At 31.6% G+C, this 72089-nt stretch overlaps 3 protein-coding genes across 3 annotated transcripts; all 3 read left to right on the top strand.

Annotated features, from left to right (window-relative positions):
* Window positions 1-1752: 1752 nt before the first annotated feature.
* Window positions 1753-10503, top strand: LOC129912348 (T-complex protein 1 subunit beta). Its single transcript, XM_055990567.1, has 4 exons — window positions 1753-1893; window positions 8466-9155; window positions 9411-10038; window positions 10106-10503. Exons 1-4 carry the CDS (start codon window positions 1891-1893, stop codon window positions 10390-10392), a joined length of 1608 nt encoding a protein of 535 aa, XP_055846542.1. The 5' UTR covers window positions 1753-1890; the 3' UTR covers window positions 10393-10503.
* A 5216-nt stretch (window positions 10504-15719) lies between these two features.
* On the top strand, window positions 15720-16209 carry LOC129912352 (uncharacterized). Its single transcript, XM_055990573.1, has 2 exons — window positions 15720-15851; window positions 15922-16209. Exon 2 carries the CDS (start codon window positions 15937-15939, stop codon window positions 16162-16164), a length of 228 nt encoding a protein of 75 aa, XP_055846548.1. The 5' UTR covers window positions 15720-15851; window positions 15922-15936; the 3' UTR covers window positions 16165-16209.
* Window positions 16210-19688: 3479 nt separating this feature from the next.
* Window positions 19689-20617, top strand: LOC129909683 (delta-like protein C). Its single transcript, XM_055986757.1, has 2 exons — window positions 19689-19737; window positions 19804-20617. Exons 1-2 carry the CDS (start codon window positions 19689-19691, stop codon window positions 20526-20528), a joined length of 774 nt encoding a protein of 257 aa, XP_055842732.1. The 3' UTR covers window positions 20529-20617.
* Window positions 20618-72089: the final 51472 nt, after the last annotated feature.

A 72089-nucleotide genomic window follows, 5' to 3' on the forward strand; every position in this document is an offset into this window, starting at 1 on the left:
TTAAAACGAATCTACCTTACCATTTAGGATAGGTAGTTTCTAAGCAGTGATGTCTCTTTTATATAGAATAAATAGTACGCTGCTGATACGCAACGAAAAATCCCCATAGTGTCTGCCTAATGCCCGTCGTACACTAAGGGCCAGTTGTACAAATATTTAATCCGTGGTTCAGCAACTTTTATCTTCTGAACTCAGTGGTAAAATTGATTTTTAGCACTGGTTCTAGGTCCATATAGGTTGAAATAGCTAAATCCATCCTTGAACCAGAGTTGATCCACTGCTAATCCGCCGAAATCGGCGAGTTAAATTCCTGATCCGAGGCTGAACCACGTTTGTACAACTAGTCCTAAGGGCCAGTTGTACAAATATTTAATCCGCGGATCAGCAACTTTTATCTTCTGAAATCAGAAGTAAAGCTGAAGTATTGTACTGGTTCAAGGTCCATACATGTAAAAATAGCCACATCCTTGCTTGAACCGAAGTCGACCCGCAGCTAATCCGCCGAAATCGGGGAGTTAAATTCCTGAACCAAGGCTGATCCACGTTCGTACAACTGGCACTAAGCTCTCAACGCATCAACTTCGATATCAACGCATTCAACTCTAATGTATGGTGTCCTCAATTATATTCAACGAACGAGTTGGAGAACGTTGTTCAACGAGTTTCTCAACAAGTATACGAGTAGTGTACGATCTCGAGTTGCTCGTTGGAAATCCTCAATCAACGCGTTGAGCAACATTTTCCCGATAATGTGTTGCACATTGTTGTTCCAACTCTTTGGCTAACTTCATAATTTTTTTTAAGCGTTTGTTGTTGTAAATGCGGAACTATATGTTGTGCGTTGCGTTGGATGCGACGAAATTTGAGTGCGTTGTTCGAGTTGATAAATTTTTATCGTACTTTTGCAATACATAAGCCTGGTACGCTGCTCGCGCTAAATCTTAGCTCCCATACAAATTATTGAAAATTTTTAGACGAGATAAAATGGATCTCATACAAGTTATCGATAACTTGTATGGGAATTTTATCTCAGCTAAAATTTAGCGCGAGCAGCGTACCAGTGCCCATGTTCTGTAACTTTTATCACTGGCGATAAAATATTTGAATGACTTTAAAATCCATTAAATCTCATCAAAATAAAAGAAATTTTGTTCCAGATCATAATTTATTAATTCATAATATCTGAATTTGAAAGACATTTTGCTTTATTTATGGAAGAAAATTGATTTTGAAGACGTTGAAAAACGTTTATCGCCAGTGATAAAGTTACAGACCAGGGGCCCAGGCTTTAGTAAGGCCCTGTGTTAATTGTAGTACCAGATCTACACATGAGTAAACTACCACCTCCAATGTAACGAGCTTATGTCAATAGGAGTATTCACTATTCGATGCAAATGGTCTTGTATCGATGTAAAAGTGCAAAAGTGTAACATTTTCTTGAAATAAAACAACAAAATATACAGACTACAATTTTTTTTTACACTTTTGCTATACCCTAACCTTATTACAAAAATACAATACAATGGTGAAAAATTTGTCTGTTGTAGTTGTAGTAGTATAAAAACAAAATTTAGCAATTTTACACCTTTTTATTGTTCCGGATCGTGAATACTCCTATTAAGTAATATCCACTGAAATTTTTGTTTCGTCAAAATAATTTATTTGACGACAACCAAACTACTCATACCATCCCTGCGTCTACACTACTTTATCATACATGCGCATTTTATCGGCATTTTTATTTAACATCTCCCAGTTGTCAACACTGTTCAGCATGTGTATCTAGTTTATCGATTGTCAAAGGCCCATCACCACACCGCCATTTTCAGTTTTTCGTTCGGGTGTTTTCCTTGTGCTGTGATCGTAAAGGCGAAAAATTCAACAAAAAAAATGGTAAAATATATTCAATTTTTAACATAAAACATTATTTAATAAGTGTATTTTCTATTGTTAATTAAAGCTATAAAAAAATATCATTAAAAATTGAATTTATTGTGGCAAATATCAACAGTTAATTACGCCGGGTGTCGTTCGTCTGTCGCCAAAAGAAGGCCGACCGACAACCATTTCCATTGAACCCAGCAGAAGAGATACCCAAAAAAAAAAAATGTGTCTGTGCACGTGAGAAAAAATTTCTCGATTGTTCTGCGTCGTATATTTATTTCAATTGATATTTTAAACTAATAACTGTTAATTTTATACGCCAACTTGAATTTATTACAAAATAGTTGTATATTCTTGCTTTGTAGAGGATTAACGGGAGAATGTTCTAGAAGAAAGTACTAGTTCAATGCTCTTTTTATAAAGGCGTGAATCATATTTTAAAAATGTGAGGTTAGGTTTTTTACGGCAGATGCACCCCACGCCCAAGTTCAAAAGTGTTTGAAAAATTTTTATCAAACAAAAGTTCAATATTTCAAAATTTATATTTCTCAAAATTCTATTCACTTTGTTGTCTCTTTTTACTTTTTGTTGAATGATGCTTTCTAAGTAAATGTTGGGATAAAATTAATTTTATTTGCGCAGATGGTCTCTTCGTCTTCGACAGAAAAAAAAATTTAAAAACCCCGACCCTCAAAATTTTCTTCGAAATTTTAAATAAAACAGATACATAATTTGTTCCCTTTTTGCAAGTGAATAAAGTTTGATTTAAAATTTTTCATAACATTTTTTGTTTTTTTTTTCAACAAAAACCAATTTTTGTTTGTTAGATTTTTTTTTCTTACTAATTTAACCACCACTCGCCAATAGCATTTTCTTTGGAACGATGCCAAACGTCCATTTTGTAAAAAAAAAAAAAAATACGCTTGGCTATATTGCTTCATGCTTATGCTTTGCTCTATGATAAATTTTTGTTAAATTTTAATTTGGTTACAGTACGAAGGTTAACCATCATCGATTCTTAAGAAACTGACTCATAGGTACCTTTTTTTTTTTGTAAATTATACAAATAAGATGGTTTAAATACCAATTTTGTAATTCATGAGTTTAGCTTGGTTTTGTATTTTATGCTGAAGTTGAAACTGATTGTCATTGTAGGTATCTTAAATATTTTCTGTCGTGGCTCGTGGGTTTAAGCAAAGTTAACTTGATTAGTTTTTTACTACGTATCTTAAATTAAAAAAAAAAGAAATGTAGAAAGAGATAGGTACCTTCCTGCCTTGTTTTTTTTTCCATTGTTGTAAAGACTCAACATGCATAGAAAAACAATCGGCTCACGTGGTGAACCAAATTATAGAACCAAGTGCATTACAATTAAAACCATTTTTTTTAAATTATTTGCAATTTTTTCTTTAACTATAATTCACCACTTCTTACAACTCCACATGTTGAGTCTTAGTGACGAAAGCAAAAAGAATGATCTTAAGCTCTATCTGACTTTTCAGTACATTTTCTTGAGATCTGTCTCAATGAAATAGATCTCAAGAAAATGTACTAAAAAGTGAGATAAGGGCTTAAGCTCATTTTTATTCCATATGAGAGAGTTTGGATCTCATTCCAGGTCATTCATTATTGAGTTATCGGGTTAACTATGCTGCCCATAACTTCGTAAAGGCCGTAACTACAAAATTTTCGATTTTGATTTTTTTGCATATTTGGAGTTAGGGCATTGTCTCTGATTTATCCTCATTTATTTTTTTAGCCTAGGTCTTCAAATACGTCAGAAAATTGAAAATGAACTTCTGATTTTTTTCATTTTTATATGAAATTTGCGATATTACATTAACTGTTTCCCTCTATAACTCAGAACTAAGAAAAGTGTAGTTAGGGCCTTTACAAGATTATGGGCAGTATGATCAATTCGATTAATGTCTGGTTTTTCCATGCTGGAGCTGGAGCCCTATTTAATTTTTCGTTTTTTTAAGTGAAAAATAGCCAATATTTATTGCTAAATGTGATACTACTTTTAACTAATAAGACTTGCTTATTGTTTAATTCATTTATCTTTTAGTCGTTTCTTCAATCAGAAGGATTGTTTGATAAGAAGTAGGTATTCGACTTTTGTTTGCTTTAAATAACTTATAAATAAACGACAGCACTTCAGGAATCGGTTAAAAGGTTTTATTGTACTTGTTGCAAAAACCATGTTTTAATAAAAATGCGTTTTTGTGTAATATTATCTTTAAACTAGAAAGTAAAGGAGATAGGTAAAATTACCGCTATCTGTAGCCTGTAGGGAAGCTATGAAGTTTGTCTTCACGTACCTACAAACACAAACTTATCGTTTCTAAATGATTTAACTAGGTACATTTGCAATTCTATCTAAAACTAGCGACGTTAAATCCGTTTAACTTTACTTTTGGGGCATAATTTCGAATAAACTCTCATAATTCATATCTTTGAAAAACATGAAGACTTGTAGTAATCTCACATGTGCAAAGATCTATCAAAAAATGTACTTACCATTTTTTTTACACATTCAACCAAAAATCTTTATGAGATCATCCATTAATCAAAATCGATTTCGAGAACCACTCAAAAAATTTTCTCAATAAATTAAGGTATAACTCCAATGGTCACTTTTGGAAAAATTGGGAAATTTACAAAAAATTTTTTTTTTTTTGTTTTTGAAACCAACACTTTTTGACTTAAAGTGGCCGTTGTAGTTATACCTTTATGAAATAAGGCTAATTTTTCTTCCTCAGCTTAAAAAAAACTCTAGAGTTTGCGGACTTGAGAAAAGATTTCAACTTTGTGAGTTGAAACGGAAGTTGAAGATTTTTGTTTGTGTATATCAGCTTTGTGTATTTATGCATTTTTTTTTGTGTAAATATGTTTAATTTGTTTAAATATGTGATAATTTAAATACATAGCTATCTTTCATAAATTATTTTGGTTTTTGAAAAATAACTTCAATTTGCTTGCAGTTTAGGTCGTTTTTAATAGGAAAAATTATTTCTTGGAAGTTCACGGATAAATCAGACGAATTAAACGTAGTACATAAGGGAAAAAAATTTGTCACTTTAAGTTGAACATAACTTGAACTTTAACTTCCAAATTTGATTTTATTCACCCCAAGTTGACGTTTTCAACTTTAGATTTTCATACGAGAGTCGACCAACTTTCTATTTTCTCAACTCTTGGAAAAAGGAGAAGTTGGGCAAGCAAACTTAAGACTTTGGATCAAAATGCCATGTTTTTATTCCAAGCATTTTATTTGTTGATACACATACAATATAATTTTGTAGGTATGTATGTACTACTATGCAATGTTGTACTACTTTCGCATCTCTTCGAAAGTTAATTTTAATTCCTACTCGGATTGCATATCTTAAATTAATAGTACCAATTTAAATCTTCCTAATAAAACTCAATAAAAGATTTGACTTTATATTTTGTCATTTCATTTCAGAAAAATCACTTCTCACAGACCAATGTTGAAGCGAAAATGATATTATTCATTAATGAATCCATTCTTTTTACAATTATTTTTTTATTCTTATTCTTCTTTTTAAATAATCAATCCTTAATGATTTTGACAGATTCACCCCTTTTCAATAACAATTATGATGCCTAGTACATTGGAGTAATTAAATTGACATTTTTTTTTGTTTATATAAAAGGTAACCCATGCGTTTTTTGGCAAGACTTTCTGTAGTGGAGTAAAAGTTTTTTTTTTACTTAAAAGTTTGTTTTTATGCTAAGAGCTGGTCACTTGATATTTCTATTGCCGTTTTGTTGTATTGCATTTAGAATGGAAGATATTGCAATATTAGTGTTGTATATGCATCATGCAATATGCGAAGGACAAATTGAATTATATTTTTATTTTTATTATGAAATATGATGTTATGTCATTTTTTCTGAGACTGAAAACCTAAATCTTGAATATGTGACCAATAGAAATCAAAATATAAGCTTTTAAAGCCAACAACTTCGAGATTTTCTTTGAGAGTTTTCAAACGTTTCAAACTAACACAAAATTGAAGAAAAAACTACCAAAACAGGCTCGCAATTGTTGTTTCAAAAAGTCAATATTTTGAGTTTCATTTTCTTGGACATCCAAGATAAGGATCTTCATACTCAAGGAAATTGACATAGCATCATAATATTTTGCACTTAAAACACGTTTAAGTTATAACATTGAGAGACAATCTACATAAAGTGTTAAATGTAAAAATACATTTTATCCGTTTGTGAGATACGTTAGAAGAACAAGACTTCTGCATAATGTATGTAAAACACATTCATACATTCCATACAAGTTTGCCCATTCCACTTTACAAGATTTACATGATTGCAAACCCATTTCACACTTACCGCTTTATTTGACATTTATGTGAGCATTTGTTTTTGTAAATTCTTGAAAAGGTTTTTCTTTTTAGAAAAATTGCACACAATTACCAAGAAAAATAAAGTCAGTGGATCTGATACAAATATCACTTTTTCAAATTTAAATCGACGTAACATACGCCAGAATTCTGTGCGCAGCTGGATATCTCCTTGTATCGAAATGCAAGAATTGTTTTTTTAAATTCATGTTAACTCTTTTAATGCACATACGGTTAGAAATGTCAAAAAACACACCATATTGTCGGCACAACGCCAAAACCGCGAATCTGCATTTTTGGACATTTTCATTTTAATACGTCATTTTACTTGTAATCGGTTCCTTTATTCACTGTGTCGATCTCTATCCTCCATCTGTTGCGTTAAAGCCTAAAATATAAATTTCCGTTGCATGTGTTTCCAAAACTTTGAAGTAGAGCTCTTGATTTCGACCGGGTAATACCCGTCCTCACAAATACCCGGGTACCCGGGTACCCGAGTTTTCGGGTATTACTCGAGTACCCGGGTACCCGGGTATTCGGGTACCCGGGTAGTTCGGGTACTCGGGTACCCGGTAGTTTCATGTATTATAATACCCGAATACCCGGGTACCCGGGTACTCGGGTACAATAAAGCCATTTGTTTGTTTTATTTGGAAGTGTTTGATTTAAGAGTATTAGGGCCATGGGATCTATGATGGGTGGAAAATTTTTTTTTTTTACCAAAAACCAAAAATGATTGGTATATTCTAAGCTACAATTTAAGACAATAAACACTAACATTAGGTGTGTTTTTTTGTTTATCTATATAGATTTTGTGCAAAAAAACGACATCGGGATTTTTGAAATCCATGCAAACATTTGGCACCACTGTACATACACTTTGGCAGCTGTCTGTCAAAAAAGCCATTACATCCATGTTAGATACAAAAAAAAATTTTCACAAGAAAACAAAAACCATTTGTATGGCCATGGCATCCATGTTGGATTCAAAAATTTTTTTTTTTACAAAAAACCAAAAATCATTGGAATGTTCTTAGCTACATTTTAAGCCCATAACCATTAACATTAGTTGCGTCGTTCTTGTGGTATAAGCGTTTGAAGGTAGCCACATTGATTTTTTTTCGATTTTGAAAAAATCAAAAGTGGAAACTTTTTTTATTTTTATTTCTAAGTTTTCGAAAAAACTGTGGTAATTTTATATATATATTTGTTCAACAATCTTATCAGGATCCATTTAAGACTTTGATCTGGAAAATGCATTGCGTATATCTCGAAATATTAACATTTCAATACAACCATGTCAAACAAATTCTTGATTATTTTTTTCTATGAGAGCTTTTTTCAAACCTCATTTTCTCCGCTTTTTTTTTTTGATTTAATATTTTGGAAAATTTTTATGGATAAAAATCAAAATAAACAAAATGAAAGGTATCTTTGCACACGGCAAGGACCCTTCTCCGGTGGGAATAGTTCGGCCACCCAGAGGAATGGAGACGATGCGGATGTTGCGTCTTTTGCTTTTTGCTAGTAAACCAATTTAAAACTCTTTTTGACGACGATTCTTCGCTTTGACTGGAGAACTGTTTTGAGTTTAATTTTTGCCTTCAATCTTATACCTATGGTGTGTTATTTACCGTTTAAAATGCTCAGTATTAACAATTTTCCTAACAAATCCTTTTTTTTTCTTTTGATACCCGAGTACCCGGGTACCCGGGTATTCGGGTAACTAAACAACCGGGTACCCGGGTACCCGAACTACCCGGGTACCCGAACTACCCGGGTACCCGAATACCCGGGTACCCGGGTACTCGAGTAATACCCGAAAACTCGGGTACCCGGGTACTCGGGCGAGTACTCGGGTATCCGGGTATCAAGAGCTCTACTTTGAAGCCGTTTTTCTCAAAACTAAAATTTTGCAGGTTCTTGGTTTTGGCTTTGTGCCCACGATATATTACAACCACTTCCATGCATGCATGCCTATATTACAAACATTCTCGTCTCTCTTTAAATATTGGGATCGTTTCGGTGAAAAAGTGCAATAACATTAATTTTTGTTTAATAATTAAGGAATTAAACAAAACATTGATACCACAGTAGATCATACTTCCCTAATACAAAAAGCATGGTTCAATTAGCTTGCTTGTTTTGTTTTGATAATTTTTTTTGTTAACGGTTTTTTTTTGTAATTTTCAGGAGATGTCATTAAATCCCGTTCGCATCCTTAAAAACGATGCACAAGAGGAAAAAGCCGAAATGGCGCGTTTATCCTCCTTCATTGGAGCGATAGCCATTGGCGATTTGGTTAAGAGTACCCTTGGACCTAAAGGTATGGACAAAATCCTAGTCTCACATGGTCGCAATGCTGGACAAGTGGAGGTTACCAATGATGGTGCCACCATCTTGAGAGCTGTCGGTGTTGACAATGCCGCTGCTAAAATTTTAGTAGATATGTCCAGGGTACAAGACCAAGAAGTCGGTGATGGTACCACATCGGTAACTGTCCTCGCCGCCGAACTTATTCGTGAGGCTGAAAAATTGGTTGAACAAAAGCTCCACCCGCAAATCATTATTGCTGGATGGCGTATTGCTACAAAAGTTGCCCGCGAAGCTTTGACCAATGTTTCATTGGACAATTCATCGGACAATGAAAAGTTCAAGGAAGATCTTATGAACATTGCTCGTACAACTTTGAGTTCAAAGATTTTGCACCAGCATAAAGAATTCTTTGCCAAGTTGGCTGTTGATGCTGTTCTGAGGCTTAAGGGCTCCGGAGAGTTGCATGCTATTCAGATTATAAAGAAGACTGGTGGAACTTTGGAAGATTCATTCTTGGATGAAGGTTTCTTGTTGGACAAGAAAGTTGGTGTACATCAACCACAAAAGGTGAGTTAAGTTTAAAAAAAAAAAACGAATTTTTGTTAGTATTTCAGAACAAGCTATAGAACCTTTTACGAAACGCGTCAAAACGGTTGTGAATTATGTGATCTTGAAACTCATATCACAGCCATTTTGACGAGTTTTGTGAAGAGTAATACAACAGAATAATAATTTAAAAAAAATGCATTTTATTGGAAATTTTTGGGGGATTTTTGAAAACAATTATAAAAAAACTTGACATAATGACATACAAATTCTTAGGTAGAAAAAGCTAAAATCCTTATTGCCAACACTCCAATGGACACTGACAAAATCAAGGTATTTGGAAGTTCAATCAAGGTCGATTCGTTGGCCAAGATCGCCGACTTGGAATTGGCCGAAAAGGAAAAGATGCGCGACAAGGTTAACAAGATCCTTACTCACAACTGCAATGTCTTCATCAACCGGCAATTGATCTACAATTACCCAGAGCAGCTATTTGCTGATGCTGGAGTCATGGCAATTGAACATGCTGATTTTGATGGTATTGAGCGACTTGCCCTCGTAACTGGAGGAGAAATCGTGTCGACTTTCGATCAGCCTTCGTTGGTTAAATTGGGTGAATGTGATTTGATTGAACAGGTTATGATTGGAGAAGACACTCTTTTGAGATTCAGTGGAGTTAAACTTGGAGAGGCCTGTACTATTGTGATTCGTGGTGCTACTCAGCAAATTATTGATGAAGCTGATCGTTCCTTGCATGATGCACTTTGTGTGTTGGCTGCCACAGTCAAGGAGTCAAGAATCGTCCATGGAGGTGGTAGTTCCGAAGCACTTATGGCAAATGCAGTATTAAAGAAAGCCGCTGAAACCGCTGGCAAGGAAGCCATCGCAATGGAAGCTTTTGCAAGTAAGAATGAAAAACTATAGATGCATTTTGGTGACTAGTTTACTTATTTTTATTTATTTTCATTAAGGAGCCCTTCTTTCTCTGCCCACTGCTATCGCTGACAATGCTGGTTATGATTCCGCTCAATTGTTGTCTGAATTGCGTGCAGCGCATGCACAAGGCAACCACACAGCCGGTCTGGACATGGAAAATGGAAAGATTGGTGACATGAAGGAATTAGGCATCACAGAATCATTCGCCGTTAAACGTCAAGTACTTCTCTCCGCAGCTGAAGCCGCTGAAATGATCCTTAGAGTCGATAACATAATCAGATGTGCACCACGTAGACGTGTTCCCGATCGTGGATATTGTTGAAAATCTTGAAAATACACTCCTCAAGCCTTAACGTCGTATGATAAAAAAAATTAAGTTTTTTTTTTTTTAATTTTAATAAATTTATACTAACGCGCCTCGTTAACACACACACATTTTTAGTTTTTGTTTTGTTTTCTCATTTTTTTATATAAATTGCATTTATTCCACTTGAAACTTTGATTGTGGCAAAAAGAAAAAAGACGAAAGATATTCATGTTCGGAATGAAACATAACTCACTATTTTATATACATACTAGAAACAAAGATCGAAAATGATTTTATTATTCTATTAACACTTAAAAAAAAAAAAAAGAAATACAAGAAGAAGAGAAGATGTTATATTCACACTAATTGTAATTGTTTTATTCCTTTTTTATTTGATTTGATCGGCATTTGCAACACTAAAAGGTGTTTGAGTAAAGAAACATGAAGCTTGATACAAACCTTTTTTAAATCGAAGCTAAAAGAAAGGAAATTCGTAACTTACGGGATATCCGTCAAAGCAGAATTTTATCTGATTTCATACCAATCGGAAAGTTTCCCCTTGTTTGAACAAGCATGATTCGAATGAAATCGGAGAAATATCCACTATGACCGATACCTCCATGGGGTCGACTGTTTTTTTTTTTTATTGGGCTAAGATAAATGGCCCCGATTACTTGGATTACTCTCACGAAAACATGGCTACTCTGTTTTTGGGATGTAGCTTTGTTTTTTGGGGTGCGAAGACCAGGAAGTTTGTTCAACTATAGGATTTTTTGAGCGAAATCCATATATCGTACAAAATATAAATTGTACCCATTTTTTTCTTTTGTTTTACAAGCGGTTTTTGAAAAAGAGGATCACTTTCAAGCAACACGCAAACAAAAAAAAAATACATTGGGCCCTATCGTAAATCTCTAGGGGAATATTGTTTCTCTCGAAATTTTTTGTTCGATCTTGAATCTCCCTCGGAATTTATTTCCAGAGCACAAAAAAACCTATGAAATGATACCAAAATTTCCCTGGGAAATTTACTGCCGATACCAATAAATTTCGAGGAAAACTTCATGATCTTTTTAGTTTTCATGTATGAAACATTCCCAAGCAAATTGTATTTACAGCCCGCATTTTTTCGTTGTTCGGTAGTTTATAGCCGTTCCCATGATTTTTACCTGCGATATAGGTTATTCATTCGTGCAAAAAAAAAATCGAGATAACATTTTTCCATGACATTACGATGATAGAAAATGCCAAAAAAGTGGGTCCCTGGAAGTCCGCCTGTCTGTATACGAAGCTACAGACTTAAACGAATGGACCGATTAACATCAAACTTGGTATGTAGCGTTTTTTAGCGACTCTCCAGAGGGGTTTTTGAAATTAGTTTTTTTGGACCAAAAAAAACGGTACCTGTCGTATATCGATTTTAGGAAATTTGAATTTGCTCAAAAACGGCTCCAACGATTTTTTAAAATTTTAGTACAGTAGTCCCTCGATAATGTGAATTACCGATAATGCGAATTTCTCTAAAATGTGAATCACCAAAAATGTTCATTGTCAACTCTGTAGTGTGAACTTCGAAAATTTTTTAGACTCTATAATGTGAATTTCCTTTGCAAAAGCTTACATATTTTTCTCGTTCGTGCACGAAATCTTTGTATAGGTCTGAAAAGTGGATAACTGTTATTTGTCTAGACATTTCTTAAGATATTTAATGCAGCTGCAGACTGGAGATTTTTTGCTAACATTTTATTTTACATCTTTTAGATAGTTTTTTTACGTTTTTTTTTTATGAAAAATTCATTTTAAAGATTCTTATGATTTTTTTTTTCAGTTTTTGAAATTTAGTGTACTCCTTATTACTTGTATTTTATTAATTTTTTTCTTAATTCAATAAATGCTTAAACTGAGCTAAAAATAACTGTGAAATACAAGAAGAAGAGAAGATGTTATATTCACACTAATTGTAATTGTTTTATTCCTTTTTTATTTGATTTGATCGGCATTTGCAACACTAAAAGGTGTTTGAGTAAAGAAACATGAAGCTTGATACAAACCTTTTTTAAATCGAAGCTAAAAGAAAGGAAATTCGTAACTTACGGGATATCCGTCAAAGCAGAATTTTATCTGATTTCATACCAATCGGAAAGTTTCCCCTTGTTTGAACAAGCATGATTCGAATGAAATCGGAGAAATATCCACTATGACCGATACCTCCATGGGGTCGACTGTTTTTTTTTTTTATTGGGCTAAGATAAATGGCCCCGATTACTTGGATTACTCTCACGAAAACATGGCTACTCTGTTTTTGGGGTGCGAAGACCAGGAAGTTTGTTCAACTATAGGATTTTTTGAGCGAAATCCATATATCGTACAAAATATAAATTGTACCCATTTTTTTCTTTTGTTTTACAAGCGGTTTTTGAAAAAGAGGATCACTTTCAAGCAACACGCAAACAAAAAAAAAAATACATTGGGCCCTATCGTAAATCTCTAGGGGAATATTGTTTCTCTCGAAATTTTTTGTTCGATCTTGAATCTCCCTCGGAATTTATTTCCAGAGCACAAAAAAACCTATGAAATGATACCAAAATTTCCCTGGGAAATTTACTGCCGATACCAATAAATTTCGAGGAAAACTTCATGATCTTTTTAGTTTTCATGTATGAAACATTCCCAAGCAAATTGTATTTACAGCCCGCATTTTTTCGTTGTTCGGTAGTTTATAGCCGTTCCCATGATTTTTACCTGCGATATAGGTTATTCATTCGTGCAAAAAAAAAATCGAGATAACATTTTTCCATGACATTACGATGATAGAAAATGCCAAAAAAGTGGGTCCCTGGAAGTCCGCCTGTCTGTATACGAAGCTACAGACTTAAACGAATGGACCGATTAACATCAAACTTGGTATGTAGCGTTTTTTAGCGACTCTCCAGAGGGGTTTTTGAAATTAGTTTTTTTGGACCAAAAAAAACGGTACCTGTCGTATATCGATTTTAGGAAATTTGAATTTGCTCAAAAACGGCTCCAACGATTTTTTAAAATTTTAGTACAGTAGTCCCTCGATAATGTGAATTACCGATAATGCGAATTTCTCTAAAATGTGAATCACCAAAAATGTTCATTGTCAACTCTGTAGTGTGAACTTCGAAAATTTTTTAGACTCTATAATGTGAATTTCCTTTGCAAAAGCTTACATATTTTTCTCGTTCGTGCACGAAATCTTTGTATAGGTCTGAAAAGTGGATAACTGTTATTTGTCTAGACATTTCTTAAGATATTTAATGCAGCTGCAGACTGGAGATTTTTTGCTAACATTTTATTTTACATCTTTTAGATAGTTTTTTTACGTTTTTTTTTATGAAAAATTCATTTTAAAGATTCTTATGATTTTTTTTTCAGTTTTTGAAATTTAGTGTACTCCTTATTACTTGTATTTTATTAATTTTTTTCTTAATTCAATAAATGCTTAAACTGAGCTAAAAATAACTGTGATATTCATTGGTTTTAAGAATGTTTTAATCAGTTAAATGACAATTTAAAAAAGATCTAGTAATGTGAATCCCTCTAAAATCCGAAAACGCCTTGTTTTAATTAGTTCACATTATCGAGGGACTACTGTATAAGTTTTAAGACAAGGTCTATCTTTTAATGAAAATTTTTTTTTTTTTTTTGAAAATCATTACTAGCGTACCTGCCATAGAACCTTTTTTTTAAACCGATTTACTCCGAAACTACTTATTCGATTTTAACGAAACTTTTGTAAAAAAAAAACATTCATATAATTTTTATTTAAGCCAAAAATAAAATTTAGAAAAAATTAATATTTGGATTTTAAAAAAAATAAAAAATTTTTTTTTTTGAAAAATTAAGTTTTCGAAAACGGGACATTGAATTTTTTTGAAATTTTGGTTTAAGATGTTGATTAGTGATTTCTACAAAATGGCATACTAATTTAATCTTAAAACATTTTTTCCAAAAAATAATTTATAAAAAATTAGTTTTTTTTAAAAAGCGACAAATTCAACGAAAGATTTTGAAATTTTTTTTTTTAATATATCTTAATAAAACAAATGAAATTGCATACTTGTTTTGGAGGGCAATTCAAATTCAGATGCTTTTTTATTATTTTGAAAAACGATTTTTATGTTTTTTTTTTGTTTTTATATAGGTACCTACAATAATTCTTCTTCTTCCTTTTTCTCGGCGCTGTTATGATCTCGATGTCGAGGGGATCATAACTATCCCACGTAACTGCTTCACACTAGTGATCCGCCTGTGGGGTTCGCCGGGTTGACCTCAGAAATCGGCGGCAAGCCTCCCGGTTTTGTATTGTTCCATTTCTAAGGCCAACTGAATGCTGGTGGTTTTGCATTTGCTTGTACCAGGAGTTTTTAGGCCTACCTTTCTTTCTATTTCGTACCTACAATAATTAAATTTACTAAATTTCTATATAAAAGTATTAAACATTTTAGCATTTTCAACCTTAAGAGCAAGTTCGTACGTAGATGATCCGATACAAACATAGCACAACGAAATCGTAAACGAAAAATTTCGTTCTACTTTTCGTATCCACCACTTTTTCGCACACAAACAATTGGCGAGGATATTAATTGTGTGCCGAAAAATGACATTGGGCCATATTCATACTCATATTTTAAAAGAGATTCTAACTTTCACGGCTGTTCTGATTTCCATTCGAATTCTATTTTCTCCCGTTTTCGAATCATAGCTTTTCCGTGTTCGAAAACATTTTGCGGATTCGTAGATGTTTCGAAAAACGTGTTTCTACAATCCGACAAATTTTTTCCGTTTTCAATCCGGGTAACAATGATTTGCAACCGAAAAATAATATTCTGCAACAAAAAAATCGGATGAAAATCAGAACAACCGTTTTCAATCCGTAGGGATTCAATTTTCGTTTCCGTTTTCAAATTCAAACGAATATTAGAACAGCTGTTAGACTGGGGTCTAAAGTTATTATGCAGGTTAGAAGCATCTCTTTTCCAAAGAAAAATGACTAAGAAGTGGGTCTAAATTTTCTATGTCCTGTGCATTTTTCTTGACTCCAAGAGCAGTGTTGACGGTTTTTTTTCACATTTAATTCATTTATTTCTTGTTTTAAAAATTATTTTCTGATTTTAAATTAATTTGGAATTTTTTTATTTTGACTTTGCAGAATATACTCGATGATATTTTTTCGTTAGCATTTTCGTTGTCAACTTTCGAGACTTGAACATTTTTCGTTTTGCTTCAGCTGAGTACTAAGCTTAAATAATAAACCTAATTCACATATAGCCCCAATTTCAAAACAATTATTTCGCTGAAAAGTTTTTTATGCTCGGTGAATACAGCCCTCAAATTCCACACGTTAACGACACATGTAGAACTTTAATTAGAAAAACATCCAACAGTGACAGCTGTCAAGTTTGACATTTCGCTTTTTGTCAAATTTCGGTCGTGTGTTGTGTAACTTGGTAAATTTCTGATATTTTAATTTCAATTTCTTTTATAATTTTTATTAATAATATTTTTCCAATTAAATAGAAACAACATTTAAAAATGTCTGCACCACCAGTTCGTAATGGAATCACTGGCCTTATCAAACGCGGTTGGGTTGAACTACCCGACATTGTTTTTGGTTCCGTCTTAGCTATCATTGGACTTGGTCTTTCTGGAATTGGTCTTGCAAATTACTACCGCAACGATGGAGATAACCGCAAATACAAAATTGGATGGGTTATTATGAGGCCCGATGATCCAAGGGCTGCCAAAGTACACAAAGATTAACCTTCTGTAGAAAAAATGTTATTAAATTTATTGTAAAAAAATTAATTCCAAATGTATGATTATGTTTTTTTGTGTAGAAGAATGGTCATCAGATAGACACCTACAAGGTTACAGCACTTCTATTTGGAAAACAAAGCCAATACTATTTAAGTACATTTTTAAGCTATACAAGGAACTTCTTTCTCAAATCTTTCCACATAATGTTTTTGCTTGAATTTTAGAAACCCAAATCTCAAAAACTAAATAGAAGAGTCAAGTTTTTCTGTGCAAAAACTATTAGGATTAGGTCTGGTTCAAATAGTAGTGATATATCAGGAGGGTATTGATACCAAGGATAATGGTTCTTTCCTGTCAATCAAATTTTTGTTATCTTGCTTGAAAATCTTTAAAATTATTGAGTTTTACAATTTCATGAGCAGGATAATGTATATCCTATTAATTTTGTTATTAGTCTTCACTTCTGTTTTTACATCTGTGTTTTTGCAAAGTGTTTGCCTAATAAATTGTCAATTACTTATGTAGGTTTTGCGAGTAGCTGACAATTTTCTACTTGGTACGAGTATTGTAGGCATTTTGAACAGATTATCTCTAGGATTAGAGTAAAAAATTTGCCATAAATCGAAGCCATTTAATTTGTTATTAGCTGTGTTGCTTTGGGCAAAGCAGGTAGGGGGCTCAAATAGCCTTCAAAATCATGTTATTATTTAGCTGATTTCTTCATAATGTACATGACTAACTTTAACTTGTTTGTAAATCTTAGAGATTTAGAGGCTGGTCAGATGCACAAGCCCCCCTCCAAATTCTGAAACTGCTGATTGTCTTTGTTTGAGTTAGATCCATAGCTGACGGTAAGGGTTAAGGTAATTTTTTTCGAAATTTAATTTAACCAGTCAATATGATAAATTGCAAGGAATTCTTTAAATTAATGTATGCATTCAAAATAAAAAAATTTATTCACCCATCGAATGCGTGATTTGAATTAAAATACTAACAAATAGCAAAAGAAAAGTAGGTACTCAAAGTATAAGAATTTTAAATATTAAAAAAAAAAAAACAAAATAATGTTATTCGTCAGTTCAGTTGGTAATACACTACTTATCAAACCATTCGTTTTAAGTTTGTAATTTGTAACAAAAATAGGTACAGAAAAAAAAAATTAAATTTACAATATTCATAACTCTCTGGAAAATATTTAAACTTGGCTTAGGGCCAATTTTTCAATAGTCAGATAAACCTCAGTTATAACTTAATCCTAGAAATAAAATTTTTTTTTTTTATATTAACATTTATTCCTCTGATAGTCTAACTGACGATTGAAAAATCAGGGCTTAGTTTAATAAGCCCATTTTACTAAAAATTAAATTAAAATTGAAGCATTCTACAATACATAATGTATAAAAAACATCAAGTTAATAAAAATAAATATTTTATTTATTCTTATTAGTCTAAGACAAATTTTGGGAGTGGAGGTATAACCAAAATGTGAGTATGCAGTTTTATAGCCTTATGCGTTCTTTTAACGAATTCAAAAGTCTGGCAGCTTTAAATCGCGGCTTTGTATTATTTTCAGGGGGTTGAAAAATGTGAGTTTTCCAATTTATATAAGTAGGGTAAATTCACACTATTTCATATTCTTAAATAGAGCAACTGATGATCTGTCATTTTCATTAAGCCTGAAGACATCAATCTTGACGATGCCATTAATAGAACTCAAGATATAAGCTTTTTAAACGACTTTTTTTTTTGGAGACTTTCTGTTTAATTTTTTGTTTGTTATTTTGAACTCAAAACTCTCCAAGAAGAGAGTTGATATGGTTAGTTAAAAAAGCTTATATCTTGGTTTCTATTTGTCGTATCACCGAGATGAGAATATATTCATAATGTGAATTTTTGCTTCCTTAGCCTACTCACATTAATTGGAAACTCGCGTTGTTTAACCCCTTAAAAACTATATAAAGCCGTGATTTAAAGCTATCTGACTTTCGTATATGTTATTAGAAAGCATAAGGCATAAAACTGCAAACTCACATTTTGGTTATACCTCCACTCTAGAGTTGGGCACTTTAGTTCATTTGAGTGATCGATCATTTTAGTTCAAATCGCGCTACTGAACTAGTTCTGGACTAGTTCATTTTAGTTTAATTTATTTTAATCACTCCGGTTTTTTTCGAATTAAAATTAGTTTGTACAAACTGTATTCAAATTTATGTAAAATTGACGCAGTCTACACAATAAAACGAATACAACATAAAAATAACAGCAAGGTAGAATTGGATGCAATTTCATATGCACTTTGGTTTCTGAACCCCTATTCTTTTAATGTCTGTCGGGTTAAAAGGGCGCTGTCGGCGTTTAAGACAAGGAGAGAAGGACCAATTTTGAAAATTTCCTATACAGATGGGAGTTCCTCTCACCCAAAATACATATAAAAAAATGATAATGTAGAGTGAGTGAACTAGTTCGTTCGCGAACTACACAAGCCTACTTCACTCCTAAAATTTGCTGTGGGCTCTCGGTCTACTTTTTTTTTTTACTTTTTTGGAGTTCACAGTTCAGTTGTTAGTTATATTGCTTTAAATATTTTAGGAAAAGACAGATTAGGAACTTGTTTGTGCTCAGAAATCAGAGTGTAGTTGTGGTTCTTGAAAAAGAAATGCTGCTACATGACCAAGCAACATTGACACTTTTAAATCTAATTATGAAGTAGAGCAGAAAAACTGTTTGTGCTCCGTAAAGACTTGGATAAAATTTTATTTGCACTTTGGTTTTTGAACCCTTTATTCTTAAAAATATCTTGGGCCAGAAAAATGGAAGAACCTTAGAAGTAAATAGCTGAAGACTGATTCCATCTAACTTTTTACCATTGATATATTTTTGAAGTGTTTTACGGGTTTCGACAACTACACTTTAAATTCTCTTTTCAAAGATGAGGCCATTCTCGTTAAAACATTACAAAACATTACCAATTTCACAGGTCACTCATTTCTTTTACGATACCATGTTCAATGTACTTACGATTCCAATTTATTATCTTATTAGCACTTCAAAGATGATGTGCCATTAACAGAAAGGAATCACCTTAGCACTTATCTTTCTGATAGAGAGTGCAGCTATAGAGTAAGCAATAAATTAATCAATGAATACATTTCCCGGTGCATATTCTTTCAATTGAAGTTCAAAATTATTCGTTTGCCAATATTCTTTATAACTGTCATAATTCACTTTTACTGGCAATCGCTACCATTATCGGTTGAAAAATCAATTACCATGAGGTGAAATTCATTAGCGATGTCAGCAGCTATAAACTTTGAACGTTATCATTTGAAGATTTTAATGATAAGAAAAATTCTCACGCAGCCTGGCGACCTTATCAGTTCGAATAGCCATTCAGGACGTTGTCCTATTAAAGTCATAAAACGAAATCGATCACGTTTAAACCGAAAAATTTCTATAAAATCAAAATTTTTCTCGAGGAAAAGCACAAAACAATTCCAACATTCAAAGAGTAATCAAGGTCTTCTACAATGATTTCAAAGATTATAATTGCCGCAGGACTTATCACAGTGGTGCAAGGTTAGCCAAAATTAAAAAAAAATAAAAAAAACAAATATTTTAATACTTTAATTTTATACCATTTAGGAACCCTTTTTCTTTGCGGTCCCAACGAGATTTGGTCACTTTTTCCCAAATGTAGTGACAAATGTTCAGATTTGGGTAAACCCTGTTTACCTAGAACTTTAACAAGTTTTCGCTGTGTTTGTAGACCGGGTTTCAAACGATCTGATATTACCAATAAATGCATCCGTAAAGAAGACTGTTGCAAGAATGGCGAAATATACAGCGAAGATCGAACAGACAGAACCTGTAAAGACGTTATCAGTAGAACTCTTTTCCCGCCAATCAAAGAAGGAAAATGTGTTTGTGTGGTGGGTAAGGTGAGGATTAATGGTGATTGTGTTGATGAAAGTGAATGCTACCCCAAGTGTAGTGGTCCATTTGAAATTTATAAAAAAGAAGGTTGTGACCAAAAATGCAACCTCGACGGAAGCGGTCCTACTGAAAGTGGTTCAATGGGTCCTGGATGCTATTGCCAAGCTGGTAAAAAAAGAAACGAAAGAGATAACAAATGTGTGGACCCTAGCAATTGCGAATGTATTGGGGATAATGAATGTTTTACAGCCAGTGGTGGTTGTGAGAAGAAATGCAATGAAACTAAATGTTTAGCAACAACACGTAAATGCCTTTGTAGTCCAGGATATTATAGAAAATATGAAAATGGTAAAAAAGGTAAATGCGTTAAGTCTGCTGATTGCAAGAAACCTTGTATGACATGTGGCACAAAGGATGAAGTAGTTGAAGAGTAGAACGCAATAATCAAAAATGTTCATTTACTTAGAAAAAAAAAAAAAAAATGTTTAACTTAATTTATTTATCTTCCAAAATAATACCTACTTAAGAGCTGTTTGTATTAATTAAAGGATTTGTTAATGATAATATATTTCATTCAGGTAGCGGTTTTTATAATAATGTGTAGCTTATTTATTTATTTATTTAAATCAGAAAAACAATAAAATTAAAACCAATTTTAAACTTAAACTGTAATTGCATTTTGTAAAACAATTAGGGTACAAAATAGCCGCATACGAAACTGGTCCAAACACAATAAGTATTCTTTTTGTCACCAGCGGCAAAAAAAAGACTGTATAAGTATTATTTTAAAAAAACGTAAATATTTTTAAAATACTTGTGGAAACTTTTGCTCTTCAGTTAGTTCAGAGTTAAGTCAATAAATTTGTTTAATTATGTCGATTTTAACTTGAATCTTGCACTGAAAAACTAGCTCTCAGGTGAAAAACAACCACACACTTGGCTTTAAAATTTATTTTTAATCCCAGTTCTACTGCTGTACTCGCATAGCTAACTTTAAAACTCTGTGGACACTGTGGCGTATACGCACCTTTTTTATCGACAGAGAGTTTAATAATGAAAATATTGCTCGTTTACATCCTTTACTATCCACACCCATTTTCTACAACAAAACAAGAACACGTCTTTATAATACGCATATCATTATCCTTTCCTTAAATCTATATCAGTTTTGAAATTTCTATTAAGTACTAGCTAAACTATTCTCAACACACATGAGTAACCAATAAGCCACGAAAATTGTTGTACAAACAAACTTTCAACCCCAACATAAAGTACCAAATGCCAAAGGCGCAAAACTCTGAAACGTGATTTCAGCCCCAAAATTCTATCTCTCTCCCAAAAATCATTTTTAATACATAATTCAAAATTTCATATAAGAGAGACAAACGTCTCTCGATTAAATTGGAATCCTTATTGCATTTACATTCCATCACATCGTTTTGTTGTCGTGGCCCTGAACTAACAAACTTTGATGCACTTGAGCCAACTTTCATTACTTTACTTGTACACACATATAGGTTTTCTACTGCAGTAAATTTTGTCTTGTCTTCCAATTCCAACGAGAGTGTTCGTTTTGAAGCCTTGAAACTCTAACGGTATAGAAGCCATGCATAAGGAGCATTTGAAATGGCTACGAACGATATTGGACGACCATTGAAATAGAAATTTTGAATTTATTTCAAAATATGACGTTTTGGTTGGTGTGGTGGTCGTTTATATAGCTTAGATATTTATGCGATATGTGTAGATAAGGTGACCAGTTTTGTGAAGATAAAGCATGACAGTTTTAACTAAATTGGCAGATAAGACCATCATAACTCTCCCAATTAGCTTTTTGAAAATTTATTTCAATTATATTTTTATTCATATTTGTTATTATATTTGTCATTATCATTATTAAAAAGCGACCTGTTACTACTCATATTCATAGGATTTTGGAATACTGACAAAGACGTGAGCATAAGCCAGTGTCATTGAATTGCCAAGGAAAAGTTATTTGATTCTACGTTACACAATATTCTATTTTAAAATAACTTTAGCGAAAATGCATCTATTCTTAATTTTTATAACGAAACGTTGAACAAATGTTAGTTTTGTAACAAATTTTAAAAGTTTATAATTTTATTACATTTGATAACTTTATTACACGATTATTTTACTTGGACTCGTCACTCACACATATAATTTTAATTTGTATAAAAATTTAAAGAAAAAAAAGCCATTTATGTTCTTCACGAAAATTAAATATTACATGTTAAATAAAATTACAATTTTTATTTTTCATTCTCATAGTATACATTTAAAACATTTATAAAAAAAATGTTTACTTTACCATGTGGTACAATGGTACCATTTTGAAATCGTTCTTTATTACTAAGAAAAAGAAAAACACCCTTTACCATAAAATCTTACCCTATATGCGCAATATGCGCATTAGGGTGATTTTTTTTTGAAGCGACCATCGATTTTTGTCGCTCCCATTTCAAAATTCGGTTAGAAATGCCCAAAAAAAATTCCCTAAAAATTTGAGCCCTTAAAATTAAGATTTAGAACTCGCCATTTGAGTTTTAAGATTTCCCATACAAAATACACGGAATTTTTTGTGATTTTTTAAAAAATTTATACAGCTCAGCTGATTTTTATGCTATCTCAATGAATCAAAAACATATTATTCACAATTGATTGGTCTATAAATTCGCGCGAATTTTTTTTTCCGCTTCGCGTTTGGGTTTTACAAATTAAAGATTTTCTTGTGAGCAAATGTTTTTCCGCTTCACCCTGTTACCAACTCAAACAGAATACATATCAAAAATATTTTCAAAAAGACTTTTACTTTCCATGATATCTTATTTTGTCACGATGCAATTTTGACTAACCATTAAGTTTGCAAACTTCTATTTTGTTTTTCAACATCTTGTAATTACACTGGTCTGCAAGAAAATCCTCCTTTAAATAAAACTATACTTTTCTAAAGAGTATTGTATTTGTATGCTGATTCCGAACCCGAAGTCGGAATTGACCTAGCACGTCACGTTTTTTTAGATATTCCCGTTAGAAAATTTCAAAAACCCATTTTTTTTTGCAGTTTTCGAAGAAATATTTTGGCATAATGTAATCTTTTTCAATTAAAATTGTTACGGTTTATGAAAGAACTTATTTTTTTTTCTTTCAAATTCAGTTTCAATCTTCTCAATATCTCTTTTCTTCTCCGAGATATCTTAATTTAAGTAAGTTTAGTAGGTTTGGCATATCTTACCATAAAGAAACTGATCTCTAAAAATTAATATATCTTCCTCCCTCGAACAAAAGTATACTTCTATAATGGACTTAAGTGTTCTGATTTGTGAATTCAAACTCAAAAAATGTCGGTCAGCTCTGGTTTTTGAGATATAGTAGTTTTTTGAGATTTTCTAAAAAAAAACTTGATTTTGTGATACTTTAATGAGAATATCTTAAAATCCTGACGTTATAGAATTTTTTTGACTTCGGATTTTAACTCAGCCCATCAAAAACTATAAGAAAAGTATACTTTTGTTTCTTGGAGAAATAAATCTAAAACCTTACAAGGCAGTTTATCGAATGGTTTATTACAAATAAGATATTTCTAAATAGAAAAATAGTATATAAAATTACAAAACACGTACAAATTTTGTTTAACTTTTTAAATATAATGGGCATTGATATTTTACATTTTCCTTAATTAAGGTGCTTTTGTTCATGTAGGATTTACTAAAAAGTGAAGGATTTCGAAATGTCTGCTTTTTTTGTCGATCAGTATTTTAAAAAATTTATACAAGTTCGAATGAATCTAAAAGGGCGATTTTTTAGAAACTACACACATTTGTCAAAAATAATTTTTACAAAAATGATACCTGATAGAATTTTTCTGAAACCAGATTTAGATTCAGGAGAGTTTAATCTTTTATAATATCACAAAAAATATTTCAAGGAGAAAAAAAAGTTAAATTTTGCACCAGTGTTATTGTACTTTGCATTGAAGTAGGTACTACCGAAAAAAAATAAATCAAGACCGGTTCTACTATTTCGGTTCTACTATTTCATCAGCAAAAATTAATAAGAAAGAAATATGTAGGGAATGAGTCCCGAAATTATTTTTTTGGGACTTATGTCTCAGTACTAAGGGACATACCTATGTCCCGAATTGGATTCTAGTAAAGTGGGGCATAAATTCCGACAAAAAAAAAGGGACTTATGCCCCTGCGCGTTTATTACTAAAAAGTACTTTTAAGTAGCCTATGACAAAAACCTACAATCTACTCACAATATACAAACCTCCTTAAGTACCACAAATAACCTCGATTATAAATTGATTTGCTAAAAGCCAAAAAGAATTAAAATCTCACTTTGTAGTTTGTTTGTCGATTTTTATTTCTCGAATTTTATCCCCGACAAAAAAGGCTCAATTAAAGCCTTTCATTATTTTGACACGAAACAAAAATAAAGCCAAATTAAATCCTTCAATCTTCAATGCATTGAATGTAATACCTTTTTGTTGTTTGTTTTTGTGTGTTCTGTAAAAGATTATACCCAGAACAGATGGTATCCGTATTTATCAGTGAAGCTTTCATGTAACCACAGATTTAATACCATTCATACGTTTCCGATCACATACATAATCCAGAAGAAAGAGCGTGTTTCGACACTTCAATCTGCTTCCCGTCCATCCATCAGCTTGTATATGAGTGCCACCAACAGTCCACACCGCCACCCGTTTTCCGGTAAGAATAAATGATTTTAACAGATTCGAACACATGTAGGAACACATTTTCCACTCTGGTTGGGTGTTGTCTCCTCGATTCATATCCTTTTCAATGAAGATTACTATCGCACCAGCTATTACCACGCATTTCCCGCATGTGTTCTGCAGTAGTAGCTCTTTGCCTTTTATACATATATGCACATTCGACGACGACGATATGACGATGGACATCGCCATCGTCGACCAAAAAACCAGGACCGTTCCATTCTCCACCCACCTGTCTACACGAATATTCTGCGTCATATTACAAAACCCTCTATCTATGATGGTGCGGAGAGTTCCACAGGCAGCCCATCAGCCCTTTAGAGATTCATTTGTGGAATTAATTAAACCTATATAGGCCGGATGGTGTTTTACCACGGATAGCTGCTGGATGGCCGTCATGCTTATACATATATTGTGTGCACAGTTGTCCTTTTTGTGTATGGCCGGAAGAAGCGCGCAGAACGATGATGTGATGGTTGGGGCCCGGCTGGAAATGGCGCTGAGTCTGATGTTTTGCTTATATGTGTTCGGACTTTTGGACGTTCAATATGGCAGCAGGCTTAACTTAACTATAAAGTCACTTGTCTACCATGTGATTATTTGTGGCTTAGTTCGATAGAATGATTCCATTGGATTAAGGATGAAACTAATTGTTTGGTTCGCTGGACACTGGGACTGGGACAGGTGATATAAGTATGAGTAAGCATTGGATAAAGGTTTTATAGATAATTTAAATGACATTGGAAGGGGAATTTGTTTTCCTTTCTCAGAAAATTAGACAGCGGAAGGAAAAGCTAAGTTGGATGTAAGTAGTAAAGTAGTAAATAGACCTTTATTCCTTTGCCGAAAGAGTATTCACCACATGTATTTGGCTTTAACTTTCTATTCAATCTCAATAACACTTTAAAGATCAAGAGCTTCTTGAGGTCTTCGCTTTAAACAGTGAACCAAATGTTCCTCGGTTACGTGTCGTCAGAGAACCGCCCACCCTAATGGTATGTGAATTAGGGTGTGTCACTTTTGTATGGGAAATAAAATGCACGACTGGAGTCGCACGTACTTGCTCTTGCAGTTCAAAACACTTTTATGTTAGTCTACTTGTAGATTTTAAAAGCTGGCTCTAAATTAAAAAAAAATTGTTATTGAGGAAGAGCCGACATTTAGGGCAAAATTTTGTTATATGAAAAATTTTGTTTTGTTGTTTGACTTTTTTAAGAAAAAATAAAAATGCAGTTTTATTGCCACTGCCACTGCTTTAAATATTACGTATACAAAGTTTAATCAAAATCGTTAGAGCCGTTTACGAGAAATTCGCAATATCGTATTTTTTTGTATGGGAGGTATACATTCTAAACGAGATATAAAAAAAAACCAACTTTCAGAATTCCATAAAAATCATCTGTACCAATTTTGAAGAAAATCCGTCCACCAGTTTAGGCTGTGGAAATGTGTACAGATGGACGCACAGACGCACAGACGGACGGACGGAATTGCGTGACCCACTTTTTCGGAATTCTCCATCATCGTAATGTTGGTTTTGATTAAAACCTCAATTTTTTTTCGACACGAAACCAATACTTGCCCTATAGAGCAAGTAAAAATAAGTACTCTAATTTTCAAATGTAATAATAGTGGTCAAATGTTGTATTAGGGTCGTAGATTTAAAAATACATAATAAAAAAAATTATAATATCGTTCGTCTTTAGCTCGCTCAAATCGGTTGAATTGTTAAGAAAAAAAAAACGATTTTAATTGAAAAAATGATTTGTTTTAATTCACTTATAATCCAGTCAAATAAGGGTTTAACCTCGGAATGAATGTTAGTAGAAATTTTTTTTGCTCAATATCTTCCTTTTGCCATTCTATAACATATCTCAAAAGTCTAGAAAAATCTCATGTCCGCTTGTCGCGATTTCAAGGTCAAATCGCGAAATGCAGATTTTCAAAATTAGCAAAAATAGGCTATGGTATTATATACACATATGATACATGATTTCAAAATATTTTTTAATGCTGATTCCAAAAAAATCAAGACAATCTGACGTCTCTGGAAAAAGTTATACCTGTTTTTCATCTGCCAACTCATATTATTATAACAGTTGCAAACTTACTGCCGAAAAACCCTTAAAAGTTATGGTAGATGAACCAAATTTTGCATGAAGATTTTAGAATCCATCATTATTAAAAATCAAAACAATCCATTACAAAAAATATATATACCTAGGTACGAAATAATGGTATTTTTTGATGGAGGGGCAAATTTTAGGATATGCACTAAAGAAGATTCTTGTTCATCTTAGGAATAAGTGCTAATAGGCTAATTTTTTCATTTTAATCTTTGTTTGGATGTTCACTTATTATTTCGCAGCTTCTTTACTAAGTGTTCAATTCCAACAAATATAACCTTAAAAGTTTTTTCTTGGAATTATCATTCACGTGAAAGCCTAAAAATATTTAATATATTTTTTTTGTATCCAAACGGCGCAATTTAATAAAAAAACTTATGTTTCAAAAATTTCTAAAAATCCAAATTTCTTCGATTGTAAACGCAGGATTTAATTTTGATAAGCAATGCAACTTTTAAAAGCTATTACATTTGAAAACTCCATACTTTTGCATTTTGACACACCCTAATGTATATGCACATGGCGAACACCATGTCCGCACCGTGATCAAAAATTTCTATTCTATCGACCGACCCCACCATAGTCGCAGGGGAGCCTTCACTATATTATTGTACTTATACAAATACCCCAGTCGAATTAAACATTTCAAATGGAAAAAATTAGATCGTGCAAGTTTTTTTCATAGGATGGTAGAGGGAAAACCAGTTTTTCGGGGAAATCGAGCTTGAGCCAAAGCCGCCATCTTGGATTTAAGGAAAAACAAGTTTTAGTAAATAACTCGGCCATTTTTGATTTTTGACAAAAATGATATAAATAAATATAGTTTCACTTTTTAATTAATTCCTGCTAAAATAGCGTTCTAGCTCAAAGTGCGACGCGACGCACAGTGTGGTAATTCGCCAATCTGACTGGACAAAATAGAAAAAAAAAAGTTTAGCCACATGATTTTAAATCATGAGTTGAGCTTCTCAATACAATGGGTAACTTTAATTCATGTTTGGTTTTTTGGTTTTCATCTCGGATTAGCTTAAGCTAAGCTTGAAAGTTGGTTCTTGCCAACAGTTGGATGGAGATAATACAAAGTATTCTATTTTTCGCTTGAGTTTGGTTGACGATTAAAAACGCTTTGGTAGTTTTTTTGTTGTAATTGTTTTTTTAAATTGTTAATCTACATTTGGAGGTAAAGTATTATAATTTTTATTTATTAATTACCATTGCAACTATTTAAAAAAAAATAAATTCTGTAAGAAGGCTAGGAAGTGCAAAAAAAAAATATCTTTGTTTTTCAAATAGAGGTAAAGTTAATTTTTCCGCATTTTTCCGGTCTGAAATTAATTAATTAATGTATTGTGGAGTGTTGTCATTGAGATTAGCTATTTACATGTCTCGCGTTTTCTCGACCGCCATACAACTTTTTTCACTTTTCAAAATGAAGTCAAGATTTTCAAAAAAACAAATTTTCGAAAAATGTGTCAAAACTGCCAAATAAGATCGAAAAGACAGTTTTTTTGATCTTTTAATGAGCAGGTATCATCTTTGGAACATTTTTGACAATAAATAAAAATTAAAAACATATATAAAAGTTTTGTGCTTCAAGTTAAGCAAAAAAAAAAACAAAAAAGGTGGAAGACACTTTGGACCGCTCTTTAAACATGAATTTCATTTTGCTTGACCAATATTATGTGGTAACTAAATAAACAAAAACAGTAGATAGTGAAACAAAGAAGAAAAGAATTTTTAAAAATTAAAAAAATGGGAAAAATATAACAAACGAAAGGTGAAAAGCGCACCTATCCATTAGAAATAGTTAAAATCAGTAGAATCGCTCTCCGCAAAATTGAAAAAGCATATTCCAATAAAACCGTAAAGGATTTATCGAAATTTTCTTTGAGTGAAGGATCAAAATGTATAAAAGATTAAGTTCTGATCCTCTGGAACCACTAAACCACTGGAATTTTCAACTAATCAGGCATTATCATTGATGAATGATGCTTTTCTGTCGGAACACCTAAAACAAGTTAAATGCAAAAAGCAAGCAAGTGTAAAAGGCCAGAAATAGGGACACCAAGAAATTTAGAGAATTATTAGCTTGAAAAACATCGAAGGTAATAATAAACACAGCTGCTTTTAATAGGCCCTTAAGTTTCAAGTTTGCATCGCACGAAAAGGAGTTACTTTTTTGAATTATCTGCAGATATTTTTAAAGGTGATGCCATTTTTTATGATTGGGAAACATATTTAATTAAAATTATTGCTTAAATTTTAATTTAAAGCATGATATTGAGAAAATAAATCATATATGTCACCTGTCAAAAACGTGTGTAAAAGTTCTATTTTTTAATAAAAACTAATTATTCTGCCTCTCTTTTTTCGTGAATAGCAAAAGAGTTTTTATTTATTGAGATTTTTCAAGCGTTTTTTTTTTAATAATTAAGTATATCCAATCATAGAATATGTTTACGGAAAAATAAATTCAAATACTATAAAAATTCATTTTCTTCATCACTATTTTGACCCACTTTTTGCAGAAGTTATAGATTTCTTTTTAAAAAATCTTTCTTTTTTATAGAATTTTATCTATTTAGTGGAGTCAAATTAGCTTTATACCTCGGAATCCAGGGAAAGTCGATGCATCTGAAAAACGAGTATAGGACTGCATTAGAAAAGGGTCAAATAAGAAAGTTAAAAAAAAAAATTTCACCGCTCTCGATTACAACAGTTTTTATGGACCGTTTACTGTCATTTCGTATGCAAGCGTCAATCGGAATTGCTGTCTCATTTTAGATTTTGCTCAAACTTTGTAGGGATGTTCTCCAGGACTGTAAGGAAGCAAATCCATGATGATTTAATTTTAAGTTGCGTGGTTTTCCCGCTACCCGCATTCGAACTTTTTCAGGAGGTCATTTTTATGTTTTTATAACTTTGCGTCTACTAAAGATTTTTTTTTTGTTTGAAACGCCATTTTAAAGCTTAAGAATAGTAATTTTTGAATATATATTAAAAAATTACGTAATAATTATCCCTGAATTAAAAATAATTTTTGAAAAACTGGTAATTTTGCTGATTTCTCATGGTTTTTGACTGGCTCCAGAACCTTGGCTATTAAATGTAGGAAGCTTATACTTACCAAATATTAAATATAGATATTTTTCAACAAATTACATCTTAAATGAACTCGATGGCTGTACTCCTTATGCAAAAATTTTAAGTTCAAAGTTTTGAGTTTTTTGAAAAAATATTTTTTTATACTATGATTTTTTACGATTTGACTAAAGATAGAAACATGAAACTAACAGTGTGTTAAGTTGAAACTTTTAACTTTAAGTCCTCTAAATAAAATTGTGTTATTTTCATATCTTCTTAGTGTACCGCTTGTTTGAAAATTCGCAAAAATGCTAAAAATCCAAAATAACCCCTACTTAAGGCTATGATTGCACTATGTTTGACATAAGATAGAAGCATGAAATTAATAGTATATTTAGTTCGTACTCTTAACTTAACACACTGTAAGTTTCACATTTCTTCGTTTAGTCAAATCGTGGAAAATGACAGTATAAAAATTAGCTTTTTTAAAATACTCAATACTTTGAACTTAAAATTTTTGCATAAGGAGTACAGCCATCGAGTTCATTTAAGATGTAATTTGTTGAAAAATATCTATATTTAATATTTGGTAAGTATAAGCTTCCTACATATAGTAGCCAAGGTTCTGGAGCCAGTCAAAAACCATGAGAAATCAGCAAAATTACCAGTTTTTCAAAAATTATTTTTAATTCAGGGATAATTATTACGTAATTTTTTAATATATATTCAAAAATTACTATTCTTAAGCTTTAAAATGGCGTTTCAAACAAAAAAAAATCTTTAGTAGACGCAAAGTTATAAAAACATAAAAATGACCTCCTGAAAAAGTTCGAATGCGAGTAGCGGGAAAACCACGCAACTTAAAATTAAATCATCATGGATTTGCTTCCTTACAGTCCTGGAGAACATCCCTACAAAGTTTGAGCAAAATCTAAAATGAGACAGCAATTCCGATTGACGCTTGCATACGAAATGACAGTAAACGGTCCATAAAAACTGTTGTAATCGAGAGCGGTGAATTTTTTTTTTTTAACTTTCTTATTTGACCCTTTTATAATGCAGTCCTATACTCGTTTTTCAGATGCATCGACTTTCCCTGGTTTCCGAGATTTTACAAATTTTATGTCTAATTTGACTCGACTAATTCACATTCATTTGTTTAAAACTGTTTAGAAAAAAAGTCGATTTAACGCGAGTTATTAATTTTGTCCAGCTAGATTCGTGATTGGCCACACTGTGCGACGGGGCTAAAATGTTTTAATCATCTTCTTTGGTTCGGCTGAATTCCATTTTTATTCGGGTAAAACCATTATACATTTTACAATATTTCTGACTTCGGACTCGAATTCAGCTTAAGAGAAGTATAATTTTGGTTCTTGGTTGTTGCGCAAAAAATGTTTAATTTTATTTACCAGTAAAATAGATTGTTCTCCTTAAAAACAGTATCAAAACCAATTACTTAAATTATTATTATCCATATAATTTCATCTTAGTTTCAATCTACATATATATATAAAATGTAATTTAATTTTACTACCTTGGAGTCAACAAAATTCTCCTATATAGATAGACATATTATTAGTATTCCCTCTCTGAAATTGAGAAAGATTTCTCGAATATTTAATAATAATAAATTATTATTAATAAGGGATCCCCGAAGTTTCCAAAAACTCCCAAGGGTAATTTACTTAAGAGGAGATGAGATGCTTCTTAATTTTCATATTACCCTTAAAAAGTAGGGTCTAGTCATCCAGTTTTGAGGGTGGCTTAAGTCTGACCTCATTTGTTATTGAATTAGTATGATCAACTTTCAAAAGGGATTATAACAAACATGAAACTTTTATCGATTCAAGGATATTTCATTGAATATCCTGAATAGTCTAAAAAAAAATGTAAGAGATTGAAAAAGGTGTTTTTCTCACTAATTTAAATAATGTGAATAATTAAATTTGCCACCTTTGAGAAAAATCTATTTTTAAAGAATTCTTAAAAACACTTTGAAACAATGTTTTTCATTGTTCTTGGAAATAAATTAACTTTCTGTAAGACCCTAACCCACACTCTTTTTTGGTATATTTTTGTTTCTAGAGTATCTTTTAACCTGATGGAATTTAAAACAACACCTTCATCATCGTCATTGGTGGTGTCTCGTAAGAGAGACGAAGATTCGAGACTGATTTATTCTGTGTTAATTGAAAATTATCAGGCCTATAAAGGATGAAGGTTTTTAAAGTTTAATTAAGTTTGACGATGAGTGTTTTCCAAGGTAATTGCAGTTTTTTTTTTTGTAATTCTTTAATTGAATAGTTTAATCTAGTTGATGGATGGGAGAACGGAGAATCTGTTTCAGAATATTGGTGTTATTTTTAAGTACATAACACTTGAAAGCAATCTGGTGTTGAATATTGATTTCTTATAAGATTGATAGGGTAAATGTTTTTCCTAGATGTTATTTCATAATGAATTTTATTAACTTCATTACATATGAATTAAATTCATTTGCAATTATAATTACTAAAAAGTGAGCTGGAGGGTTGTTATGATAATTGTTATAAAATATTTAGTAGAATTATTATTAGAAATAATATTTAACACATTTAAGAGTCATTTAAACGAAACCAAAGGATATCAAGTAAGAATGGACTTACTTGGTTTACTCTGGATGACAGGTACCACACTGAATCAAAAAGATACATAAAGTTACTGTATTTATATATTAAATTAATGCAAAAATGCATGGCAAATGAGCCAAGGTAAAAATTATTGAATTGATGAATCTTTATGAAGAAATTCATAAGGGAATGAATTTTTCTTCAAAAATTAGAAATGAGTTCTTTTATTATTTGAATTCTGTTCACAAAAGAATACAAAAATTATTGAAAATGTTTAAAAAAAAAGCTTCTAAGTAGTAGAGTAACTAAAGCAAATTATTAGGGAACCCGGCCGAACAGATCTGATTTTAAGGATTTTTTTTTTCAAACGTAAGTAATTAAAAATACTTAAAAGTCTATAGATTAAAAATTGCCGATGTTGCCGTATTGTTTTTTAAAATTACAGTTAAATTTTTTTTGAACAAAACAATTGTTTTTGGCTTAAATTTTATAAAACAAATGAAAACAAAAGATTCTCTAAGTAATTTAAGGAAAAAAAAATATGAGGGAGTAAGGGACAATTTTCCATAGTTTAAGCGTTAAATGCAATTTTCAAACAATCTGACTTCAAAAAAAAAAAAAAAAATATTTTGAAAACAACGGCAACACCTACAATATTTTAAGATACATTTTTAAAAAGCCAGAAGCTCATTCTTATCTCTTAAATTAAAATCCACTAAATTTAATTAAGAGTAAGAGTTTTTGAAAAAATGGTCCTCAAACTCAGAATTTAAAAAAATATTTGGCCATAAATATTATCAGTTGAATTCCAAAGCAGAAATGTAATATATATCACACTTTGAAAAAAAAAAAATTAAAATTACTTCAATTTCAATGGGGTTTTTTTGAAAAGAACTGAATTTTTGCATTGAAATAATTGATTTGCTCAAAGAATTTGGCAAATAAGAACTTTAAACTTTTGCTATTTAACTTTCAACAATAAGGGCTATTGAATAAATAAAAAATAAATTAATATTTAAAAAAAAAAACTAGTTAAATTTTTTTTCAAAACTTCTATTAAAAAACAGTTCTTCGAAAATGAAATACTTTTTAATTTTTTTCATAAACTGTAATACATATTGACATTTCCTTTTATAATTTCAAATCATAATAAATGTGGCTTAAAAAATTTGAAAAATAAATGCATTTTATATCACGAAAAAGTTTTAAAAACGACATGTTAAAATTTTGTCAATAATTTTTTTTTTTCAAAAATCTGAGTTCAGTTACCATTCTTTCAAAAGCCCTCAATTCAATTAATTTAATTTTAATTTTACAAATGTGACTAAGCTTCTGGCTTTTTAAAAATGTATAATTAAATATTGTAGGCGTTGCCGTTGTGTTCAAATATTTTTTTTGTGTTTGAAGTTAATTAATAAGAAAATTGCATTTATCGCTTGAACGATGGAAGATTGTCCCTCACTCCCATATATTTTTTTTTTCCTTGAATTTCCTATTGGCATCAATTAATTTATGAAATTTAAGAAAAATTTTTGAAAAAAAAAATTTTTTTTTTCATAAACTTCGTAAACGATTAAAATAAATATTGCTTAAATGAAAAAATGAAAAATTCATTAAATCTATGATTTTTCTTAAAATTGTATGATTGTTTCGTATAGATTGTAGTTTTCATTAAAACTAGAACACACACATTTATTAAAAATAAAACATACACGAAGATGTTACAGACGAAACAATCAAGACAACAGATGCTCGTTCAAAATCCATCGAGTTCTCTTGCTTTGTTATTCAAATATATCGTAAATTATTCATTTTGTCGAAAATAAAAGAAACATATATTTCGGTAGAAACAGAAACCATCAGCACATATCGCAGATGGTTACAATTTATTTTTCGATTTGTCTATGAGAAAAGCTTGAATTTTAAATGAGAAATATCGATTTTCAACTGAATGGGTATCTTTAAAGGCAAGGAAGTACTTAAACCTCTTGAGCTTAAAGAATTTCTGATATACTAATTATGAATTTCGTGATAAGTTCATTAAATTAATATCATAATCACGTTCGTCTTAATATTACACTTAAATCAAACTTTCCTATTTTGTTCAACCTTTTTGATAAACCCAAAAATACAAATTTATGAGTGCGTGTTCACGATACCTACCTACAACACCTTCCATTATTCTTGATGCTCTCGAAGAAAATGCGTTAACTAAAACAACTTAATTTTTATGATATCTATCCTTGAGCGGTTTGAGTTTATATTCCCATAGAAAGAGACTGTGATAAATTCGGCGTGTTGTGTGCGAAAGATCCCTTCGGCTTGAAAACACCAAATAATATTCACATCCTGCTTAATCACTTTTGTTGCTTCCTTCCGCAATCGTTTTAATTTCCTCATGAATTGCTAATGATAACATTAATCTCTGCCGGTTTGCTGCTGTGTGTTCAGTTCTGGTGCTCTATCTAAATTGAATTGGAAAATGGTGCACTACACCTATACAACGACATCCGGCATCAACAAAGCTCAAACGTATCACCAGAGGAAAATTGGCTCAAAGGAGTAATTTGTTCCGGACTTCAGTTGGTTTTTATCGCTCCAGCTTCCTTTTTCCGTTATAGGAAGGTATACAGAAGAAGAAAAAAATGAAGAAAAATAAATATACAAACCTTTTTTTGTTATCGATTTATCTTTTACGAGCGAATAATGTTTTAAGTACGCACGTATTGAAAATTTATCATTTCAAGCACGTTTCGAAGAGGTTTTGAGGAGGGTTTGTTTCAAGATATAAGAGCTGAAAAATTCTCGCATTCGGCCGCAAATTTCAAGGCCCCTAAGGGTGCTGGTTGAATCCTTACACTTTCAATTCAATTAATTGATAAAGTTTCTTTGACCGGAACTGAACGAAGAGGGAGGGAAATCTTATTATACTGGTATCTCTGCCTTCTATACCCTTTTGGGTGTTTTCTTCCCTCGGGATAAAAACTTACTTTTCCAAAACAAAGGACAATATTTTTTGATGATGCACCACTAATTCCCAGGCACAAACAGTAATTATGAATACATTATAAATGTTGGATGAATTTTCATGTTTTTAGGCTGATAAATTCATTTATTTGCTTTGTTGTATACAAGAACCACAACAACAACAACAGCCAAAGGCTTTATTTTGAAAATCGGACTTAGTGTTGGCCATTCATCCTGATTTACCATTTGAATATTCATGGGGTATCGTCGCATTTGGAAACAGATGTGATAGTTAAGTGTGTATTTCTTCATTTATAATTCTTGATGAGGGTGGAAATTTATGTGCTGAATGCTTGAGTGTCGTTATTCGTGTGAAAATGAATGCATTACGATTTTGTCAACAGGTTTTTGCATCTAGGCAATAAATTACTGCGACAAAATTCGGAAATGGGAATAAATTTATTTATTGCTGAGGCATGGAATTTAGATGTATCTCTTTTGTAATGTATGAAGCAGCAAATAGTAGGTAGTTGAGGTGGAAATAAACTTCTATAGAAATTACGAATTTTGTGCTTCGTTTGTTGAGCAATCTATTGGAAAAGTTGAAATGAACGAATTTTTCGAAATCTTTCGGTTTAGTGATATTGTCATTAAGCTGTGATATATGTTCTCTTATTTATCAAATCAAACCAAGGAAACCTATCTGATGCTTATTTATGGGTCCAAAAAGTAAATGTAAAAAAAGGCCTTAGTAGAATAAAAGCCAGTCATAACTCATGTTACATTGAAACAGAGTGAAAATTTTCTGTAGAAGATTCTTTAAACCCACAGTTTTAAAGTTAAGTGTTTTCATTTTCATTTAAGCAGGTTTTATAAAAAGTGGTAGAATAGTTAGTGTGAAACTGCGATGGAATATCCTGCCATAGATTATGAGTTCCAGTTTATACGACATCGATTTTTGTTAAGGGTACCAACTGTCTTTTATGAGATATTGACAAGGTGCCGTGAAATAACGCCGAGCGAAATAACGCCGAATTCCAAAATTCGGCGTTATTTCACTTTACAAAAGCGAAATAACGCCGAATTTCAACATTCGGGCTTATTTCACAATGATAAAGTGAAATTACGCCGATTCGGCGTTATTTCACTTTTTCAGTGAGGCAAATCCTGCTAAGTGGAGCTTAGGAAAAATTTCTATGTAACCACCTGCAGTCAGTTTGGTATTGAAATGCCATATTTTTGGCACAGGGACATAAGGCCCATGCAATAACAGCCACTATTTATTTGTGGGGCTTACGTCCCGCTTGAGTGAGACATAAGTTCCAAATTAAATGTGGGGCTTATGTCAAACTCAGGTTGGACAAAAGACCCACAAATAAAGGATGGGCGTTATGTCTCACTAACAAAGAATTTACAAATTATAAAATTATCTAACAACTGAATAACTGTATTTGGGATAGTTACATAATTCGATTTTGCACTTATGTCCCACCTTATTGGCAAAATAAGCCAATTCAATAGTGTATCCAATCAAGGGGATTGCAGCAGAGCAGCATGCTCTCAGCCTCCAAACATATTTCACTGTTTATAAACCTAAGTATCCTGGGTTTTATTGTTTTATTTATGTGTATACCAAACAACAAAGACATGTTTGTGTTATAACTTGGCAAACGCGAAGCGAAAAATAAATTCTTACATAAGAATCTATTTAATTTTTGGAACCCAAACGCGAAGCGGAAAAAAATTTAGCCCACGGGAGAATCAATTTTGAGGTGTGAAAATAAAAATTCGAGCGAATTTTTATTTTCACACCTCAAAATTGATTCTACCGTGGGCAAAATTTTTTTCCGCTTCGCGTTTGGGTTCCAAAAATTAAATAGATTCTCATGTAAGAAATTTGCTTCCGCTTTGCTTTCCACCAATTAAAACAGGTGGGATCTATTTGTTTCTTATCATTATCTTATTCAAAGTTTCTTTTGCATTTAAAGAATCTGGAACAAAACGCGAATAAAATATAACAAAAGTTATAATTGTTCATTATTGTTTTATATTTCGAAAAGTGTGGGGCTTATGTCCCACTTAAATGAAAAATATATGGAGCTTATGTTCCACTCAAGTGGGATATAATTCTTAAATTAAATGTCAACCCACTCAAGTGGAACATAACTCCCATAAATAAAAAGTGGGTGCTATATCCCTGGGCCTTTTGTCCCTGCGACATGTTTTTGTACCTTCTTGAGACTAATCTGTTAATGAATAAATAAGAGGCACATAAGACAAAAAACTTTTTTGGAACCTATACCTCGATTGGATGGACATAAGTCCCAAATTGGTATTGGGGCCATTCTGCCCTAATAAATTAGGGCCTTATATGCCTTTGAAAATAAAAAAGGTTAGCATTTTAATATACGGGTTAACTTAGGTCCACTTCTATGCTCACTTTTCTAGCATTCGGCCTTATTTCTCACTTGGGACTCGGCGTTATTTTACTTTGACAAAGCGCAATAAGGCCGAATGCTGAAATTCGGCCTTATTTCGCTTTTGTAAAGTGAAATAACGCCGAATTTTGGAATTCGGCGTTATTTCGCTCGGCGTTATTTCACGGCACCTATTGACAAATCATCCAAAAGAAGGTATCAGTGTTATAAAGAAGTGAATCTGTCTTTGAGATCCCCTTCATTTCTGCAAAAAAATTACACGGCCACAAGAATGACTAAGTAGAGCTGAGAATGCTGTTGCGATAGCTGCTTTCAATCACTCTGCTCTTCCACTAAGCATAAAACAGTTGCAATTGTTCTTCAATATAGCTGCTCCCTGCATAGTCCTCAGCCTTACAAAAATCCAACCCAATCCAATTTGCAATTTGCAATCAAGTAAACGGGGATAACAGTAAAAATGTTCTAAGCTCTTGAAGATTTCAATCCCTTATAAGCTAAACTGCTCTCTTTTGTTTGTTTGTAACTTGGTGGTCTTTTTTAGAAAATCTCGGCTCAACTGCTTTTTTGTGAGCATTCTGTTCTCGGAAAAATTCAATTTGAAATACCATTTTTTCAGTGCAGGCATTCAAGGAGCTATACCTACATATTTCTTTTTGAAAGATTTGAAAATGATCATTTTTTATGTATTCCATATATTTTCAATTATATTTCAAATCAAGAAAAAAATTAAAGAGTCATTTTTGGTGTAAACTGCTATTTGAGGAGTGATTAAAAAGCTGCTCTTTTTATATGCTGCTCACTGCTGTCACTCTTACTGCTCTTTAAAAATCACTCTTTAGCACATCTATGACAGAGTGTTTAACAGTAGGTCCTGGTTGTCTGCTTGTCGCAGCATAATTTTGTTTTGCTAAATTTATTTAAGTATCATAAGATAACCAACACTTAAAGTTGGCATTTAGACCTATGTATTGTGGATAAAGGCTTTAACCAACAAGTTTATCCAGCCCTCCCCTTCCCATCGTATTTCTTGGATGGCAGTTATATCAACTCGAAAGAGTCCGCTAAATTGTTTGGCTGCACGTGGTCTAAAGGGACCTTACATTTAACGTGCAGATCCGAATTTCTTTGTCCTTAATTTTTTTGTAGGGTTCGTCATCAGTAAATTAGTCAGTATCAGAGGCTTGTCGTTGTTCCAAAAACTTCCTCCTTTCGTTATACCTCCACTCGCAAAATATGCTCTGGGCTCTCTTCATATACACATGAGACTAAAACGCCCATTCTCCTATTCTTTTTTTTCTTTTAGAAAATTTTTTTATGAAACAAATTCATAATGAACATAATCCCATTAATGACATTTATGTTCTCTAACAAATTTTCTAGACTCCTTAAATTAGATACAGGAGCATTAAAAAACCTAATTATATTACCTCACGATATGCTTGGGAACCATTAATGTGTCGTTAATTATGCGCGAATGAAAATCCATAGCTAATGATGGATTTCTTGATATTTCTTTATATGTATATTTTGTTTTGGAAATGTTTTTCCCTTGTTATTAAGAAAGAATATGAAAAGAACGTTAATGTGCAAAAAATACACAAAATTGTTGAAATAATATACATTTGGATTTAAGATTATTTGATGACTTCAGGATTATCGGATGTTGTGTATAGCTTCAAGGTTTAAGGACGAGTTTTAAAGCTAAAACTTAAATTTAGGGAAGATAAGGTAGTGCAGATTTTTACATCGAAAGTTGCACTCAAACATTTGATAGTCTAGCGACCCGTCTATGATTATGATCTTTTTCAAAAAATATTATTTAGTTGAAACTTTTTTATGACGCTGACTGTATAGTTAAAATGTATAAGGGTATTATAGGTATTTCTATACAAATTATGCGTGTGTTCACGAGTCAGTCTAAGATATTTTAAACTTAATCTCTTTTTTCTCCATTAAATTGTCAACTCTAAAGTCACAATCACACCTGTCCTGGATGCCCAAAAAGTGATACAAACATATTCAACATAGCTTAAAACTTGGCAAAGCACAGAGAACTACAAATTAGAACAGCGTCATCATATACGTATAAATTCGACCTCTATAGTCCTTCGACTCTATCCTCAAAAAGTTATAAGGTTATTGGATTGCATGTCACGGTCACATTCGTTTCCTTTTATTTTTATCCTTTTTTCGGGTCTACTGGATGTATTGTATTTTTGGTTTTGTTGTTGCATAATTACAGAGCCAAAAATTTCAAACCTGACTGTGTCGACTGGAATGTGATATTTTTATAGCATTATAGGTAGGTAGGTATGTGGGCTAACAGTTTCGAACTTTCACTTCACTGGATGTGTGGATGACGAAGGCGTCCATGGATACACAATGAAAATGTTGTTATGTGCAACTATACCTACTTCGGAGCGGAGCGTGTTTAGCCTGCTCAATGAGTGCAGCAAAATAAAATCAGGATTCAGGATTATTTTTTATGGTTGCCAACTGTGAAGAAAATATCTTAAATAAAAAGTGCGACATAATTTCTTATAAAAGGGATAAACGTGGCAATATGCAATAAAAGTAGTGGGATGCTGGGATGTCAATGTGTGTATCTTTTTTGCTTGAAAAAAGCAAGTTAATAACAAATTATAGTTTCAAATATTTGGCAAACTAAAAATTAAAAATTAACATGAAAAAAGTTTGTAGTCTCCGTTACAATTTCAAAAAATGTTTTGAATAGAATGAAAGCTTGCTAACTAGCTCATTCAAAAGTTTTGCAAAGTGAAAAATAAACAGTAAATACAGATATCAAAATTATTTATGAATATATTTTATAATACTATAAACCTAAAAAATGGTCAAAAGCATAACCCCCAATACATAAAGTTGTTTGATTATAAGCTTAATTTCGAAGTTGCGGCAACCGTATTATTATACATATTTAGCTTCATGTTCTGCTCATGCATGACATTGGCATAGTTAACGATTTTGAAATAAAAAAGTTTTATATTGAAACATATTATGTGCAATGTACGTACGAGTAATGTAGGTAGGTACCTACATATTGAAAAAAAGTCCATGTTTTTATTTCTTGTTTAGGCACGTTGAAAACTTTTGGAGAAGTACAAATTTGGGGATTTTTTTGATTTTATCGAGGTTCATACACCAGAAAATTATGTTATAGTTTATTCGTTTTGCAAGCTATATAACCGATGATCAAAGTAGAGTAGACCTCCTATCGTTAAAAGTTGAAACAAAAGTTGCAGGCTATTAAGGGCCATTTTTTTCACTCGAAGTTAAACATAACTTGATGAATTTTATCTTCAACTTCCGAATTCGGTTTAATTCACTGCAAGTTGACGTTTTCAACTTTTGATTCTCAACTCTAGAGTTGAAAAACTTTAGATTTCTTAACTTTTGGAGTAAGTAGAAGTTGGCTGAGGAAACTAGAAATTTTACTAGAAAAATTTTGTGCCCTTCGTCATGATAATTTGATATTTTAATTTAAAGATTTAAATTTTAAATTAAATTAATGACAGTTTTTGTTCCATATTACATAAACATCCCAGGGATATTTTTCAAACTTGAAGTTCTGAAGATCTTCAACTGGAGAGTTGACAAAATAATTAGTGATCTACAACTTTTACTCAAATTATTTATAGCCTCAAAAATAGTGAGAAAAATGCGGAAATACGATTTTTTGGTTTTTCATTTTTATCTTTTACAAAAATAGTTGGATTTTAACAAAATTTGTTTAAAACATGTTTTTTTTTATATTTTCAATTTTCAAATTTTCAGCAAAATATTAAATTTTGGATTTTTTAACTAATTTATAATATTGGCCAGCCAGGTTTTGCCATAAAAACCACTTGCATTTTTTCTTAAACAAAAAATAATTATTAAAAATAAAATTCGATACAAATTTTAGCCCTAGTAGAAAATCTTCCATAAAATAAGGCTTCCGAAAGCAATTTAAGAAAAAGCAGAAAACGAAAGGATCCTGTGCTTTATACTCAAATCTGAAATTTTAAAATTTCAACAAAGAAGCAACTGACTTCAATTTCGATTACTGCAAACTGCACTTTTAGTAACAGTGATTTGGGCTTAATGCTTTGGAGGATTTTTGAAACTATGGAACATCAATACAAAAAGATTTTTAAAATCAGAATGGCTTTGAAGCATTTTCTTGAAAAGCCTTTGCATAGTTTTCAAAAAAGAAAAAAGGTTTATCCTTGTACATTCTACATTTTTATGCTTTTAAAATTTCAAAGAAATTATGCACATTTGCTTATGTGTATCAAATTACGAAATTTTCATAGTCAAACAGAACCCTGACTATTTTCATCATTTTATACAAGAAAAAAATATAACTCCATCTGAGAATGATATATTTTCTTGTTCAAATATTCTTCTTTAAAACCCACAAAAACCAACAACAAAGCAATCTCTCTAAACACGCTCTGGCTCCGCCATAACTCTTTACATCTTATTTGTATTACAACAAAAAAATCAACAATCAAAAGCAATTTTACAAGCTTCAACTTTCTCAGTTTTTCTCATGAGAACGAAACAAAATTTTCACGTTTTGTAGCAATTTCTTGGTAATTGCACTTTATCCACTTTATTTCGAAGCACAAACTCTCAAAGCAGCGAATCTTTCCAACTGGATCAACACACTGCAGAAGTGAGTGCGCCAGAGTTTGAACATGGGTGGCAAAAGATTGCTGTTTTCAAAACAAACATATGTGTGTGACGTATACATTATTCTATTCCTGTGTTGTGTATTAGTATGCCTTGAAGCTGGCAGCTTTAACTGCATGATGAGAGGACAACGATGCACATAAAATACATATAACTTGCACCATCCCGTATCTTGAGTTTTCAGATAGTAAATTTTACGACATTTTTATTACCCAAAAGCTAGAGTAATGTCTCACTTTCTTCTTAGATGTCTCTATATAGGTAAGGATATCTATATACATAGTGTTTCGAATGCAATTCTATAGTCAGGACATCAACTGGTCAATGGAGGACGCGTCATAGCGTCTTCTCCAATTTTCTGTGCAATATCTGAGTTTTGGCCTTGTTTGATGGTCCTTGGTAGAGTGAAATATTATGTTGTTGTTTGCTTGGAGATGGATTTTAAATTCTGTTTCACATTGTTGTTAAATCTTTTAAAAGTTCAAACTTATTTGGGACAGCTTCCTCCTTTAAAGCAAACATAGAAATACTTTAACGCTTCAGGGGTTATCGTGTCAATGGCTCATTAAGTTTACCAAATTTTCTGCATGGTCAATATTTGTTCAAGAGGCAATATTTGAAAAAGAATTTGAAATTCATAGAGCAAATGTGATAATTAGGTGCTAAGTTGTTTTAATTAATTCTTGGTAATTGGTTGAAATATGAAAGCAAATATGTACCAACTTAAAAGTTGAGTCAATATTTTATATATAAAAACACTATGACAAAAATGTATAGGTGTTAAATTGTTTTTCTTGAAATATTTTTTATTTTCTTGAAGTATCATGAACTTAATATTTTGGTGAATATAATATCTAGAACTTTTAGTTGCTGTGCATATTTGCATAAGAGTCAATGCATGTAATATTGCAAGTTTTTGTAGAAGCGGGTCACTGTGGTGTATACGTAACTAAATCGAATGGAATAGATTGAAAATCATAAACAAAAATCTAAATAGGAAAATAAATTTGCAAAATATTTTCGCAAAATTCTTATGCTTTAATGAATTACAAAAAATTTTTTGGAGGGGTAACTACTGCATATAAACAAAGAGTCCTTCACATTTTCCTTCACTATAAAAATTGTAGAGCTAAGTCTCTTTCAAGAGCTCTGGAGCTCGTAGAAACTTGAAGTGCATTAATGTCAACTTGTTATCAAATAGAAAATCAATTTTATTTAATTTATACCTCAACTATTAAACGAAATCCTTTAAAACATTAAATTGTTTCTTAATTAATGTTTAGGTCTCAAGACAATACGAGTAAACTGCATATTGATGAGTTTTTCCTTTAAAATATTTTATCAGAGGCCAACATCTTTTTTTTTTTTCAAAGATAAAAATAATCGATCAAGAACCTGTAAAAAGGTATAATGGTCACGGTAATGAACCACTAAAATTTAAAGGGTCAAAAGTCACAACATTTTTACTTGCGATATAGGTACTATATATCAAGTTATGCATTCGTACAAAAAAAAAAAAGTTGAGATAACATTTTTCCATGACATTACGATGGTAGACAATGCCAAAAAAGTGGGTCCCGGAAGTCCGTCCGTCTGTCTGTCTGTCTGTCTGTCAGTCTGTCTGTCTGTCTGTCTGTATAAGGAGCTACAGCCTAAACGGATGGACCGATTAATGTCAAACTTGGTATGTAGCGTTATTTGGCGACTCTCCAGAGGGGTTTTTGGAATTAATTTTTTTGGACCAAAAATAACGGTACTTGTCATATACCGATTTTAGTAAAATTGAAATATCTCAAAAACGGCTGTAACGATTTTGTTTAAAAAATTCAAATGTTAGTTTTAAGCTAAGGTCTATCTTTCAATGAAAAAGTTTTTTTTTGAGAATCATTATTAACGGTACCTGCCATAGAACCGTTTTTTCAAATCCGATTATCTCCGAAACTGCTTATTCGATTTCAACGAAACTTTTTGTGAAGAAGCATTTATATAATTTAAATATAAGCCAAAAATAAGATTTTGAAAAAAATAATTTTTGGATTTTTAAAAAAATTTTGAAAATTTTTTTTTGAAAAATCAAATTTTTGAAAACGGGACATTGAATTTTTTTGAAATTTTGTTTTTAGATGTTGATTAGTGATTTCTAAAGAATGGCATACCAATTTTATTTTAAAACTTTTTTTCCAAAAAATTATTTATAAAAAATTAGTTTTTTAAAAAACGGCTCTAACGATTTTGAAAATTTTTTTTCTAAAAATGCATCTTAATATATCAATCAAAACTGCATACTTGTTTTGGAGGGCAATTTAATTTCAGATTTTATTTTATTTTTTTTTTAACGAATTTTATTTTTTTTTTTCCAAATTTCTATATAAAAAGTCTTAAAAATTTAAGCAACTTTAACTCTAAGAGCAAGTTCGTGCGACCCAGTCGTGCATTTTATTTATTTTAAAAACGGTAGGTTTAATACAAAATTTATGTTCTTCAAAACTGTATTTAAGGTTATTTTACAAAAAGATTTCATACCTACAAAGTTTTCTTGTATCACGCATCGTTTAAAAACTATATTACTTCAAACTAGCATATGTTTTTTTTTCCTTTCTTTGACAACTTTTTGTCTTTTCTTACTGGTTTATTTAACGCTCTTATTTCACTGAATACAACTAAGCATTTTTAGCAACCCAAACATTTTATTTTTTTCCAAAAGTGGAATTAGAATATTTTATCGCAGTGGGACACTGTGGCGTATACGCAACTTTTTTTTCCAATCAAGCAAATTGATGTCTTGTTAATCTATTTAAATTTATCAAAATAGTTAAAAGAAATAATTTTAAATGCAATTCTTTATAGCAGCTAAAAAATCTGTAATTGTATGCAAAGAAATAAAAATTCAACTGCGAAATAGGAACCAAGTACCCTCTTCTGTAACTTTTTTACTGGCGATAATTATTTTGAAATTGTGGTAAAATTCATTTGATTTTATAAATTTGACAAAATTTTGTTATAGTTCCACGAATCTATGAACTAAGAAATTATGATTTTGAACGAAATTATGTTGATTCTTAGGAAAAAAAAAATGGTTAGTCATTCAAAATTAGTTTTGCCATTGATAAATTTAGAGAACAGGTATTAGAAAAATATTAGGAGTCCATAAAGTAAGTAGATACAAAGTCAAGTCATTTATGAATAATACAATTAAGAAACTAACGAACACTTATTTCAATAGAAAATTATTTCAAGAATGTTCCCTAGAGAACGAAATACGGCATATGGTTGGAAATTTCAATAGAATTCATTTCATTTGAATCGAACCAACCCTTTGGTAATAAAAAAATACAAAATGGTGTTACATTTTTTGATTAACTGCCCTCATTAAAATTATAATAAAAATTCAATATTGTAAATCATAATAATTATCCGGTGAGTTCTTTTAATTATTATTTTTGTCCTCTGGAATCGATAAAAACATTTCATATTTTTTTTCATATTTTTTGTTGCAGTAATAACACAAGGATAATGATTTAATAGTTGTAATAATTTATCTGTCAGTAAACGGAGCTCACACAAAGTAATATTTGCACGCGTATCAAATTAAAAAATAAATAAAAATTGTTCAACTGTGTCGCACGTATTTGCTATATTTTACCAAAACGTGTTTAATTTTATAAAATTCTTAAACACCACGTTAAGTATTAAGGTTCTATTCTTAAGAAAGTATCTAAATAATTGGATTAGAGTCTTACGACCCCAAAGTGCCACATTTATTTTAGTATATTTGCCAATTAACAGTCTAAAAGTTTCTTTTTTCCACACAAAACCAATACTTGCCCTATAGAGCAAGTAAAGAACAAATAAAACAGCAAAAGCAACTGCAACACAAGCAGAATTGCATCAGTATCAAGAGGAAAACATTTCCATTTTTATAAAATTATTGTCCTTAATTGTTGTGCATGGATGGACACACAAAGTGACTTTTGAAGCTCATTTGCATGAACATTTACAGAAGCTGATTACACTCCGGGGATACAATGATGGAAAAAGTTTCCTCCTTATCCTCGCCCCAGATAAATATAAATATAAATTAATAACATTAAATGAAGTCGACATTTACCCAAGGATCAAAGTAAAAAATACAAAAGCTGTGGATGCAACACAAATACAAATACACAATAGAGGTCAAATTTTAATTTTTGAGATGGATTTTGTTTGTTATTAATTTAAGAAATTAGAACTTTAGAGTTCAATGGTGCGAGGTTCTTAATTGAATTAAAGTCTGAAAATGTTGGTGAAAAAAACTATAATTTATTTAATTTTGCTAAAAATGTGAAGTAAACGCTTAGTCAATTGTATAAAAGGGCGTCCTTGAGAAGTTTCAACTGGGACTTTTTTTGTTGAACATTTGCCTACTTCCAATAGTTCCAATTAAAGATTTATTATAAAGAAAAAAATTTAATCAAGGTTTATCTAGGATCTTATTTATAAACAATAGGAAAAGTAGTAAAATAAAATTGTGTTTTGATCCTTCAAAAAGTGATCATACTTCATGAAAAAAAACAGCTTTCATGGAGAACAGAGGTTTCAAAGAGTGATAAGACTTAATTAAACAAAAAGTCTTCATGAAGACTTGAGCGATGAAACTTCATCAAATAAAAAATCTTCATGATGAGAAAAGGTTTGAAAGAGTGACGAGACTTCATCAAATAAAATGTATCCAAGAAGAAAAAGTCTTCAAAGAGTGATGAGAATTCATAAAATAAAAAATCTTAATGAAAAAGTGGTGAGACTGAGGATGAGAATTCGTGCAATAAATAATCCTCATGAAGAGAAGGCTTCAAAAAATTGATAAAACCTCATGAAATAAAAAGTCTTTATTTAGTTGATACAGTTCAAAAAGCGATGAGACTTCATTATGCAGAAAGTCTTCATGGAGAAAAGACTTCAAAGTGTGATGACTTCATGAAATAAAAAGTCTTCATAATTACAAAAGGCTTCAAAGAGTGATGTGACATCATGAAATAAAAAGTCTTCATGAAGAAAAAGTCTACAAAGAGTGATCAGACCTCATTAAATAAAAAGTCTTCATAAAATGAAAACCTTAAATAAAGTTTAGAAACTTCCAAATAATTCTTCATGAAGTTAAGCAGCTTCAAATAGTGATGACGCAAAGTGTGTCGTCCCCTTATAATAAATCACTTTTTTTTTGTTAAAAATTAATATTTTTGCTATTAAAATATAATTTAGAAGTGTCAACTCATATGAAAACATATTTATCTTAGAAAATAACCCAGGTTATGTATTCAAAATAAGCTATGAAACATGAGTACCTCGGAAATCGAAAATATTTTGAGGAATTTATGGGAATCTTTGAGAGTGTATATTTCACGTTTGGTAATTGTTTGAAAAATTTTGTTAATGTTATTTTGTTCATTTGAGTGTTGTTGTAAAACGTATAACAAAAAAAAATTAAATTTATAAAATTATATATGAGTTATTAAAATTTCTTTGATAAATGGCAAAAAAAAAAAATTTAATTTTTAAACTTAATTTAAAAAAAAAACATATAAAATCATATCGATAATTTTTTTATATTATTTTGCCTTAGGCCTATACTTAATATTGGCAAAGTTTCGTCTGCTTCTGCTTGCGATTACCAGAGATATTCACATTTATGTGCAACGAGTCAAGTACTCAAAATAATTCATTTTTTGAGAAACATCTTCAAGGGGATCACAAAAATGAAAAAAATCGATGTTTTTAATAATTTTTAGCCATACACAAGTAACAAAAAGCTGTTTATGTAATTAAAAATATTTTAAATATTGTTTTCAACAAGAAAAACATTATATTTTTCTGCATACTAAATTTTTAATATAATTACTTGACCCGGCCACGCTCTATTGTGTATTATAGCGTATTTACCAACCTCGCCGAAAATGCAAATAAAACGTTATTTCAAAATTTGAAAGCGATTGACAAAAAACTATTCGAGATTTGCTATGAAACGCAAATAAACATACGATTTTTTTGTATAGAGAAGATAAACAAAACAAGTTGACTTCAACTTAAGATTTCTCAAAGTAGAAAAAAGATATTGAAAAGATTTAAACGGGCTTTAAAAGTTTAGTTCTTTTAGAAACTGTCACAAATTTATTTAAAATAAATCACCACGTTCAAGAACATAACCTCAAAAACTGTTAAAAAACGACATATCAGATTTTCTAACGGGAATATTTCAAAAACGTGATATGATAGAATTTTTCTGACTTCGGATTCGAGTTCAGCACACCAAAAACCTTACGAAAAGTATATTTTTGTTTATATATAAAAAAATTAATTTTGCTCACAAGTGGCTTCTTCAATAAATGTTAATTTCATAAATTACACTGGTTAACAAGGGTTCTGTTGCCGGAACCAAAATATACTTTTCTGAAGGTTTTCGGTGTGCTGAACTCGAATCCGAAGTCAAAAAAATTCTAGCAGCTCGCGTTTTTTAAATATTACCGTTAAAAAATGCAAAAAAACGTTTTTTTGACTACTTCTGACGTTTTTTTTTCATGTAAAAAAATTTTTTAAAATTAAAATTGTATGGTTTCTAAAAGACCTGTTTTTCTTCTTTCAAAATCTTTTTAAAACTTTCCTATATCTTTTGTATAGGTCGAGATATCTTAAGATGAAGTAAGTGTGTTTTGCTCAAAAATCATTAACCGAAAACCTTCAGAAAAGTATTTTGGTTCCGGCAACAAAAAAAAAGTTTAATTTTGTAAACCAGTGTTATACTAAAAAAAAAAGAGTGTGTGTACACATGTACACGCGACTGAAGTTATACTTCTCATTCAGTATATGTAAATGAATTTCATTTGATATTCTTAGTTTCTATTATTAAATTAATTAATCCACACATCGTTTTTTTACATTTTTATCAAGTGAACAATAAATTAATTCTTTCATCCTCCTTGCGTCCATGTAGTTTTCAATTTATTCTGTGAAATTTACACATGTTGTGCGGTTCAGAACGTACGGTATACGCTTAACGAAACTAAATGAATTGAGCATAAAATGTGCGATATGGTTATTTTATGAGAATTGTGTGTGCTTCAGCACTAGTAGTAGCAATATGGAACTTGCAGAGTTGCTACAAAGCTCAAAAGTGAGCTGAGCTCAGCTCACAGCTCAGCTAAAATTTTGATCTAGCTGACTTTTGAGCTATGTACCATAGCTCAGCTCATTTGAGCTGAGCTGAAAGTCAGCTGAGCTGATGGTTGAGCTGAGCTGTTGGGTGAGCTAAAGTAAAGTGAGCTGAGCTGAGCTGTGATGGGTGAAAGGATACATTGATTTTTATTTGTAAAGTATACCTAATGAAATATGAAGATATTTTAAACTTTTATAAAACACCATAGCTCAAATTGTTTGGTTCTAGTTATTAATGGAATTATTTTAACACATGGATATTTTTATAAATAAAACAGATAATTTTTCGTGATCTTTCTCTTGGTTTTTTTAACCCTAGAAAGATAATCATAATATACGTCTCAGAGACGTATGATTCTAAAAAAGATTTTTGGTCTTATGTTAACACTTTTTGTCATATTTATTTAACTCATTACTTAGATTATTTTAAAGAAGTGATATAATAAATCAAATCAATTTAACAAAAACCCAGAAATTTGAATTGAATTAGATAAAACAGTTCTTTACACGCCATACGTCTTACAGACGTAGATTATCTTTCTAGGGTTAATAGTAAATATATTTCTATTTTTTTAGTAAAATATTTCTTTTTTAATCATAAAAAAAATCAGGTACAATCCGGTTTTACGACTTTTTTCAAAATTCCGAGAAAATCGCGTTTGAAAGTTGGGGTAAATTTTTTTTTCGAAAAATCCCCGAATCTTTGAACGCTCCTGGAAGCTAAACCGCTTGAGAACAATTTTTGGGAGTGGTGCCAAATGATAGCTTGTGTCATGGGCCTACGCTTTGCACATTATCAGATTTTTAAAAAATCGCCTTCCATGTTAAACCGCCACATCATGCCTTTTTTTTCAGAATCGGGCTTAACTTTTTTTTTACCTTTAAGTTCTCCTGGTTTGAGAACGCGTGTACCTACAGGGATGGAAGTTATACCCAAATGTAGGTTAGAGTCCCCGCTACCTTTTGGCATCAAAAAATTTTTTTTCATTTTTTTCAAAATTCCGAGATATAGGCGTTGGAAGGCTTTGATCTAGAGACAGGGGAGTAGTGCCATATGAAAGCTTATATTCTCAGCTACCCGAAAGTGGTATAATCCGGTTTTTCGATTTTTTTTCAAAATTCCGAGAAAATCGTGTTTGAAAGTTGGGGTAAATTTTTTTTTTCGAAAAATCCCCGAATCTTTGAACGCTCCTGGAAGCTAAGCCGCTTGAGAGCAATTTTTGGGAGTGATGCCAAATGATAGCTTGTGTCATGGGCCTACGCTTTGCACATTGTCAGATTTTTAAAAAATCGCTTTGCATGTTAAACCGCCACATCATGCCTATTTTTTCAGAATCGGGCTTAACTTTTTTTTTTACCTTTAAGTTCTCCTGGTTTGAGAACGCGTGTACCTACAGGGATGGAAGTTGTACCCAACTGTAGGTTAGAGTCCCCGCTACCTTTTGGCATCAAAAAAAATTTTTTCATTTTTTTTCAAAATTCCGAGATATAGGCGTTGGAAGTTGGGGCGCTCACTTTCAGCTCAGCTCAAATGAGCTAAGCTATGGTACCTAGCTCAAATTTGAGCTGAGCTGTGAGCTGAGCTGAAATGTTAGCTTTTTGCAACCCTGGCAACTTGCCACATGTAACTTGCCACATGCAACTTGCCACACGCAATTTGCCACATGCAACTTGCCACACGCAACTTGCCACATACAACTTGCCACATGCAACTTGCCACATGCAACTTGCCACATACAACTTGCCACATGCAACTTGCCACATGAAACATGTAACTTGCTACGTGTTGTGTGTTTTATGTTTGCCGTACTGTGGCGTACTGCATTTTTAAATACTAAAGTACTGCGTACTCTAAAGGTGAAACGACAGCCCTGCTACCCAGGGTGATCGCGTCATAATCCCTTTGACATTCTTGTCAAAAAGTAAATTTTCATACCCACCCTCCCATAAGAAGTATAACTTCAAAAAAAGTAATAGGTTATTTAATTTGTTAATTTGTAATTTTTTTTTCTATTCCTGCCATAAAAACACAAAAAAAGATATTAAAACTCCAAAAAATTGGCTGAAAGTATTTATGATAAACTTTTGTATGGGTTTGACACACTGTGTGACGTGATGAAAATTCATGAATCAAAAGACTTCATTCAAGCAAAAGTATTCAGGAGTGATGAAACTTTATGAAATAAAAAGTCTCCATAAAACTAAGAGTCTTCTTAGAGCGATGAGACTTCTTGAAATAAAAAGACTTCATGTAGACAAAAGGCTTCAAAGAATGTTGACTGATGAGTCTTTATGCAGTAAAAAGTCTTCATGAAGGAAAAAGACTTCAATTAATGATAAGAATTCATGAAGAAAAAAAAATCTTCAATGAAATTTTCCATGAAGTTAAGAGACTTCTAAGAGTGATTCATGATGCTTAGCAGTTTTAAAGAGTGATGAGCAGGGATAGGATCTTGTGGACCTAAAAACTTAAAAAAAGGTAAAATAAAACTCCGAAAAAGGCATAAAAAGGCATTTATTGAGAAAAGAATGAAATATAAAAATTAATTGCAGTAATTTTGAACAATCATGAGTTTTTTTAAAATTTTCAGTTAACAAGCGCCTGCGATTGTCCCTTAAGAGTGCTCTAAAGGAGCTAAAATATCTCTCTACATCTGTAGAGACGACTGGACCCCAATTAAAGAACTCGACATCGCCCACTTCAACATTTGCCGGGAGCTCTGGGGTCGAACTACGGCATACGTTCGTTAACGTTTTGACTATTTCTTTTTCTTTTTAATTAGAAGAAAATGATAGAGACATAAAGCGTCAATACGTTAACGTACGAACGCCGTAGTTCGACCCCTGGATTTGTGTTCCAATGTATTACGCAATTTATTTGTTCAACTCTTTCGAGTCCCTTATTTGCCAAAAAAATTGATCTGTATTTCTCAAAAACATCTTTTGCTACTGCCCCTTTCGCAGCTTCCAAATCTCTCTTGATTATGTCAAAAATCTGGAGAACTTCTTCAAATCGAGTATTGTAAATTGAGTAAGTTAGCTTTTGAACTCTGATACGTGTCGGTTGTCGGCCGCGCAATAGAACGAAGAAGACAATAAATGGTAGCAATAGCAGACAAACAAGTTGCTTAGCTAGATCTTTTCATTCGAATTTTGTTTGTGTGGGGTAATTAGTGAATTTTTAATATAAAATAGATATATTGAGCATAGCAAGTAATATACTGAGTAAGTTAGCTTTTTGTTTGTATATTTGAGTGTTTTGTGTGTAGGCATCATATAATTAAACGGCGAGCATGGTTTTTGTGGTACAAATTACCGGGCCCCCAAAAACCGAAGGGGCATAAATTATACACGGAACGAAAGAGAATGACGCGTAAATGTGCAGAATCACATTTTTTTTTACTTTTTATTAACCGAAATAACGAAATTAAACAAATTAAAATTCGATACAAAATAAAAAAAAAAAAAACAAAAACAAAACAAAAACAACTGGAATTCTATTGGAAAATTTCCAATCGACTGGAATGAAATGTCATTCATGACTGAATGAATGAATGAAAGCATTCAGCGAAAATCAAAAAACATTAAGGTGGGTTCACATTGGTGCGTTGTTTTAAGATCGCACGTAAACTATGGTTAACTTTCATTGTTTTAGTTATCTAAGTTTAGAAAGTAAGATGTTTGTTTTATTACCATGAATTTTTTTGTTAAAATCGAATTCTATTAAAATCGAGTCTATTACTAAGGTCAAATCTTTTGTAAACACTTTTGATACCAATGAAATCTATTTTCGTCCTTTTCTCTCTTGAAAGAACATAAGAATTTGTCAGCAATTACATGAAGCCTCAAGAGGCGCGACTCTTTTTAAACATAATGAGTGCAAAAGAGAAAAAAGATGAATGAAAAAATTATCCGACCGGAGAGTCGTGGGTCGTGAGTACGAGACTCTTTTTTGACGTTTCTTTTTCCACTTTTTCTTTTTCAACATTCCCTCACATTTCTTTTTGGTTCTTGGTGCGATACAACAACAACAAATTTTAATTCAAAAGATAAATGTCAAATTTGAGTCCTTGACTAGAGGCATCGTGTAATAGTACGCGCCTCACAGAATGATTACACACCCGACAAACAATTTTGGTTCTATAAAGCTTTACAGATGCAATTGTTGCTTCTTTAAAGCATTATAGAAGCAAAATTGTTAGTAGGGCAGCCACACAAAAAAATATAAAAGTTCTGACCTGGGATTGCGACTAAATTTTTCATATAGTTTTTGGGTCGCTGAAACCGAATCCGAATTCCGTTTTGCTCCATCACATCAGGTTTTCGAGATAACCTCATAAAATGTCACGAAAACAAAAATTTGTTTCTCTGATCTGGATGTGCGAATATGTTAATCATATAGTTTTTGGATCACTGAATCTAGATTCGAAGTCGATTTCGCCCTATCACGTCAGATTTCTGGGATATCCTCAAAAAAATGTCAAAACCAAAAAAACAAAATTTTTACCTGGGGTTGCGACTAAATTTTTCATATAGTTTTTGGGTCGCTGAAACCGAATCCGAAGTCTATTTTGGCGTATCACGTCAGGTTTTTGAAATATCCTCAAAAAATGTCTAAACTAAAAAAAGAAGTTCTTATCTAACATTTTTGGAGGATATCTCAAAAACCTGACGTGATACGGAAAAATAGAGTTCGAATTCGGTTTTAGCAACCCAAAAACTATATGAAAAACCTAAACGCAACCCCAGATAAGAAATTTAGTTTTTTTGTTTTTGACATTTTTTTGAGGATATCTCAGAAACCTGACGTGATAGGGCAAAATTGACTTTGAATCTGGATTCAGCGATCCAAAAACTATATGATTAACATATTCGCACATCCAGATCAGAGAAAATTTTTTTTGTTTTCGTGACATTTTTTGAGGTTATCTCGAAAACCTGACCTGACCTGATTCGGTTTCAGCGACCCAAAAACTGAAAAATTATATGAAAAACTTAATCGCAACCCCAGGCCAGAACTTTTATTTTTTTTTGTGTGGCTGTGTATCAAAAGAAGAAAATTCGAAAAAAGAATCAAGCCTCTTGAGGCTTCATGTAATAGCTGACTTTGACAGTTCCTTTACCATTTTACCAAGTTTTCACTTTTAGACGTTTACATTTTTGAATAAAAGTCACTAATATTTTATCGCCGCATGGCAAAGCGTTTTTCTTATGAGGTTCAGGGAAAACTAACAAAAACGTCTTTTTTCTTCCTTATACCTTCCAGCAGAAAGCTTATTTTTTGGTTTAAAAAACAATTTTTGTAGTTTTTCCAAAAAAAAAAATAGCGCTAGAAAGAAATAAAAATTTTTTTACTTTTGTAAATTTCCCACTTTTTCACTTATTTTTTGGTTTGAAAACAATTTTTGTAGTTTTTTTCAAAAACAAATGGAGCTTGAAAGAAATAAATTTTTTTAACTTTTGTAAATTTCCCACTTTTTCACTGTTTAGGTCATTGTAGTTAAGCCTTAAGGCTTTAAAAGTATAACTACAACGGCAACTTTTTGCAAAAAGTCAAAAAGTGATAGATTTCAAACTCATTTTATGACGGTTTTTACGACGACAAAATAAAAAATAATGATGCAAAAAGCTTATTTTTTGGTTTCCAAAAAAAAAACAAATATTGCTAGAAAGAAATAAAAAAAATTTAATTTTGTAAATTTCCCACTTTTTAGGTCATTGTAGTTATGGCTTTAACATGAAAAAAACGTTGTTGTGCGACGTTGTTGTGAACGCATCTTTATACTATGTTTCCACCTACGCTAAATCCGAGATTTAGCTAAGTAGATTTAGAATTAATCTCGAGATTTATTTTAAATCTACTTCGCTAAATCTCAGATTTGGGTTCAGCTACCCTTAATCTTAGATTTTCAACTATTTTCAATCCGAGATTTAGAAAAAAACTCGAGATTTATGCTAAATCTACTTAGCTAAATCTCGGATTTGGGGTAGGTGGAAACGTAGTATTAATAAATGTGAACCTATCTTTAATCATTAATAAGTATCTGAACGCATTCATTAAAATTTTAATGGAAACCTTACCACAAATATCATTCCAAACTGGAAGTGCGATAAATAACGCCCTCTCCCTTCCGGAAATTTAAACTTCTACAAGCTAAGCTAAGACGAGAACCTACAATGTGAATGACAAATTTGAGTGAAGTTGGTGGAAGTTGAATGATTGAATGATGGAATTTGAATGAATGGAATATGAAACAGGTTGAATTGAATCGCAAAATGCAAGGTGCAAACACGATGCATTAAGGCGATTACACTTTGCATTTTCTTTTTCGATACTTTTTTTACGTAGTTGAGTGCAGTGAAAACGTAGTTCAACAATATCTAAAGCAGGTTTAAAAAATATCAAAAAGTAGGTATATTATATATACCTGTGTATTTTGTCTTCAAAAAGTGTAGTTAATCGCAATAACAAATACTATACAAAATAATGAAACTATTTTGGTATAATTGTGTTTAAAGTTGTTGCAAACAAAAAAAAAATAAAGAAATTGGCGCTCGAATTTCGAGGGCGGGGTCGGCTAGTTACCTTTAAGACGCTAAAAAGATAAAAAACATAGGAAAAGACAAATAAAGGCAATAACAAGAGAAAAGGCAAAAAAAGGCAATAACGAAAGAAAAGGCAAAAAAAAGGCAAAATAAAATACATATATTTGGCACTAGCTCGACGTGAAACGTGTTTGTTTTTAATCTATAATGTCGTACGATTAAGCAAGAAAAAAAGGCAAATTCCACAAAATCCTATCCCTGGTGATGAGACTTCATGAAATAAATAACATTAAAAATGTACAACTTTTTCTTCCAGAGGTTCATAATCAGTTTTATAATTCAGCAAAATAACAAAAAAAAATGAACACATAAACAAAAAATCAATAAATTATATTATTGTTTTGAACATAAAAGTTTAAAAAAATGTATTCTTTGCCCGTGATTTTGACTGAAAATTTAAGTTTTTGAAAATTTTTTGTTGATTTTTTATTAACTTTAAATTTAAATGAAAAAAATGTTTATGATACAAAATTGAATTACCTATTTTTTTTTTAGAATGTATTAAAATTAAGCTATCCCTGCGTAGTAACCGATTTTTTAAATAAGCTCTTGATAGGGCTTTTTCAACTGAAACTATTTAAATTCATGAAAAAAAACCCTTAAATATCTTTCTTTCGAAATCCTTTCCTATTCTTCTCGACTCCTATTATCTATTAGTATGTTAACAATTCATGCAAATATTTGTTTGACCTCATTAAATCAATCAATTTCGAAGAAAAAAACAAAAACGGAAACAATTATTCTTCTCTCTACGGTTGAAATCTTCCGGGGTGCTTCCAGCAAGTAAAATTCCCGTAAATTCAACAACAAAAAAATCTAAAATAAGTTTTCAATTGAAAAATCTTTTTTGCTTATCCCATAAAAACCTAGCCAATATAATAATTCACCTGGTATCTACTCGAATTCGAATCGGTGCGTAATAAGTCATTGAATTGGACTTTAAGAATTGTTTCGTCAAATTTAGAAATACGCCAATTTGAAACAATATTTGAAAATATGTACAAGCAATATGTTGGGTAGCTATAATATTCTAAGAAAATCTCAAAAAAAAAAAAAATATATAAAAGAAGATCTCTAAAACTCTTTGTTTACCTCATCATCAAACGATAAAAGTAAATATTTGTGATGAATTCTTATTTTTTTGTGTGTAATTCTGTTGTTTTGTTCAAAAATATATAATTCTTTTGAGGCTGCATGCGGTGCGATATGGGCATGGGCAGGCAGGCCAGGCAGTCTTATTTCGATACTCCCAGTCTCACAAACTTCATGATGTGCAAATAGTAGTTCGTGATTAGCGTTCAAACAGGAAAGTTTCGCACATAAACCACAATTTTTTTTGTTTTTTTTCAAAAATTCTGTGGGCGATTCTTCCTCCGTCGGTATATCCCTGGGGACGATACGACGAAGTGGAAAAGCGAGTGAGAGTTGTTTTTTTTTGAAGGCATCGTCGACTCCTGGTGTTTTATTGACCAAGAGTTTCGATCAAAAAGTGAAAATAATGTTGTTCATGGCAGCGTGTGAAACTTAGTGAGCCATATTTTGTGTTGACCATTCGAGCGTAAATGTAACTATCGCAGTTTTCCAATTTTGTGGTTGCAAAACTTTTCGCAATCATTGTTCGTCATTTAAGTCTGAAAATTGATTCTCTTCGATTCTATTTAGCGGAACAAAATTTTATGGTCGTGGTGTTGGCGGCAGTGGCGACGATGATGGTGTTTGGTTTATATTTCGTTCGCGTTTGAATATTTTTCAGGTTTATTTATTTATTTTTGTTTAGTTTTTGTCGATAATTTTGTAACTTAAATGCTCTGCAATATTGATACAAAGTGTCAGATAATTTTGTATAAATATTTTTAGAATGTGTAAAATGTTGTGATGTTTAAGTTTTGTCGGGGAATTTTGTTGAAATTTTTGAAAAATTAATCGCGGTGGTGTTTTTTATTATAGAAAATAAATTGAATTGTTTTTGGTTGGTGTAACGTGTTTTTGAAAGGATAATACTTTACAAATTGTTTTGGGGTGAGTGTGAATTTTATTACATTCTATGGAAGTTAACCTTAAATACCATTGTTTTCATATTTAGAATACCTGTATGTCAAAAACATTTAAACAGAATGAAAAATTAAAAAATTTTTATTATCTCTAAGCCAAAGTAACTACTTACACTTTTAGTAGTCAGTAACACACACAAGATATTTAGATAATAGACGGTTAAAAATTTAATACTTCAATAAGGCTTCAGAGTGAAAAGCTCTTTTGTGTTATTTGACAAATAAAAGACAATGCGAATACATATTCGTGATAATCCTTTTTTTGATAAATACCTCAGAAATGTTAAAGGTTCATAATAATGTATGCCATAAGAAATGTTAACATTAACGACACAGACAAGAAAAGGTTATAAAATCAAACACACACATACGAGTACCTTCATATAAATGTACTTACATAAATGAAGACAAAAAGTTTGTTTGCTTATTTTCAAATGTTATCAAATTACTAAAGAAAGGTTAGCAAAAGGTTTATTTTTGGGAATTAAATTTGTTATTATTTACTTTGGAAATTTTGCAAAAGAGGATATCTGGTTGAAGGATATTTTGATGGTCCAGGTTGAAGGCATCTTATTAAAGTGAAAACATTCATTTAAATTGTCTTTTTTTGTTTAAAGGCTTAATCATCTTCAAAGTTAATTCGTAAAAATCGTAAAAAAAAATATAATTTCAAAACAAAATCAGTTTTTGATTCTTTCTCGGTGATCATTAATGCATTTGTAAATTTTTCAAGTTCAATATTTAAAATATTTTCAAAAGTTACTGGTTTTTTGTTTATGAATCCTTATTCTGCGTCATGGAATGATGGATGAATTATATTTCAAAGTTTGTCCAAAATTTGTTCAAAATTGAATATAGCATTCTCTTTCTCCATGATACAACTATCAGAAGATTGCAGAAATTCTGTTATTTATTGTTAAATATTCTTTTTAAATTCATGGAATAAACCGCCTTCAGACTTTATGGGAAAAGTTTTGAGGTTCAAAATGGTACAAATAGTTCAATTTGTTTTAAACAGATTCTTGATTATTATAACGTAAAATGTAATGCGTTCATCATTTAAAAACATTAATTTTCTTTAAATCATCTTAAGCATTAGTTGCAGTTTGTCATGATAATTTTTAAAACTTAGTTAGCCTGATGGTAAACTACTCGCCTGTTTTATTTTCGTCTTAAAGTGAAAATCATGCTGATTTTACTTTGATACAAAGTGTTTTTTTTTTTTTTTGATTATACAATGTTTATTGGCTCAGTGTAGTTTGCAGTCTAATCAAAAAAACCAAACAAGGTTTGGTTTTCAACAACCTAAACTCATAATTCGGTTATGCTTGGTCTGACCAAACGGAAAATCTCGGGAATATGAACGGATTTAGCCATGTAGACTGTACAATACGAAAAAAGAATATATATCTAGCCTGAAACAACCAAACGATTTTTATTCAAAAAATCTTCAATTGCTAGCACTATATCTCAAAGTTAACTTTACTACACAAAGGCCCAATGGTTCCATTATTTGCTCAACAAAAAAAAATAAAAAAAGTACACATACACCACAGTGCAAATTTAATATTCGAACATTGGTACAAAATTTGTTACCACTGCAGGAAAAATTGAAATCAAATGTTGTTTTCGTCTGCTCTTTTTATTGTATTGTATTATTTTATTGTAAAATCTCCTCAAATTCTTATGAAACAAGTCCTTCATGAAGGATTTTATAAAATTCTTAAAAAATTTTGGCCTAGAAGGGAAGGGAAGGGAATACCTAAAACGGTTAGCATCATCGAACCTGTTTTCAAACGGTTTTCACTTTAATTGCAACGGTTTAAATATGGGTTGGCACAATAGGGTTTGAGTAAAAAAAGCTCTTTTCGAACATTTTTCGGAATTTTGTTCATATTTAAAAAAAAAAAAATTGACAATACAAATAAGATATCCCATTTCTTAAATAACATTCCACATAACCTGTATTTAACCCGTATTTAATTGAATGAGGAGTTTCAAAGATTTGTCAATTAAACAGAAATAATATTTCTAAGAATATAATCAATCGTCTAGATTCGTAACCGAAAATGTTACCGAAACTCAAACAAGCTTATATAATACATTTGTTGATTGAAACTTGCCATTTTACAAGCAATAAACTAAGGAAAACCAACAAAGACAATTTTGTATTCTAACCCTGAACCAAAAAAACCTCACCTTTGGGTATCAATTTATCTACATTTTATCGGTTTCATCTCATTAAATACAATTCAATGTGTAGGTATCTGTGGATGTATGTGTTTTTGTATTTAGCATTCGTAACTCGAAACATTTTCCCTCTTCTCAAATATACATTAGTTTGTTATTTAAATGCAAAGCAAAATGTGTTTGCCCAAAATCATTTCAATTGGAAAATGAATCGAATCAAATAAAGCTTCGGAATTGTATTAATTTATTTCGAAATTCTTCTGTATAGACAGGAGAGTAGGTTGCTATTCATTCCTGCATACACACAGGAGTGAAATACACCTCTCATTCTGTGAAGCCCCTGCTGGGATTTAATCTCAAAAATGTTATCTATCTTCCAACATGTCGTCTGTGTCAATATACAAATTATATACCAGATCAGGTTGGAATATGGTAACAGTTTCTATTTGCACCGATATACCGAGTATACCGACCGACCTGAGCTATGAGACTTCAAAGTCGACACCGACGACCGACGCGACGGAAATGTTATTAAATCGAAATTTGTAGTCTGTTTCAGTGTATCAGTTCAGTACCCAGACTGAGTAATATTAAAACTTTTTTATACGCAATGTAGGATACCTGTAGGGTATATGTATAGCTTTCCAATCCTACCCCATGGCTTAGTCCATCCCTTGTGTTCACATAAAATCACAAATTGTTGCATTTTCGCTTGATATGAATCTGAAACGAATATGGTGATGGTGTGTGGTATCCTGCTATGGCAGGATACTATCATAATATGCCATCACATCGCTGGCTGCCGTCGTCGTCGCCACCATCATCATTGCACTGTCATCATTGAGTCTCATCACACACCCAAAGTAAGTAAAGTATGGAAATTGCTTCGGGGAATCATGGTGCACTGGCAACCGAACGACCGACGATTGGGAAGTTTATACAACCAAACGTAAAAACCTTATATTTACCTTTCAATAGAAATTCATGAAATTGCTGTAAATTTCCATAGTTAGTGTGTTGAAGAAACAAGTGCGCCCTGGGACCTTCTTCGAAAGCTTAAGTTAGCTGTTAGGTGAAATTCTGGAGTAATTGTTGTTGGAAATTTTTATAATTTTCCAATTTCTCAGTAGGAAATTGAAATAGACTTTGAACATTATGTTCAGGTGAAATTGTCTTAGAAAACATTTGCAAGTCTCAAATTGGTTTTTAAAAGCTTTCTGTGTTCGAAAAGAAATGTTGCACTTATCAGTTATAAGAAAATTTAACGAATCAGACCAATTTTGTAATATGCGTTAGGTTCGATGGTAACTCCTGGTGAAATAACGACGGTTTTTTAGTTTTGAAATATGCCTATCGTTGTTGAAATTCTCTCCAGTGTATTACCGGGCCATAATTATTGCGTACAAATCAATCTCTCCAGTTGTCAAAAGGCAGGCCTAAATTTCCGACTTTAATAATCTTGAAAAAACACAGAGAAAAAAGACCACATAAAAGCAATCGGATTCTGTATTAAATTAAGAGGATTTCTGTATGATTTTCACCCAAGATAACTTCCGTTTTAAATTAAGCGGTCAAATTTTCTTAATTTCTTGAATTTGCAAATTTAAAAGAAATTCACTTAGGTAGTTAATCCACTTGGGAAACATTTTAATAAAAAAAAAAACTGGCAGCCACTCGGAATCATTCCTACAACAGATATTATTAGCCTATCTCACTTATCCATTGCGAGGCTTCGGGCGACAGGTCCTTGCGAGGCCTTTTGTCCTTCTTGATAAGTAATATGTGCTGGGAGAGAAGATCTGGTTATTAAGTTTAATTATTTGTCATGTTTGATGAGTTCCATTTAAGAACTCATTTTTCTGCCCAAAGAAATTTTTGGGACTAGATTTGTCCGGATGGACAAATTTTTTCTTCGAAAAATAGCACAATTTTTCAGATTGGGACTAAACTCTAAAATAACATACAAACATTTCGTATCTCGATTACCTCGATTGGTGACGATAGAGCGGTATTACGTTAAACTGAAAACATCCACCGCAATGATATGAAATCTTTCAGACGGTGCACCGTGCATTATTACTTAACACTTATTACTTAAAAAACGTTCGTTTCCTTTGATGTTAAAAGAAATTTATTTTTTTTCTTTCTTTTTTATTTCAAGTTGATAAATAAATGTCAATTAAAAATCTATAAACTTGTTTAGTTTAAAAAATAAACGATCATCGGTGCGATTAACGTTTTGAAAATAACACCCTGTACGAAAATAGTTAAATTCAAAATTTTTGTCTTACTAAGTTCTGATTTTCTATTTCATATTTGTTGTTGTTGTGACTCGATTTTCGGATTGGTATTGGAAAAGGTTCACGCAATATACATATATTTAAAATTGGAACTAAACAGTAGAAAAGACGGAACGAAGTCCTCCGGATCAGCTAGTTTTAAATAAAAGAGTATAGTAAACAAAAAATGTATATTTTTAAAAACTTCTTTGGGTTGCTGCACGAGGCCCCTGCATAAGCGAGGCCCCGGGCGATTGCCCTGTTCGCCACCCCCTAAAACCGCCACTGAAAATAAGTATAATAAACTGCAAATAAAGGTGAAGTCTGACTACAATTTTAAAATTTTTATTTTTAGTTGGTTTTTTTAAGATCAAAATTCATATGAAATTGAAATAATGAAGTTCACTTTAAATTTAACAGAATTTAAACGGATACCACTTTTTTAATCGGAAATCATATTGTTTTAAGAGGGTAGAATTTAAAGTGGATCACAACAAAAACATTACTGTTAAAAAAAGAGCCAAGTTCTCCTATGTTTAAATTATGCTAGCACAAAAAGTATTGAGATGTAAAAGTGTACCAAGTTCTAAAGTTTGGGTTCAAATTCGTATCAATAAAATTTTGATTGTTCTCTTGACAATTTTTCTTTTAATTACTGATTTTTAAAGTTATTTAAAAAATTGCCAAGTAAACAATCCAAATTTTATTGATACGAATTTGAACCCAAACTTTAGAACTTGGTACACTTTTACATCTCAATACTTTTTGTGCTAGCATAATTTAAACATAGGAGAACTTGGCTCTTTTTTTAACAGTAATGTTTTTGTTGTGATTTCACTACTTTTTGCAAGGTATGGCTGTAGAATTGAAAATCTCTATATTTGATGAAAATTCAGTGAAAATGGGCGGTTGCCACGCCCCCTGGCTGAAATTCTCAAATTTTAAATTTTTTCCTTTGTATAAACTACCAGTTCTACCATTCCACCAAATTTCAAGATTCTACGATAATCAGAAGTGCTCTATAATATTTAATGATAATTCAGCGGAAACAGGCGGTTGCCACGCCCCCTGGCTGAAATTCTCAAATTTTAAAATTTTTCCTTTGTATAAACTACCAGTTCTACCATTCCACCAAATTTCAAGATTCTACGATAATCAGAAGTGCTCTATAATATTTTATGAAAATTCAGCGGATATGGGCGGTTGCCACGCCCCCTGGCTGAAATTCTCAAACTTTAAATTTTTTTCTTTGTATAAACTTCTAGCTCTACCATTCCACTAAATTTCAAGATTCTACGATAATCAGAAGTGCTACATAATATTTGATGAAAATTCAGTGGAAATGGGCGGATGTCACGCCCCCTGAATTGAAAATCTCAAATTTTCGATTTTTTCCTTTGTATACACCACGAGTCCTATCACCGTGTAAAATTTCAAGTTTCTACGATATCGGGAAGTTCTCCATAATTTTGATGATCTGTCAGTGAGTGAGTGAGTGAGTGAGTGAGTCAGTCAGTCAGTTACGGTTTTAGCGATTTTTGAAGCCCTATATCTCAGAAACTACTCATCGTAAAAGGCTGAAATTTTGTGAGGTGTTTGTTTTTGACTAGCTCAACAAATGTAGCGAGTTTGAAATTTCTAGCATCTTTGGTGTGGAAGTTAGAGGGGTGTCGAAAATGGCCTGAGTTGTTTCCTGTAAATAAGGGTGTAGTGCCAAAGTTGCTAGAGAACTTGGCTGGGCACTACCGTGCCCCTTGATATCATCTTATTTTATGGTTGTTGTTTTTTTAGCCATGTAGCTACTATGCAGGAAGGTTCGACTGGGTTTCATACACAAGATCTTGGCCAGCATGGAATTGTACCAAAGCATCACACTTTACTCCACTACCCCACTCAATGAATATTATGTATTTACAATTTTTAACAGTCAGTCAATCCTGGTGTATGCTATAATTAATAACTCGGCATCTTGGTCAACAACGAAAATCAGCAACTTTACGACCAGAAAATCTGGCAACACTCGCCCTGACTGTAATCGACAATATTATCACCCCACCATATCAACATATCTTATTCCTTAAGATAATTATTTAAAAATTATTATTTTTAATTTAATTTTTAAACTTTTGATTTTTTTTTTTTTTTTTTTGATTTTTTTTTCTACAAAATCTTAAATTTCCAATAGATATTTAAGATAAAGATACTGTGAACTACAAGAGCAAGTACGTGCGACCCAGTCGTGCATTTTATTTTTTGTTGCCGAAACAAAAATATACTTTTCTGAAGGTTTTCGGTGTGCTGAAGAATCTGAAGCCAAAAAAAATTAATCAGCTCCCGTTTTTGAAATATTACCGTTAGAAATTGCAGTACTTCGGACCTTATTCTTTTATATAAGGAAAATTTTTTGAGCATATTTAGTAACGGTTTTCATAAGTACTCTTTACCACCTTTTTAAATCTTTTTAAATCTTTCCGATATCTTTTTTACTGCCCGAGATATCCTAAGTTGTTTGGTATTTTTATAAATTTTATAACGTCATTATCTTCTATATGATATATGAAGATAAACCCACTTACTTCAGTTTAAGATATCTCGGGCAATATAAAAGATATTGAAAAGATTTAAACAGGTGTCGAAAGATGGAAAACAGTTAGTATAGAAACCGTTACTAAATATGCTCAAACAATTTTCTTTATACAAAAGAAGAAGGCCCGAAGAATTAAAAAAAACGTATTTTTGCATTTTCTAACGGTAATATCTGAAAAACGGGAGCTGATTAGTTGTTTCTGACTTCGGATTCGAGTTCAGCACACCAAAAACCTTCAAAAAAGTATATTTTTGTTTCGGCAACAAAACCCTTGTAAACCAGTGTAATTATTTATTAATTTACATCCAGTAAAAAGAGAAATATTTGGAAGTAAAATGTTCAATAATATTCGGGCACCGAAAATCAACGTTATTATTCTCCCTCCACTATAAAATTGTTAAACCAGGTTATAATGACCGTCTAAATTTAAATGTATTCCCAATTTTAATTTTGCTCCTTCCGAGCTAGGTCATTTCGCAGTATCTCCTTTTGTCACCGATATCACTTCTGTCGATAACTGCGATTTTGTTTGTTTATTTGAGGATATCCGTTTAAGGTCTAACGGCAACTTCTTTCAGGGAAGAAGTTAAGTTGGCCGCTGGCGTTCAGCACTAGATGTCATCGCGGAGAAAAGATTCCTCTACAGGCCTTTTTCGTTTTGACGTAGCTATACGTAGCTTCGACGTAGCTGCAGCTAAAAGTATTGGAGCAGACACTTATTATAACTTTTTCACTATTGACGTTTGGTATTTCTACCTCCTTTGTTCTTTTTACTTGTTACTTGCATTAGTGAAGAGGCCACAGTCAGCCATAATCTTTCCACTTGAAAAAAACTGGTCCGGAAGAACGACTGAATAGAAACTAAATACAGACCAATCCCTCTAAGTCGAACTCCCTCTAAGTCCTTTTCATCAATTTTTAATGAACAATTAAAAAAAAAAAAAAATATTAAATAAATCCCTCTAACTCGAATTTCCCTCTAACTCGAACCGATTTTCGAGTCCCGTAAAAGTTCGACTTAGAGGGAGTAGACTGTATTTGAATAAAGTATGTTTATCAAAAAATTTCAGTGTGTCGTACCTTCTTCCAAATTCTTTTTAATTTTACATTTGTTTGGAGAGCTAATAATTTAGGAAAAGTACCTTCAGCACATTTTTTTGTTAGTTAATTTATTCTGATTATGTACTAAATTAAAGTAAAAAATCGTCCAAATAAGGCTTTTCGATATAAAAATGTTAACAAGTTACATCTTCATAACAATAAATATAAGGAAGCTCAGTAGTCAGAACACACAGAATGGTGTTAGATTGATCTTCTTCATTCAGCTTTGAGGTTGGGTATACGTGTACCTATAACTTCAACCATCTTTTTCTTGAAATCGGAGGAGGACCCTAAAGGTAGTTTAGGTTTCCCAAAACAAAAATTTGTTCCAAAAAAATGGTGATCTTACATGGTTTTTCTCAAACCCCTTTATTTTAAATTAATTTTACAAATTTTAAGCCCCCAGGATATTTTTCACCATAAGAGCGAATACGTGTATAAAACTGCGTTCGTGCATAGATATCATTCACACCCTCAGGTGAAATTCACACATCACCTTAAACTCAAGTTATGCAAAGCTTATAAATGTACATATCTATACCCTTAAGGTATACTAACATATATGCTAAAGGCTAAAAAAGTATTTCTCGCGTGACTGCTAGAGAGTTAAGAACAAGACACAAAAAAAAAAATAAGAATATTCCACTGAGATAACAATGATGACAGCTTGGAGGTTTCCATAAAATGGCTTTCCATGAACATAAGTATACAAGCAACACACAACAAAATGATGGCGAATGGTGGCGACGCATGGTGATGGTGGCTTCAGCGATGGCAGCATGTGGTAAGCTCTATGACTGAAGACAAGCAACTGCAAATCTATTTATGTGAAGAAGATTTAATTTTCATAAAATACAAAAAAGGAAGTCCCCAAATGGAATAAAACGACGAGAAAAAATCTCTTAAAAATGTGAAATGCAAAAGGATGTTTTATCAAAAACCGCGCAAAAGAAAAAGGGGTTTCGGTTCAAGAGATAAGAGGTATTTTTTTTTTATAAAATAACCAAAAAAAAAAAAAAAAATCTGTAAAAATTGTCATACAAAGCTAAGGGATTTTCAAACATTGTCTGGAAGTCAAAGTGTGAATAAATTTTGATATATCTTCTAACCATAAAAAAAGAGTACTTTATGATAGATGAAGTACTGGGAATTGAAAATTCCCTACTCAAGAGAGTTTGAGAACATAAAAATAATACAAAAATTGCCTTAAATTTGATCGCGTAAAAAAAGGGTCTAAGATGGCTATGTGAAATTGGCACCCCCAAATGCTAATTTTTTTTTTTAAACTGCCTGGTTCGATTTCCCATGGTTAGCACAACATTTTTTTTATTCAACTCAAAAAAAAAAAAAAAATAGTACGCATACGCCACAGTAACCTTTTTAATTTATAATTTAGAAAAAGTAAATCCATAGTCCATATAACATTCCTATTAAGAACCTTAAGTTGATTTGTTTTATTTCACCTTAAAATCTACGAAATACAAATATTTTTTCAAGTGTACCTCCCATACAAATTTTTCAAGTTATACCAAATATCCCGAAAACGGCTCTAACGATTTTGATTAAACTTTGCAGACGTAATACTCAATAAATTGCAATAAAACTGTATTTATATTTTTCAAAAAAGTCTTAAGGGGGGAAATCCCTCTGGAAGACTAGACAGCTTTTTGAATAATTTTTTTTGGAAAACTGAAAGCATTTGTTGAAATTTGAAAAAGTATATGATATAATTGACATTATGAAGTATTGATACAATTTTTTTGAAGTAAGAAAAAAAAAACAAAATGGTGGCTCTACAGCTCTTTGAAGTTGACGCCTCGCGTTTTCGCCGTGCAATGCCCTGGTCCAGAAAACTATTTATGATTAAAAAAAAATTTTGTTTCCAATAAAATATATTTATACGCATTGCATGAACCTAAATTTAGTAAAAACAAATCTAAAACAAAAATTAGAGACCAAAAAAACGAAGAAACACAATATTTTTTTATAAATAACTTGTTAAAAAAAATATTTATTATAATTATTTTATTGAACTTTTAGGTTCATGCAGTGGCCAATTACACCGGCACACAAAAAAAAAAGTGTCATGAACCAGAAACCAGACCTATCTTTCTATATGTTTTTGGGACCGCTGAATCCGAATTTCAAGTCCGTTTGGCCCTGTCACCCTCCAGTTTTGAGTAATATGCAAAAAACTCAAAAAAAGGTAGTTTTTGGGGTCTTTTTTACACTTTTCTCAAAACTGGAGGGGACTTGAAATTCGGATTCAGCGGTCCCAAAAACATATAGAAAGATAGGTCTGGTTTCTGGTTCATGACACTTTTTTTTTTTGTGTGCCGGTGTTATTAAACGAGTAAATTGCCTTTTATTTCAAGTCGATAGCTTCATTAGTTTTTGAGTTACGTTGCACGGCGCGGAAAAAAACGCGTTTCGAGAAAAATGCTTTTAAAGTTTACGTTTTCGTACTGTGGTAGGTTCGGAGCGCATGGGATTCGGGACTATCTAAGGACTTTTGAGGCTTCATTTAAGGCTAAGATTACTGAAAATAGTTTCTTCGGTTGATAAATAATTTTATTAGACAAAAAAAAAAAATAATTCTGAAATACAAAATTTCAGAGGGATTTCTCCCCTTAAATAAAAAAAAAAATCATTTAACAAAATTTTGCCCTAAATGTCGGCTCTTCCCCAATATCAAATTTAAAAAAAAATTATTTAGAAAAATCTACAAGTAAACTTACATTAATCTGCTTTAAACTGCAAGAGCAAGTACGTGCAACCCAGTCGTGCATTTTATTTTTTTCAGTGTAAAAATTGTCCTTTTCACACTTTTTCTCAATTTAGTTTTTATAAAAAAATGTTTAAGCTATTTCCCTTACATAAAAGAATAATGTCCGATGTAGTCAACAAAAGGTTTTTGTTTTGCATTTTTTAACGGTAATATTTCAAAAACGGAAGCTGATAAATTTTTTCTGACTTCAAATTCGAGTTGAGCCCACCAAAAATCGAATATTCAATAATAATTTAAAAAATGTTTCTTAAAGATACCGAAGATACCAGATTTAATGAAAATTCATTAAGCCTAGAATTTACCTTGATGTTTAGTTCACTCACTCAAATGAATCTTTTCATGTTTAAAAATGTTTTGAACATTTTTGTTTTGGGAACGAATCCCCTTCATTGGGGCAAGACAATGTTAACCTAATACTTATTCTTATATTATTGCCTTAACTTTTTTTTTTTTATACCTACCGGATGAGAGTTATTTTCAGCTAAACTCTTTGTTTAAAACACACTTCTTTTTATCCCGACTTACCTCATCCAGTTTAATGATTTTTTTTTTTCAAATTAGATATATTATTTCTCCCACTCACACAAACAAAATTTTTTTTTCTTTTTGATTCTTTAAAATTCCTAATTTGTAACAGTAGTATTTTCTTTTCCGATGACTTCTTCTTGAACATCCGATTTTGAGAATATAATAGTTCCTTAATGAACAATAGCAATTAGAAGATTATTTTTTTTTAAATGTAACCCCAACATGACAAGAAAATGATACTTTTTCTAAAGAAAAAAAAAATAAGAACACTATACACAACAATACAAAAAACCATTTAATTCAACTTAATCATGTCTCTCACATTTCTGCTAAAAGAAAATGACACACCAAAAAGCTCTTACTACTTAATTAGCTAAAAACCGAAGATAAAATCTAAAGAGGCAGCTTTAGTGTCGACATTAATTGCCACTTCAAAACCTTTTTTGTGTATTAAAATGTATAGTATGAATGTCGGAAACTCAGAAGGTTTTTGTGATTCAAAACGAAACAACAGTTGTTGCTAAAAAAAAACAAATATGGCTTTTCTGCCTTTACCATTCTGTCTCTTTATCCTTGTGTCCAATTAATTTTCATTTCCTATTTGTTTTTGCTTTTTACATAAGAAAAGAAAACTGTGTATGTCCTAGAAGATTTAATTCCATTGAATAAGCAAAATTCTCCATCAACTGTTAGTGTAAAGTTTAAAATTTTAAAGAGTTGACACTAAAAATATTTTAGTCAAATAAATTTATTCAATTGCTAAGTCAAGTGTAAAGATTGTCGTCCTTTGTTCTCAGTGCTGTCCTTTGCAATTCTATGGAACATACAGAAAAAAAACCTCGTTGTGATTTAAACTCTCACACAAACAAATCAAAGCTTATCAAGACGGCAATTTATGTATAGAAAAAAAAAAAAATAAATTACCCTTTGGTCCTTTCTTTCGAGTTTGAATTGAAAAAGCAGATTGAAGATAATATTTCATGTAGAAATTTTACGGCTGAAATAATGAAGTCATATATAGATGGCAGCACCAGCACCCGCCCTCGTCGTCGGTCGTCGCCATTAGATTGTTCGGTGATTTCAAAACAAAATTCTAAGGCGCCTTCCACTCTGCATATTTGTACGTCAATTACGACTTGGGGGATTATTTATTTATGCTAATTTGTTAGGAATATAAACAATGAAAACCCAGACAAGGCGGGTAATTACAAGAAAAGGCGGCGCGCCAAAACAGTAGCTCGATTCAATTTTGTTTTCTTATAAAAAACACATTTCTTAACAAAGTAAAAGGGTAAAAGAACACTTTGTAATTAAATTTTAGTCTTGATTTTTTAAGCTTGTACCAAAAAATTTAATTGAATGGTATTATTCAATTATGAAGGTTTTTTCTGTTTGAAAAATTGTATGAATACATTTTGTACACTAGTTTGAAACATTAACGATAGATTAGCAGGATTAGAAATGCAGCCAGTTACACTTTCTCCATACTGTTTTATAATCTTTGTCCGCAAGGGTAAAAACTACATTACAATATTTGATTCCCGATATTTGCAATTGTAGTTCCGGTATCTTGCAAATCATGACCTTAAACTTAGACTACACCATTTAATTTTTGCCATTAGTTAATAGTCATTACAAGTCAATTTATTTCAATCTTTAATGAGCTTTTTAACAAGGCCGATATTACAGGGTCACTGAGGCGTATGTGTGCCTTTTTTAAGGAAATGTTGTTGTTGTGCAAATTTTTTGTTAATCATTCTTCAACCCTTTAAATGAACTACTCCACCATGCAACCACGATTGCCACTGGTGAAAAAAAATCCCTACCAAAATTCCCCAGAAACCCTACCAAATTATACAAAAACCTACCAAATCTCGAATTTTTGTTCTTAACTGATAAAATGATTCAAAATTCGAAAACGGTAACTACATTTAAAGTATGTACATTACAACTTTAAAGGCTCCTTTTTGCTAGAATTGCAGAGGATAAAAAT

Source organism: Episyrphus balteatus, chromosome 2 (assembly GCF_945859705.1).
Source record: "Episyrphus balteatus chromosome 2, idEpiBalt1.1, whole genome shotgun sequence".
Classification (NCBI taxonomy): Eukaryota; Metazoa; Arthropoda; class Insecta; order Diptera; family Syrphidae; genus Episyrphus; species Episyrphus balteatus.

Excerpts from the sequence above, each read along its gene's own strand:
- LOC129912348 (XM_055990567.1), top strand. Across the intron at positions 9,156-9,410 it reads GTGTACATCAACCACAAAAG|GTAGAAAAAGCTAAAATCCT; the intron begins GTGAGTTAAGTT and ends ACAAATTCTTAG. Across the intron at positions 10,039-10,105 it reads CGCAATGGAAGCTTTTGCAA|GAGCCCTTCTTTCTCTGCCC; the intron begins GTAAGAATGAAA and ends ATTTTCATTAAG.
- LOC129912352 (XM_055990573.1), top strand. The coding sequence starts at position 15,937 with ATGTCTGCACCACCAGTTCGTAATGGAATCACTGGCCTTATCAAACGC.
- LOC129909683 (XM_055986757.1), top strand. The coding sequence starts at position 19,689 with ATGATTTCAAAGATTATAATTGCCGCAGGACTTATCACAGTGGTGCAA. Across the intron at positions 19,738-19,803 it reads ACTTATCACAGTGGTGCAAG|GAACCCTTTTTCTTTGCGGT; the intron begins GTTAGCCAAAAT and ends TATACCATTTAG.